Below are 72,089 nucleotides of genomic sequence, written 5' to 3' on the forward strand. Positions count from 1 at the left end.
CTCACAAACAGACTGTGGGTGCAGAATCCCCAATTTCTCCCTCTGCCACAGGTTGAGAAGAGTTGCTCCCCAGAATAGCCATGGCCTCTTCCTTCTGCTGGGTTAATTGGCTGATCTGTGGCAGATCTCCACCTGTAATCTGCCCCTGTCTGGTGTTGTGTGCCAACTTCTCCTGCAAGAAATAATAGCAGCACTCTCAGATCTTTATATCCATTGACAGTCAGCATTCAAAGTATACAGTGAAAGAGTAGGATGCATTCAGATGTTTGGATATGGGAGGGGAGCTTCAAAGGGCAAAGATGGATGACAGGATGTGAGGGAATGTTAAATGGAGGGGTTCATCTGACAGAAAGACTGACTGGTGGGTGAAGCATTGTGAATCCCCAAGGATGCTGAACCTCAAAAATGAGATCTTGAAACATTTGCCTGAGGAAGGAGAAAATCTCCGAAAGCTTGTGAATTTAAAATAAAATTGCTGGACTATAACTTGGTGTTGTAAAATTGTTTACAATTGTCAACCCCAGTCCATCACCGGCATCTCCACATCAAAAATGAGGACAGGGTATGATGAGTTTTCTCTGAGGATGTCAGTAGGCTGCCAAGGTGTTTAATTCGCATATCACTTACTTTGCTGCCCCAGTGAGGCCATTGTATTTTTTCCTAAACTGCAAGGGTGTCCTTGGTGTTATGGCACCTCCTTCCACATAACATGAGCTGCTGCATTGACAAGTCTTTTGTTCCCTGAATCACAAATTCCATCCTTTCTCTGTCTTATTTCAGCCAGCAACACCTCCGCATATGGTCTGCAAAGATCAAAGCTCTCTTTTGTGATCCTTTGGCACGCATCATCTCCTTCTTTCCTTCAGTAACCTGCCTACGGTGAATTAGATGCAGGCCTTTAATTCCTACTTGAGGCCCGTTGCTGTGCCTTTCTCTCCTCTTCTCTCCAGTTTTCCTGACTACCCAGGCCATAACTGCCCTATTGCTGGTGAGACTGATGTCCCTGTCCTGCCCAGAATTATTTAAATGAGTTAACTCTGGAATTTCCAATGAAGTTTGTGCCCTGTGGTGCCAGCAGCTGGATGTCCCAACCTGCTGCACTTCTGCCAGAAGAGCAGGGCCAACCAAATTTAACATCCCTAGTCCTAATCATACAGAGCACATGTTCCAGAGTGAATCCACTGTGATTTCCAATATAGATTAAATCAGAATAATTTCCTAGTACTGTGCTATTAGGGATACAGGAACAGGAGTAGGCCATTCAGCCCCTCACGCCTGTTCCGCCATTCATTGAGGTCATGGCTGATCTGTATCCTAACTCCATCCACCTGCCTTGGCTCCATTTCCCTTAATACCCTTGGCTAGCAAAAATCTATCGATCTCAGATTAAAATTATTAACTGAGCTAGCATCTACTGCTTTTTGTGGGAGAGTCCCACACTTCTACCATCCTTTGAGTGAAGAAGCGCTTCCTAACTTCGCTCTTGAATGGCCTGGCTCTAATTTTAAGGTTATGTCCCCTTGTCCTAAACTCCCCCATCAGTGAAATAAGTTTGTCTCTATCTACCCTCTCAATTCCTCTCAAAATCCTAAAATCTCTGCATTTGTACAGACCTGTCAATTACTTTTGAACTGAACAACTGAAAAGGGTCAAGATTGCTTGATGGCAGTTTCCCTGATGGCTTAATGAGTAAATGCATTGTGCAGTGTATTACGAGACTATACAGATCACATAGATCTGGTAATGTATCTTGGTTCAATCATATCTGTTGTTCTGCTGTCTCTAGATTAAATATTGCGCCTGCAGTCTTAGGCATGCTGAACCAATTTTACCTTTTATTGTAATTTCTGTGACTCCACTACAAGAGCTACTAGATGTAACTTCCTTGTGGGAAAAAGAATCAACAACTGTCTTCTTGCCTCTCCAGCAAGAATGTCTTCTGGTCTCTTTTAAATGCTGTCCCTCTTAACTTCTGTGAATTCCCCGTTTGCTCCTTTTCAGTCCTAATGGTGCAGTTACTAAACTCTCCTAAAGAAAATTCTAACCATTTTGGCTCACTTCTGTTCTCTAACTCTAATCTTGTTGACCTTAGTAAGGAACCTCTCTCCATTGCTTCATTCGATTGAACCATTATAACTGATATCAACGCCTGGACTTTCCATGGGGGTTCTTCTAATCTCCCATCATAACTTCGATGGGAGATCAGAGAACCCTGTGGAAATTTAATCTGCAGGTTTTATTCCTGCCAGCTCTGTTGAAACTTCTGGACTTCAATATAATCTTTGGTCCTGTTGGAATCATTCCCATCGTCCTTAAGTTCTATACAGTCCAAATTATTCATGTCTTATGTTATCTCTCCAATTTCTTTTACTCCCAGTCCCTTTCCTACATAAAAGTTGTTTGTGTTCACCCCATACCCTTTCACAAAGAAAGGTGATTCTTTTTATCTTATCATGTCCTTACAGGACTAGTTTTTAAAGTTTTGGAAGCTGCTGTTAAGTCAATTTATTCATTATGCTCAAAATGTATGTTTAATCCATGATCGGCAATATAATTTTCAGCAGTGTGACCTTGTTGCTTATATTACATATCTCTGGAACTCTGACCTTGAGTACTTTGCAATATATCTGGGGTAGAATTTCCATGTTTTTTTTCAATCTCCTACCATAATTTTGGTGGACTGTCAGCATAAACCCTAACCATTTTCAGCGATTCTCCAGGGCTTGCATTGAATTTATGGCAAGAGATCAGGAAACTGCTGCAGAAATTCTGCCCAATAATGTTGTTGTGACATCAAATTGTTTTGAACCACAAGTTATAGAAAGAATATAGTATAAATGGCAATCTTTTGTGTACAATTATCAACCAGAATTAGTACACCAATATCCTGCTTTTCCCATTACTGGGAATATTGGAAATTATTGCACAATTGTACATAGCTTGCATCTATGTGCATAAATCAATTTATTGTGTTCTTCACATTTATTCCACCAAATTGGCACATACCAATGACAACAATTTGCATTTATATAGTGCCTTTAAGGTGGAAAAACTTCCCAAGGTGCTTCACAGAGGTGTAAGGAAAAATGGATGCTGAGCCAAATGAGATATTAGGAGGGTGACCAAAACATCGGTCAAAGATATGGGTTTTAAGGAGATTTTTAAAGGTGGAGAGGGAAGTGAAGAGGTAGAGCAGTTTAAGCAGGAAATCCATAGCATGGGGCCTAAGCAGCTGAAGGCATGGCAGCCAATGGTGGGATTGCATGGTGGGGATGCAGAAAATGCTGGAGTCAGAGGAACAAAGATTTCAAAGGCTGGGTTTTGTAACACTGGAGCAGATTATTAAGATAGGGAGGGGCTAGGCCATAGAAGGATTTAAACATAAAGTTGAGAATTTTAATTTGAGATGTTGGGGATCGGGAGCCAATGTATGTCAATGAGGATAGGGGTGATGAGCAAGAGGGAATTGGGGCAGGATAGGATATGGGCAGCAGAGCTTTGATTGGGGTGAAGTTTATGGAGGATGGGAGTTCAGACTGGAGAATATTGGAATAGTCAAGTTTGGAAATGACATAGGTGTGGTTGAGGGTTTCAGCAGTAGATGGGCCGAGGTAGGGCAGAGGCAGATGATGTTATGGAGTTGGAAATAGGCAATCTTTGTGATGGAGAGGATATTCGGGATCAAATAACACACTGAGGCTGTGAGCAGTCTGGTTCAGCCTGAGACAACGGCTGGGAAAAGAGGATACAGTCAATGGTAAGGCTACAGAGCTTGTGGCAGAGTGCTGAAGGTGATAGTTTCACTCTTTCAAATATTTAGCTGGAGAATTTGTGATTATCCAATACTGGATGTTAAACAAGCAGTGCGACAACACAGAAACAGTGGAGAGGTCAAGAGAGGTGGTGGAAAGTTGGAACTGCAATAAACATTCATGTGGAAGCTAACTTCATATCTGCGGATGATGTTCCTAAGGGACAGCTTGTAGATGAGGAAGAGGAGGGGCCAAAGATAGATACTTTTGGAACTCCTGAGATGACAGCATGGAGGTGGGAACAGAAGTCATTGGCTATGATTGGATAAGTAAGTGCGGATCCAAGCGAGGATAATGCCACTGAACTGGCCAATGGAGGAGAGGCATTGGATAACATAGGAACAGGAGTAAGCCAGTCAGCTCCTCGAGCCTGTACTGCCATTCAATCAGATCATGGCTGATTTGTACCTCGACTCCATATCCCTTAATACCGTTACCTAACAAAAATCTATCGATCCCAGTCTTGAAAATTGACAAAGCATCCACTGTCTTTTGGGGGAGGAGTGTTCCAGATTTCCACTAACCTTTGTGTGAAAAAATCTTCCTGATTTCACTCCTGAATGGCCTACGTCTAATTTTAAGATTGTGCCCCCTTGTTCTGGACTCCCCAACCAGAGGAAATAGTTTCTCTGTATCTACCCTATCTAATCCTTTTGTCACTTTAAACACCTCGAATAGATCATCTCTCAACCTTTGAACTCAGGGGAATACAAGCCAAATTTATACAACCTGTCATCATAGTTTAACCCTTTAAACCCTAGTATAATTCTGGTGAATCTGTGCAATACCCCCTCCAAAGCCAATATATTCTTCCTAAGATGTGGTCCCCAGAACGGAATGTAGTACTCCAGGTGGGGTCTGACCAAGGCTCTACAGAACTAAAGCATAACTTCCTTCCCATTAGCCTTTTTAATAACTTTTTGTACCCATCCGCCACCTTTTAGTGATTTATGTACATGGACACCCAAATCTCTTTGCCCTTCCATAATTCCTAATTGCTTACCATTAAGAAAATGTTGTGATTTGTCGGACTGGCATGTGGCCTAACAGGTGATCCTTAAAGGGACCGCTGCAGGTCATAACCAACAAGATAAATTTTTAAGATATACTTACTTGAATGAAGAGCAGTTGCTTTTTATAGCTCTCTCAGTCCATTGGATTTTGATTTTTCCTTGCATTTGTGTAAGCCTTTTCTTTTAGCTTGATACTGCATCTTATCCCATTTGTTGACCATGGTTGCTTAACTACACAAGTGGAGCTTTTGCCTTCTAATGGTATGTACTGCTTTTATATTGTACCAAATACTTCTTTGAATATGAATAATTTGCTCTGTGTTAGCCATACTTCAGCTGTAAGTTAATTGGCAAATGTTTTTTTTGTCATATAAAGGATTTTTTTCTGCTGCAGTAGTGTTAGTATATTTTTATTTTTGTGGATGTCTAGACCGGTAGACTGAAATAGCTAAAAGTATTGGAATTTTTTTTTTGGTTAAGAACAGCGTGATCAACATACCCCTTCTGCACAGCCATGGCACTCCAGTGGCAAGGGAGATGCAAGACTTTTTGCTTGTGTTCTGGGTTCAACTAATCTTTACCTCAGTGAAAATAATGTTTGCACTCATAATCTTTGGGGAATATCTGGCTCCATGTGTCTGAAATAAACCTTTGAAGTCAGTCCAAGATGTGGTTATTAAAGAGAGGTTTCAGTGTAGTGAAGATATTTCCACTGTTTTAACATAATTCGTAATATGTTGTCATAATGCTCTACATAATTTTGCAACTATGCATAATACTACAGTTGCTGTAATAGACTAGTTAAGGTTTAAATGACTGGAAATCAAATATACATTTTACATTTCATTCTGTCACACAAATCAATTAACGGCCCACTTGATGAATGGACGCCCATATTTATTACTAGAACGGCATTTATAAAATCCTGTTGTTAGCTTAAAGTCATTGCTTTCCTATACAGCATTACTGTGATGTTATTGGTTTTCTATGCTGATGCCTTTGTTAATGTTTTTCTAGGAGCTAATAGTTGAGTTGAACCCTGTTTCAGTACAAGAAATTTTTTGTTACCAAGTTTCTCAGAGTCATTAAAAATTAAGACAGCAGAAATTGATCAAAACGATCATAGCCTGTCCTGGTATAATTATGTTCATGCTTAAATAATTATAAATGTATATATTTTAAAGCCACATTTATTGCCCATACTTAGTTACCATGGAAGGTGGAGGTGGGCCTTTTCCTTGAACCACCACAGTCCTTGCGGTAACGTTGCTCTCGTGATGGTGTTAGGTAGGGAATTGAAGGATGTTGACCTAGTGATGATGAAGGAGCAACATGTCTGAGAAAAACAAAGCAAGAAGGACATAGAAATATGGGCAGGGAAAGGGTCAAAGTGAGTTACATTTCATAGTCCAGTAAAATATGTTTATATATATCGAAAGAGTGCATCACTTCGATAGTCTACTTCTATCAATTCAAAGTCGATTAATTAGAATTAACTAGTAATTCCTAGACTACAGCAGTGACTATACTTCAAAAAAAGTACTTAATTGGCTGTGAAGTGCTTCAGGACATCCTGAGGTTATGAAAGGCGTTCGATAAAGGCAAGTTCTTTTTTTAATGCTTTGATTTTATCTTGAGTATAAACGCCTATTGTACTCTTTTATTTCACTTTTTGAGCAAAAAACGATTTTGAATTAATTGGAATAGACTCTCCACGTCAATGTCTGCAGGATAGGTGGAGGTAATAAAAATGTTGACCCGAGAAAGTTGCGGGCCCTCAACCCTGGCATTATTTTTTTTTGTTCATGGGAGATGGGCGTTGCTGGCAAGGCCAGCATTTATTGTCCATCCCTAATTGCCCTTGAGAAGGTGCTGGTGAGCCGCCTTCTTGAACCGCTACAGTCCGTGTGGTGAAGTAGGGAGTTAGGTAGGGTGTTCCAGGATTTTGACCCAGCGACGATGAAGGAACGACGATATATTTCCAAATCGGGATGGCGTGTGACTTGGAGGGGAACGTGCAGGTGGTGTTGTTCCCATGTGCCTGCTGTCCTTGTCCTTCTAGATGGTAGAGGTCGCGGGTTTGGGAGGTGCTGTCGAAGAAGCCTTGTCGAGTTGCTGCAGTGCATCCTGTGTCGAGATTCACCAGCTGGTGACTTCCTACACTTCTCCCATCACAGTATGCTCGATCAGGGAAGGTCACTTCATTTAAATGAAGCTGGTGGGCTCCTGCGCTTCCAGGGTTGCATTCTGGGAATCCATTTTCCAGGGTGACAGGTTTTGGGGGGGGTGGGGGGAGGGCTGGGGAGGTGGTAGCTGAGCTCCACTTGTTGAAAGAAGTTGCCAATGTGACCTTTAAAAGAGGGCAAAAAAACATAATTTTAAAAAATATCTTCAGGGATCTAGGCCATGACCAAAGCCCAGTATCCCAACTGTGCCCCACTTGACATCAAGGCAGCATTTGACCGAGTGTAGCACCAAGGAGCACTAGTAAAATTGAAGTCAATGGGAATCAGGGGGAAAACTCTCCAGTGGCTGGAGATATACCTAGCACAAAGGAAGATGGTAGTGGTTGTTGGAGGCCAATCATCTCAACCCCAGGACATTGCCGCAGGTGTTCCTCAGGTCAGTGTCCTAGGCCCAACCATCTTCAGCTGCTTCATCAATGACCTTCCCTCCATCATAAGGTCAGAAAAGGGGATGTTCGCTGATGATTGCACAGTGTTCAGTTCCATTCGCAACCCCTCACATAATGAAGCAGTCCGTGCCCGCGTGCAGCAAGACCTGGACAACATCCAGGCTTGGGCTGATAAGTGGCAAGTAACATTCGCGCCAGACAAGTGCCAGGCAATGACCATCTCCAAGAGAGAGTCTAATCACCTCCCTTTGACATCGCCGAATCCCCCACCATCAACATCCTGGGGGTTACCATTGACCAGAAACTTAACTGGACCAGCCACATAAATACTGTTGCTACAAGAACAGGTCAGAGACTGGGTATTCTGTGGTGAGTGACTCACCTCTTGACTCCCCAAAGCCTTTCCACTATCTACAAGGCACCAGTCAGAAGTGTGATGGAATACTCTCCACTTGCCTGGATGAGTGCAGCTCCAACAAAACTCAAGAAGCTCGACACCATCCAGGACAAAGCAGCCCGCTTGATTGGCACCTCATCCACCACCCTAAACATTCACTCCCTTCACCACCGGCACACAGTGGCTGCAGTGTGTACCATCCACAGGATGCACTGCAGCAACTCACCAAGGCTTCTTCGACAGCGCCTCCCAAACCCGTGACCTCTACCACCTAGAAGGACAAGAGCAGCAGGTACATGGGAACAACACCACCTGCACGTTACCCTCCAAGTCACACACCATCCCGACTTGGAAATATATCACTGTTCCTTCATCGTTGCTGGGTCAAAATCCTGGAACTCCCTACCTAATAGCACTGTGGGAGAACCTTCACCACACGGACTGCAGCGGTTCAAGAAGGCGGCTCACTACCACCTTCTCAAGGGCAATTAGGGATGGGCAATAAATGCTGGCCTTGCCAGCGATGCCCACATCCAATGAACGAATAAAAAAAACTTCTACCGGACAGGGGGCTGGTAGAAATGTTTTCATTTGACGTACCAAGCACTCTTACTTCCACCAGGACTGGCACAGAACAATTCCTAGCCTGAAAGTCACCTCTGGTGATCATGCCCCCTCTTATTCTACTGTCCTTGTTTGGGGCAAGCAGAGGCTGTGCATCAAACAAAGACCCGTAAGAACTGGTCGTGGAGGCTGGGATTCAACAGTTCTGGGCCCTGGCCTAATTCCTGGGCCTCTTGCCACACTCCCACCAGACTTACATTAGGACTGCACTGGAAAGGCTGCCAATTTTCAGTCTATTAATTCTAGGATAAAAAAGAAAAGTATCCAAACAAAACAGTTTTCTCCTATTTTTCCCCTTCAAGTTTATTCTAAGGGTTTTTGCTCTCATACAAGGGTGGAGTTTAATGAGGCAAAAAGACACTTTCATGGTCTTGACTTAAAATAATCACTTTTCAATTTTGCCAAACAGAGCTGCAGATAATTGGTTCATGGTTCTTTATCTTTCCCACAGAATTTTTCTCTTTTACTGATCTTAATGGGAAAAAAATTCAAAGAAGATAAACCCTAATTTTAACTGAGCAGGAATCGGGGGGGGGGGGGGGGGTTGGGTGGGGGTGGTGGCCGAGGCAAGCAGCAAATCATCCTGACATCGGCACCATGAGGCCCTGGGTGATTTTAATTCAGAGGACTGATCTGCATGTCCCCAGCCAGTTGCCCAGCCGAACTGATGGGAAGCGACAGCGGAGGCAGAGTGTCAGGCAGTAGAAGGCCATCGTCGTGGACGGAATTGCACTTCTGCTCCTTCTGACCCCATGAGGAAAATTAAAAGAATATTTAAAAAAAACTGAGCCCGCCCGTGACTCTCTCTCTCTGGTGGAAAATCCATAATGGTTTCCTTGGTCAGGTCACTGGTTAAAATAGCAATTGGGCCCTGATGACCTCATTCGAGCCCGATCAGCAGATTTAAAGAAGGACCCTGCCGGTTTCCAGTAATGCCCTCCTTGCCTACTCAGAAGAGTGGATTAAAATTGAAGACTGTGGGAAGCGAGCGGGTTGTCAGCAGGTAAGACTCCTGGGCAATTTTAACTGCCCGCTGGTCAGTAATTCCAATAGAAACATAAAAGATTAAAATTCTGGATAGATTATGGTCATCTGAGATTAAGTAGATTAGAAAGAAAGGGAATATGCATAACATGTGATTTTTTATTTCACTTATCAAGCTGTGGTGGATACATCAGCATAGAGTATTAGAATCATAAAAGTTAAATCAACAAAGTATACTGAATAGCAAATGTATAATTTTTTTCATCTGCATCAGTTCTGCAGTTGCTCTGGCCATTCATGAATTTCATGCATAATTCTTAAAAGCTGCTCAAGATGCGATGGGGATGAGGGTTTGGGTGAGGGCAGAGTGGGGGGGTGGCAAAAGACAGTTTTCATCATGGAGAGCAGTACCACAATCATCTTACCCATTTGGACACTGGCTTGCTGGGTTACCTGCAGCAGAGTCAGAAGAGTTCCAGCTCCCACAGATCCATCCATATAGGTTCAATTAATGAATCAAGATCAGTTATAAACTATGCAAGCTATGAGGTTGGGGATATTTGCAACAAATCATGATCTGGAGTAACTCAACTACCTGTGTAGGACAGGCCAAAATAAACTGGCCCATCTGGAAAATAACAGGAATTTCACTTTTTTTTGGTTGGCCTTGGGCTATGAGCAACAAGACCATATTTATTGGCCATCCTTTGTTGCCTTAACAACTTAGTGGGTTGCTAGACTACTTCAAAAGGCATTAATAGTCAGTGTAGAATTAAAACCATGTAGGCCAGACCAGTTTGAGCTGGCAGGTTCCTAAAGGACATTAGTGAACCAATTGGGTTGTTACAACAATCTGGCAGCTTTCCTGGTAATTTTTTTTGGTAGCAGCCCAGAAATTAGCAGATTTTTTTAGTTCAATTTCACAACTTGTCATGGTGCAATTAGAGCTTGTGGTCACTAGGTTGCTAGTCCAATACCTTAGCCATTACACTGCTGTACTTATTAAGAATTCATACACCCTCATAATTAGGCTTGTAAGGGGACATGTGGTGTGAATCTAAACCACCATTCGTTCATGTCTGGCACCTGAGTTTGAAGCCAGCCTAGGCTGATGAAATCAAAGTCTCTTTGTTCTGACTCCAAGGGTTCTTTGTGAAATGAAATTACCCAGACCCAGCCAAGTTTTTAATGGACATGCATTCACAGCAAAACAACTGCCTGCAACTTAGTGTCAATTGGCACTAGGTTTGCGTAGGAAATGAAAAAAGAACACTGGTGCAATAAGGAATGGTTTTCTGAAGAGGGAGAATAACGATGTTCTGGATGCTTGTGCAAAAATTAGAAAAATGTTCTCTTCCCCCTTCCCTGACATCTTTTACTTTAGCACCAGGGCATATGCAACTTATTGAAAAATCATTTCTTTAGCTGAGTCATATGGAAATTAGAAAATGCGATTCATTTGGTCAGCAGAGTGTTTGACGCGTGAAAACTTATCACCAAACCCATCTCTAAATGAAACTACTAAGAAATCCACAGAGTTTATGCTTACCCAATATGCAGTGTAGATTCTCTCCTTGTAGGGACACAGCGGACTAAATTAGGTTCAGATAGCTTAGGGATTCCAAAGTGCGTAAAGGCATACTGGTGGAGTTTGACTAGCTAAAACTACAATCATAACCACATCCACACCAGCATAGAGCGTTAGTAAAGCTTACATTAGGAACACAGGACAGGAGTAGGCCATTTAACCCATCGAGCCTGTTTCCACCATTCAATTAGATCATGGCTAATCTGCATCATAACTCCATCTACCCATGTTGATTCCATAACCCTTAATACCTTTGCCCAACAAAAATCCATCTATCTTAGTTTTGATATTTTCAATTGACTTAGCCGCAACAGCTTTATGGGGAGAGAATTCCAGATTTCCACCAACCTTTGTGAAGAAGTGCTTGCTGACATCACCCCTGAATGGCTTGGCTCTAATTTTAATATTATGCCGCCTTGTTCTGGACTCTCCCACCAGAGGACATTTCTCTCTATCTAACCTATCAATTCCTTTAATCATCTTAAACACTTCAATTAGATCACCCCTTAATCTTCCATATTCAAAGGAATGCAAGCCTAGTATATGCAACCTGCCCTCATAATTTGACCCTTTTAGCCCTGGTTTTATTATGGTGAATCTGCACTACACCCCCTCCATGGCCAATATACCCTTCCTGAGGTGCTGTGCCCAGAACTGAATGTAACACTCCAGATCGGGTCTCGCTAGTGTTCTGTACAGCTGTACCATAACTTCCACCCTTTTGAGATAAAAGCCAACATTCAATTAGCCTTTTAAATTATTTTCAATACCTGTCCACTAACTTTTGGTGAATTCTGTACTTGGACCTCTGAGCAAATCTCTGCTCATCCACAATTCCTAGCTTTTCACCTTTTAGAAAACACTGATCTATCTTTCGTAGGTCCAAAGTGGATGACCTCACACTTTCCCACATTGCACTCCATCTGCCTCAGTTTTGCCCACACTTAATCTATCAATGTGTCTTTGCAACTTTCTGCTCCCATCAACACTATTCACTGTGCCACCTAACTTAGTGCAATCAGCAAACTTAGGTATATGGCTCAAAATCAAAATATTGCTGATGCTGGCAATCTGAAACAAAAATATTAGATATATGGCTCTTTATTCCTTCATCCAAATCATTTATAGTGAAAAGCTGCAGTCCCAGTACAAATCCCTGTGGGACACCGAGTCACATCCTACCAATGTGAGTACACACCCATTAGCCCTACTCTGTCTCTTACCTCCTATCAATTCCCTATCCAAGCCAATAGATTGCCTCCAATTCTATGTGCTCTCATTTTTGTTAACAATCTCTTATGTGAACCTTGTCAAATACCTTCCAGAAGTCCATATAAATAACATCCATAGACATTCCCTTATCTACCATGTTAGTTACCGCCTCAAAAAATTCAACTAGGTTCGTTAGATATGACTTACCCTTTACAAATCCATGCCGGCTCTGTCTGATCAGTTCATATTTTATCCAAATGCTCAGTCATTCTAAACCTAATAACAGATTCTAGTAACTTCCCCACAACTGACATGCAACTAATAGGCCTATAATTTCCTAATTTATCTCTCTTGCCCTTAAATAGTGGAGTGACATTGGCAATTTTCCAATCCTAGGGAACAATTCCTGATCGAGAGAGTTTTGGTAGATCATGACTAATGCATCAACAATTTCCTCACCTACTTCTTTTAATACCCTGGGGTGGAAACGATCAGGTCCTAGAGATTTGTCTATCTTTAATCTCATTAGTTTCACCATGTTTTTACTTATATTGAATCTAGTCAGTTCCTCCCCTTGATTTATTTTTAGTTTTCCTTGTATCTCTGGTAATTTATCCTCATCCTCTACAGTGATGACTGATACAAAGTAGCTATTTAGTAAGTCTGTCATTTCCTGATTTCTAACTACAAATTTCACCTGCATCCGTCATTAAGGGACCCACATTACTCTTAATCACCCTCTTTCTCTTAATATATCTGTAAAATCCTTTATTATTGTCCTTGATATCCTTCATAAGCTTTTTCTGGTATTCCCTTTTTGCAGCTCTTACCACTTTCTTTATATTTCCTGCTGTTTGTCCAGTTAGACCACACTACTCATTAGGATACTGGCTTGCAAGGTTATCTGGAGCGGAGTGGGAAGAATCACAGACTCTAGTGTTACCCTTCCAAGTGCCACAACTGAGCCAGGCTACATGGTCAAGCATCAGCAGTGGCCTGGAATATTACAAACCAGACTGGCTTAGGTATTGAATTACTGAATCTACTACAAAGGGTTGTCTTAATTCTAATCTTCCATCACCCAAAGTATTTCTACCCCAGAGAGACCTTCCTTACCTCTCTGCCCACCATATTCACTACACAATTGACAAGTACACACTTGAGCCCTCACTATACAGGCAGTAGGTTTCAGGATCTCAGTGTGAGTGACATGGTGAGCAACACAACTCATACTCCCCAACTTGTGTGCAATCCAATTTCTGGGAGCCTATTGTAGGGCATTCCTTATTTTGAGAGATTCTTGGATACTGGACAAATAGTCAAGCAAAGAAAGTCACCCTCACTCATGGTAGTTTTGTTAATCAAAAATAATTTAATGATGTCATCATTCATGAAGCAAAATCAAACCATACAAATAACTGTCCTCTTATAAAATCCCATTATACACTTAATAATTCACAATGTTGTTATGTAATGACTTAACAATTCATACATGCACCAGGCAAATCATTAATACATATACAACCTTTAAACGAAGGCTTTTGCTCATCAGGCCTGAAGATTGATCAGCTTTTCAGTACTCAATGTCCTCTTCTTCTTGCATGATGTTCAACTGCAGTGTGTGTTCCTTGTGACTGCCGGATGGTGAAGAAGAGAAGAGACTGTTCTTCTCTCAAAGTCTTCTTTTTATATTGCTTTTTTACCAATAGGGCGTAGGATTGGGGAGGGTCATTGTTTTTGTCCAATTGCTCCTTGTTGCTATGCCTCATTCATTAACATACTTCAATGATTGACAGTTTAGGCTTTGGTCATGTGATTGGAGACCCTTTGATGTAGAAAAGACCATGTGCTCGAGCGATGGGTTGTAAAAGGCCCCTTTACTGTCTCTGTTTATGGCCTTTCATGTAGAGATAGCCCCCTTACATTTCAATAATGGTTCTTACGTCTCCAATTTTGATTGCTTCAGTTGCTTCAAATCCATTCCTTATACCATTTGACCATATGCTGGGTGCAATACTATTTGATGTTTTACAAATCCCAGTTCTTTTGAACAGAACATAATCTATAGAATTCTTCCAAAATTCTATAGATTATGGAACAGATCCTGCAGATTGGAGGGTGGCAAATGTAACCCCACTATTTAAAAAAGGAGGGAGAGAGAAAACAATAGTATGGAAAATGCTAGAGTCTATTATAAAGGATGTGATAACAGGACACTTAGAAAATATCAACGGGATTAGACAAAGCCAACATGGAGTTATGAAAGGGAAATCGTGTTTGACTGACGATCCGGATTCTTTCCCCTCAGTCTGGTTCAGTAATAACTGAAGTCGAATACATTTTAAAATTCAACACATCGTTAATAGCAGGGTTCTTAGTCTGCAGCATTGATTTGGACTCCCGATAGAGTCCCTCTATGCTGGCAGAGCAAGAACAAGAAACATACAGAAATCCACACGTTTTTATACAGATGAATAGGGTTGGAACATACTTAACGAGGGTCAACACCAATCATAAGCCGGGCATAGGTTGCCATGCGAGGTTACATTATTTCCGGCCAATCATAAATAATCATGTGCTGACCATGTTGCTGTTAGACATCAAAGGGGATGCTTCCTCACTTTCCAACTTGGAATGTTCTTCCCTGTCCCTTCTGTTCCTTATCTCCCAACCTGGAATGTCTTTCAACTTTGGCTAAGCTCGTTACCTATATTGATCTGCCATAAACATGGAGACATTCAGACCAGTCCTTGAATCACATCAAAGACTCTACATTGCTAAGACCATGCAACCCTGCTGACTACGCAAACATATGGCCCAGCAGGAGGGCCAGGCCACTTGTATCAATCTCAGTTACTAACTAATTAACCCTTTCTAACCATTTTGCATTCTGCTTCTTTGCCACGTAGGCATTTTAATATTTTACTGAAAACTGACCACGTAGGGATCCTCATGACAAACCGACTAGAGTTTTTTGAGGATGTAACTGATAGAATAGATACGGGAGAACCAGTGGATTTGGTTTATTTGGATTTTGAGAAGCCCTTTGATAAAGTCCCATGTAAGAGGTTAGTGTGCAAAATTAAAGCACATGGGATTGGAGGTAATATAATGGCATTGATAGAAAATTGGTTAACAAACAGGAAACAGAGTAGGAATAAATGGGTCTTTTTCGGGGTGGCAGGCGGTGACTAGTGGGGTACTCAGTGCTTGGGCCCCAGCTATTCACAATATATATCAATGATTTGGATGCGGGAACCAAATGTAATATTTCCAAGTTTGCTCACAACACAAAACTAGGTGAGATCGTGAGTTGTGAGGAGGATGCAAAGAAGCTTCAAGGTGATTTAGACAAGTTGAGTGAGTGGGCAAATACATGGCAGATGCCGTATAATGTGGATAAATGTGAAATTATCCACTTTGGAAGGAAAAACAGAAAGGCAGAGTATTATTTAAATGGTGATAGATTGGGAAATGTTGATGTACAAAGGGACCTGGGTATCCTTGTACACCAGTCACTGAAAGCAAACATGCAGGTGCAGCAAGCAGTTAGGAAGACAAATGGTATGTTGGCCTTCATTGCAAGAGGATTTGAGTACAGGAGCGAGGATGTCATACTGCAGTTAATCAAGGCCTTGGTGAGACCACACCTGGAGTATTGTGTGCAGTTTTGGTCTCCTTACCTAAGAAAGGATATACTTGCCATAGAGGGAGTGCAGCAAAGGTTCACCAGACTGATTCCTGGGATGGCAGGACTGTCGTATGAGAAGATATTGGGTCGACTAAGCCTATATTCACTCGAGTTTAGAAGAATGAGAGGGGATCTCATTGAAACATATAAAATTCTGACAGGGCTAGACAGACTGGATGCAGGGAGGATGTTTCCCCTGGCTCGGGGGTCCAGAACGAGCGCTCACAGTCTCAGGATACAGGGTAGGACATTTTTAAGACTGATTTGAGGAGAAATTTCTTCACTCAGAGGGTGGGTGAACCTGTGGAATTCTCTACCACAGAAGGCTGTGGAGGCCAAGTCACTGAATATATTTAAGAAGGAGCTAGATAGATTTCTAGACACAAAAGGCATCAAGGGGTATGGGGAGAGAGCGGGAATATGTTATTGAGATACAGGATCAGCCATGATCATACTGAATGGCGGAGCAGGCTCAAAGAGCCGAATGGCCTACTCCTGCTCCTAGTTTCTATGTTTCTATTACTAGATAGGAATGAGAGGCCCATGTTTTCTTCACGCCTATCATTGCTTTCCTGATCCGAAGCCTTTGATGTGTGTCTTTGTTGCCTTTTCTTACATTGCCCTCTGCTATGTTGAAAAGCTTGTGCTTCCGAAAGCCTATGGGCGCTAAATTGGGCCATGTAGCGCCTGTTGTTTTGGCGCTACATGGCCTCTCCGACATCCAAGATGGCGTCTTGGATGCACTCGCACGTTTCCTGCGTGACGTACGCCAGACGCCATCTTGGTATAGGAATTAGTGCACTATTACTGGATGTTGAATGCATGTAAAGTAGGGAGAAAATGGCTGCAATCAGTGTGCAACTCTGATTTAAAGTGATAGACACCATTTTCAACCTTAACGCTCAACTCAATGCACAGTCTTATCCCAGACCATCTAAATGTTTCTTAAAGTGCCTGAAGAACCCCCCACCAACGCTATTTAAAGGGCCATGCAGGTGTTGCAGGTTAGTTGCTGGATTATTGCTTCTGGCTGCTGGAGTAGTAGCAAGTGTTTTTTGAAGCTCCCTATTCTTATTGAGAGTTCCTACACTACTTTTGAGAGTGCTTTGGCAGGTATTGCCTTAAAGGTCGGAAATTTACAACCCTGGTGGAACAACATTCCTGCCAACCATGGGCGGTCTGCTAGGGCTCCCTTTGGGCATTGAGCATGCAGAGAGGCCATGCCCAGCAGGTCAAGCTGCGAGAAGACAGAGGACGAGGAGGCGCAGGGCACTGAGCAGGAGGCCCCCAATGAGGGCCTTCCGGGACCAATTCTCTTACCTCAACATGACCAAGGAGGATTGCATCTGATGCCTGAGGTTCACCAAGGAAGTCGTCACCAAGATCTGTCAACTGGTGCGGCCACAACTGCAGCCTCAGAGCAGGGCGAGGACAGCATTGCCTGTGATTTGTAAAGGTCACCGTGGCACTGAATTTCTATGACTCAGGAGCATTTCAGGCCTCTGCTGGCGACATGTGCAACATCTCGCAGTATGCAGTGCACTGCTGCATGAGGGAGGCCACAGACGCACTGCACCACATTAGGAACAGATTCATCACCTTCCCTCTCAACAGAGACAATCAGAACAAGCAAGCACGGGGGTTTGCCCACATTGCTGGCTTCCCCATGGTGCATGGCGGTGGTTTTTATTCATGCAATGAGCTGAGAGGGACACCAATGTGTAATCAGATGGAGGGCAATTTGATTTTCTTGCGGGAGGGGAAAGGTGGGGAATGTAGGACTGTTGGTGAGTTGGGGGATGTAGTTCCAATTATTGATAGCGGGCAGGAGTCAGATGAGCACGCACAGCGTGTGGTTCCTGCTGCACCCTTGCGTCTTCCTCCACCTCTTCTTCCGGCTTCACCCCCTCGTCCTGCACCTCCTCCTGCCTCTTCCTCCTCCTGCTCCTCTGCCTCTTCCTCCTCAGCCTCCTTCTCCTCCATCTCTGGCTCAGGTCTTCTGCAGTCATTGGTGGCAAAGGCTGGTCCCTCATGATGACGAGGTTGTGCAGCATGCAGCATACCACCACAAATCTGCCCACCCGCTCAGGGGAGTACTGCAGGGCTCCTCCATTATAGGCCTGCTGTGCACGTGTGTGTGGATTCCTGACCAGTGTTGCCGCAGGGCATTATGTTGCCCCGCACATCAACTCGGCTGTCTTCGTCAACCGAAAGGGCTTCCACTCCCTCAATGTGCAGCTGATGTACGACCACATGCATCGCATCTTGGAGGTCGATGCCCGCTATCCTGGGAGCAGTCACGACACCTTTGTCATGCAGCAGTCCAACGTGCCAGCTATCTTTCATCTGACTCGGCAAGTAAAAGGCTGGCTATTGGGCGACAAGGGCTATCCCATCACGACGTGGCTCATGACACCGGTCAGGAATCCACACACATGTGCACAGCAGGCCTATAATGTGAGCCATGCTGCCAAACGCAACATCATGGAGCACACCATAGGCCTCCTCAAACAACGCTTCCGCTGCCTAGGCTGGTCTGGAGGAGCCCTGCAGTACTCCCCTGAATGGGTGGGCAGATTTGTGGTGGTATGCTGCATGCTGCACAACCTCGTCATCATGAGGGACCAGCCTTTGTCACCAATGACTGCAGAAGACCTGAGCCAGAGGTGGAGGAGAAGGAGGCTGAGGGGGAAAAGGCAGAGGAGCAGGAGGAGGAAGAGGCTGAGGAGGAGCAGGACGAGGGGGTGAAGCCGGAAGAGGTGGTGGAGGAAGACGCAAGGGTGCAGCAGGAACCACACGTTGTGCGTGCTCATCTGATTCCTGCCCGCTATCAATAATTGGAATTACATTCCCCAACTCACCAACAGTCCTACATTCCCCACCTTTCCCCTCCCACAAGACAATCAAATTGCCCTCCATCTGATTACACATTGGTGTCCCTCTCAGCTCATTGCATGAATAAAAACCACCACCAAATGCAAAATCAAACTCTCATTTTTGGATTAATAAATGAAATTATGCAAACATAACAGAACTATTCACCCTTGTGCATTCCCTTAGTGCCTGTTGTTTGTATGCTTTTACCTATCCTAGTACTCCTATGAGGTGCTTCCCCAGTGGCTGGAGCATGGGTGGTTGAAGGCTGCTGGCCTTCAATAGAAGATGGAGGATGACCTCGAGCAGCTCTGGACCTGGAGGGCCCGGCTTCAGACTGCACCATCTCAGCATGGGCTGCAACAGCCTGGCCTGACTGGCCGAGAGGCAACAACAGGGGCACTGGTGGAGTGGCTGGAGTGGGAGAAGGAATGCTATTGTCCTGAGAGAGGACAACAGGTCCGACTGCCATGGCACCACTGCCACTCTCCCGGGGCGGCGCCTCAGCAATCCTGGTGATCGGCTGGAGAACGGATTGCTGGAGTGCTGTGATGCCCTAGGAGCCCTATTCCACAGTGGTCCCCAGAGCCATGATAGCAGCAGTCTGAGCTTCCAAGGCAGCAGTCAGACCTTGGATGGCAGATGTTTGTGCTGCAATGGATGCTGTGACATCAGTCATCAGACGCTGCATCATGGTGGGTTCCACAGGTGCGCTGATGGAGGTGACCACCCGTTCCACGTTGGAAAGGATGGGCTCCAAGCCCTGCGCCAAGTTGGAGCTGGACTCCTCCATGCCGCTTGTCATAGTGCGCAGGCTTTCTGGCAGGCTTTCCAGTGCCGCAAGCATTTGTTGGTGTACGTCCATCAGCCGTCTTCTGTAGCCTGGCCCATCGAAGTCCTCATCTGACTCCTCTGCAGCAGAACTAGTGAGCGACCTCACCCTCCGGCGAGCTGGCACCTGTGGTATCCGTTCCCTCCGCCCCGGCTCCTGCGCACTTGTGCCCGGTGTCTCACCATGTGCAGATCCCTCCTCTAACCTAGCCTCTAAAGGACGCACAGTGTCAGTCTCTGAGCTGATGGAAGCAAGTGTCAGGTCGAGTGACGGTGTGGCTTTAGTGTTCTCCTCCTCCTCCTCCTCCTCGGGTGCCATCACGTGTTCTTGGGTATCTGCAATGACAAAGGGAAACAGGTTGAGTTGTGGAGTGGGAGAGGAGCAAGTAAGAGGTGTGTGCTGACAGCTTGTGCAGCACGTGAGTCAGAAAAGATAATGGGAGAGGGAGATGTGGAAAAGAAGAAGGAGCATTAGATATGCAGAGAACCCCTTCACCGCGACCTCCAGCACGGCATGTTGTAAAGGCTGCAGCGATGGCCTGCCCAATGATCCGCAGCACTGTCTCCTCTAGGGGGGTGAGGACGTGCAGACATGCCCCTCCAGCCTCAGGTCCCTCTTGCTGCTGGGTGTTATATGCCACCTTCACCTGCAAGACAGAGACAGGACAGTGTGTCAGTGAGTGGCCTGCAAGGTGTGTGGGTGATGTGCCTGTCATGATCGAATAGCTGCCAGTTTGTGTGACTTGTGAGTGGTGGTTGTGTGGCCTGCAAGTGTGGAACTATGTGCGGGTGATATGCAGCATTGTGTATGGATGGGCAGTGTTTGTTGGTGGGTGGGTGGGTGACAGGAGGTGTCGTGCATGGAGTATTGGTGCAGTTGGTAGGATGTGCCACTTGACACTTGCTTTCACTCACCTTGACCACTCGTGTCAAATCATTAAACGTCTTCCGGCACTGCACCCACGTGCGTGGTGCAATGCTCCTAGCGTTCACCTCCTGCGCCACAGCCTGCCAATGCCGATACAGCTGTAGTATAGAGGGTCTCCGGCCACCCTGCAGGTACATGCTTGCCCTCCTTTGGTCCATGCCTTCCACCAGGGCCTCCAGAGCATTGTCTGAGAATCGTGGAGCCCTCTCTCTTGCCGGTGCAGCTATTCGTGATGCCATTCTCCCTTCTCCTACTTGGCTGTGTATCTGCCATTGGAAATGTGCCCGCACCTTTAAGTAGTGCAGGCTGCTGATGACGTGCGCTGGCCACGCCCCATTTCCAATTTCCTCATTCTCCGTGCAGCCTCTCAGCAGCGAGAGCTGCGCTTGCTGCATGGAGATTTCATGGTCAGTAGCAGGCAGCACGAAGTTCACGCCCTGCCTCCGTAGGGTCCGTCGGTTGCGGAGTGATAGCGCACTGCGCTACCATCGCCCAGAACGGACCCTTATCCAATTTTTCCCCCTATGTGTTTTGAAAGCTTGACAATGCTTTAAGATCAATATTATCCATCTACCTTATATATTTAATCATCTAGATATCTATCCACAGTACAATGTCTTCAATCCCGAAACTCATACCTCTCCAATACCATCAGCATCAGTGAGGGAAAAACAAGATTTGCGAGAACACAGTTTACCATATTACTGTGTTTGCAGGTTTTCAAATGTCTTTGTTGAAAAGGGGTACAGTTAACCCTTTCCTTCAAATATCTTTTGTTAAAGGAGTTTTGAACCCCACATTATGTCTGGAATTCTCATTATCCCAGCCTCTGAAAAGCCTTAAACAGCATCAGTGACTAGTATGTCTAGTAAAATGAGCCATAACAGGCCACCGAGTGGAGGATGTGGGGTTTCAGGCCAGTGATGCAGCTGCACCCTTGAGGAAGCGAGCCCATTTTATCTGGCAGCATATTTTTAGGCAGCCTCCTTACAAATAGGGTACAGCTACGGTGCTGTGCAAGGCGGGGGGGCGGGGGGGGGGGGGGGGGGTGGGTAACTCACCCTCTTCCTGCCTCCAGTCCTTAGGCAGATTGTCAGATTTTCTAACCTATACTGTATGGTGAGCACCCTAGATATGCCCAGTGGTATGGATGCCTGCCAATATAAGACTATCTCCCTCACCACAAAGTGCCGCTGAGGTCAATGGCGGAAGTTCTCTGGGATCGCTGCCATACGCATTTTAACCCTTGTAATTCCCTGTAAGTGTGAATGCAGATAGATAGAATCATAGAATGATTAGAGGAACTTTTTTCCTCATGTCGCCTCTTGTTCTTTTGTCAATCACCTTAAATCTGTATCCTCTGGTTACCGATCCTTCTGCCACTGGAAACATAAGAACATAAGAAATAGGAGCAGGAGTAGGCCATATGGCCCCTCGGGCCTGCTCTGCCATTCAATAAGATCATGGCTGATCTATTATCTCAACTCCGCTTTCTGGCCCTATCCTCATATCCCTTGATTCCCTTCGTGTCCAAAAATCTATCGATCTCAGTCTTGAATATACTCAACGACTGAGCATCCACAGCCCTTGGGGGTAGAGAATTCCAAAGATTCACAACCCACTGAGTGAAGAAACTTTTCCTTATCTCGATCCTAAATGGCCGGCCCTTTATCTTGAGACTATGATCCCAAGTTCTAGACTCTCCAGCCAGAGGAAACAGCCTCTCAGCATTTACCCTGTCAAACCCTCGAAGAATTTTCTATGTTTCAATGAGATCACCTCTCATTCTTCTAAACTCCAGAGAATATAGGCCCATTATACTCAATCTCTCCTCATCCCATGAATCAATCTAGTGAACCATTGTTGCATCCCCTATAAGGCAAGTATATCCTTCCTTTGGTAAGGAGATCAAAACTGTACACAGTACTCCAGGTGTGGTCTCACCAGAGCCCTATATAATTGCAGCAAGACCTCCTTACTCTTATACTCCAACCTCCTTGCAATAAAGGCTAACATACCATTTGCCTTCCTAATTGCTTGCTGTACCTACATGTTAACTTTCTGTGATTCATGTACAAGGACAACCAAATCCCTCTGAATACTAACATTTCTTAGTCTCTCAATTTTAAAAAATATTCTGCTTTTCTATTCTTTTCTATATTTCTATTCTCCTTTTCTTCTATTTTCACATTTCTACGCATTATACTCCATCTGCTACCTTCTCGCCCACTCACTTAACCTGTCTATATCCCTTTGCAGCCTCTTTGTGTCTTCCTCGCAACTTACTTTCCCGTCAGCAAACTTGGATACATTACACTCGGCCCCCTTATTTAAGTCATTGATATATATTGTAAACAGCTGAGGCCCAAGCACTGATCCTTGGGGCATCCCACTAGTTACAACCTGCCAACCCAAAAATGACCTGTTTGTTCCTACTCTCTGTTTTCTGTTTGTTATCCAATCCTTAATCCATGCTAGTGTATTGCTCCCAATCCCATGAGCCCTAATCTTGTGTAACAACTTCTTGTGTGGCAACTTATTAAATGCCTTTTGAAAATCCAAATATACAACATCCTCTGGTTCCCCTTATCTACCCTAATAGGTACACCCCCAAAAAATTGTAATAGATTTGTCAAACACGATTTTGCTTTCATAAAACCGTGTTGACTGCCTAATCATATTATGATTTGCTAAATGCCCTGTTACTACACCCTTAATAATAGATTCTAGCGTTTTCCTTACTACTGATGTCAGGCTAATTGGCTTATAGTTCCCTGTTTTCCCTCTCCCTCCTTTCTTAAATAGCGGGGTTACATTTGCTACCTTCCAACCCACAGGGACCGTTGTACATTGTAGGGTATTCTGGAAGATCAAAACCAATGCATCCACTATCTCTGCAGCCACCTCTTTTAAAACCCGAGGATGTAGGCCATCAGGTCCAGGGGATTTGTCGACTTTTAGTCCCATTACTTTTCTTTTACTGCTATTGATTCCTTTAAGTTCCTCACTCTCATTAGACCCTTGATTTCTCACTATTTCTGGTATGATTTTTGTGTCTTCCACCGTGAAGACAGATACAAAATATTTATTTAAAGTCTCTGCCATTCCCTTATTCCCCATTTTAATTTCCCCTGTCTCTTCCTCTAAGGGATCCATGTTTACTTTTGTTAATCTCTTCCTTTTTGCATACTTGTAGAAGCTCTTACAATCTGTTTTTATATTTTTTGCTAGTTTACTCTCATATTCAATTTTCTCCCTCTTTATCAATTTTTTGGTCATCCTTTTCTGATTTCTAAAACCCTCCCAATCCTCAGGCTTACTACTCTTTTTGGCAACATTGTAAGCCTCTTCTCTTAATCTAACACTATCCTTAACCTCTCCAGTTAGCCATGGTTAGATTACTTTTCCCATGGAGTTTTTATTCCTCAAGAGAATGTATTTTCATTAAGAATTATGAATTATTTCTTTAAATGTTCACCATTGCTTATCTACCATCATGTCTTTTAATCAAATTTCCCAATCTACCTTTGCCAACTCGCCCCTCATACCAATATAATTGGCATTGATTAAATTTAAAGACCCTAGTTTCGGACTTAACTACATCACTCTCAAACTCAATAGGAAACTCTATCGTATTGAGTTTGAGAGTCATATTATGATCACTCTGCCCCAGAGGATCCTTAACTATAAGATTACAAATTAACCCTGTCTCATTACACAATGCTAGATCTAAAATAGCCTGTTCCCTAGAAACAGTTTCTCCTTATTTACTCTATCAAAACCGTTCATGATTTTGAACAGCTCTATAAAATCTCCTCTTAACCTTCTCTGCTCTAAGGAGAGCAACCCCAGCTTCTCTGGAGTCTCCACATAACTGAAGTCCCTCATCCCTGGTATCATTCTGGTAAATCTCTTCTGCACGATGAAGCCATAAATAAGGCCAACAACATTTTGGGTTTTATAAATAGGGGCTTAGCATGCAAGAATAAAGAAGTAATGGTAAATTTGTACAAAACATTGGTTAGGCTCAGAGTTAGAGTACTGTGTGCAGTTTTGGTCGCTCCGTTATAGAAAGAAGACTAAAACCATAGAGAGTGTAGAGTGTAGATACACCAAGATGATGCCAGGGCCTAAATTTTAACTGGGAAAAATGGGTGGGTTGGGGGTGGGGGAGGCAGTAAAAATTTTTAAAATCTAAAACACGATCCCAACCCTCCCATTTCCAGTTTTAACGGAGGCAGGGCGAGGGGCAGGCGACCAGCCCACTCTTAGGAGGCGGGTTAGTCACTAAAAGCTTTCAAGGAGGCTGCAGGCCTCCATTTTTACAGCTTTATTGTTTTTAACTCCTGGGGACGGGGATTCCCACGCCTTCTACTTCACGCCACATCAGAGGAGGCAAGAAGGTCTGAAACAGCAGGTGAGTGCCTCTATAGCACAGCTTGTGGGCCCGAAGGAGCATGAGTACATCCCCCAGGCCCAACAAGCCTACCTGCAGCGACCCCCCCCCCCACCCCCGCAACCCCACAATCTCCGATCCTCCCACAATCTCCGACCCGCACCACGATCTCCGAACCCCCACGATCTCCGAACCTCCCACGATCTCCGAACCTCCCACGATCTCCGCCCCCTCCTCACGATCTCCGCCCCCCCCACGATCTCCGCCCCCCCCACGATCTCCACCTCCTCCCACAATCTCCACCTCCTCCCTCGATCTCTGACCCCCCCCATGATCTCTGACATCCTTGATGACTCCCAATCCCCCGATGACCCCTGACCCGATCTCCGATGAACCTCAATGACTCCCAACCCTGACCCCATGACTCTTCACCCATGATGACCCCCGATCTTGACCCCGATGACTCTTGACCCCGATCCTCCGATGACCCCTGACTCCGATGTTTCCCAACCCCCGATGACTCCTGACTTCCGATGATCCCCGACCCCCGATGACTCCCGACCCCGACCACCCATGAACCCCGACCCCGACCCCCCCATGACTGACTCCCCCATCTAAGACTTACCTTTTCGCATCCACTTCCTTCCTCTTCTCCCTTCTGACTGATGGCCAGCCTGTCAAAAAAAAAGATGTCCTTATGTCAAAATCGAAAGGCTGTCTGGGAGACCCATAATTCCGAGTTTCCCATCAGGAACTCCCCACCACCCCCCCCAATCCCCGCCTTCCTCCCTGCTCTGAGTACAAATTTAGGCCAAGGTATGGGAAGCAATATAATTATGGAGAGATGAGTTTCTGTGACTATTTCCAGTGGAGCAGAAAAGGCTAAGAGGAGATTTAGTAAAACATTTTTTTTAAATTATGAAGGGTTTTGTTAGAGTGAGTAGGAAAAGACTATTTTCTTTGTGACAAGGAAGCATCAATTTAAAATTGCCATTAAGAGAGTGAGGAGAGAGGTTCATGGAAATGTCTTTATGCAGAGGGTCGTTGGAACATGGAATACTTTGTCACAGGGAATGGTTCAGGCAGAGATCACGGCATGTTTTAAAGAAAAAAATTGATAAATTTTTGAAGCAGTGGAAGATGCAGGGCTATATGGCAAGAACAGGGCAGTGGGTATAATTTTGCATTGCTCTAGCATAAAGACTGCACAGACATAATGGCTGGAATGATTTCCTTCTGAGCTGTAAATTCCTAAGCTTGTATGTAAGTATATAATACCTTGCTTGGCGACACCCAATACATAACAGCATGTCCGACTGAGTTGGCCTATTTTTCAATGTAGTGAGTACAGTATGCTCGGTTCTCAGGAAAGCCCACAAATGTCACAATGGGTGCTAAATTGGGCCGTGCAGCGCCAGTTGTTTCGGTGCTACACGGTCTCTCCGACATCCAAGATGGCATCTTGGATGCGCACGCACGTTTCCAGCATGGCGTGCGCTGGACGCCATCTTAGGAAAGGATTTAGCGCAGGCGCAAATAACGAATGCTGGAATCATGTAAAGTAGGGAGAAAATGGCTTCAATCAGTTTGCAATGCTGATTTAAAGTGATAGACACCATTTTGGGACTTAACGTTCCACTCAATGCACGGCCTTAACCCTGACCATCTGAACGTGTCTTAGAGGTCCTCAAGGACCTTCCACCAGCACTATTTAAAGGGACCATGCAGGATTTACAGTTTAGTGGCTGGATTATTGCTTCTGGCTGCTGAGACATTCGTAGCTGTTTTTGGAGGCCTCCTAGACTTGAATACTAGGACGCGGGGACATAGCTTAACATTTAGAGCCAGGACGTGCAGGAGTGAAGTTAGGAAATGCTTCTACATGCAAAGGGTGGGAGACATTTGTAATGCTCTTCTGCAGACAGCAGTTGATGCTAGCTCACTTGAGAATGTTAAATCTGAGATTGATAGATTTCTGTGAACCAAGGGTATTAAGGGATATGGGGCTAAGGCGGGTATATAGAGTTAGGTCACAGGTCCATCATGATCTCATTGAATGGTGGAACAGGCTAAAGGGGGTAAATCCCACTGTCACTTGCTGCCTCCTGATATGTGCCACCTTCTCCTGCGGCTGCAGGACATTCTGAAGGGGGAGGGTGAACAGCCAGAGGTCGTGGTCCATATCGGTACCAATAACATCGGTGAAAAAAAGGATGAGAGCCTGCAAGCAGAATATAGGGAGTTAGGAAATAAATTAAAAAGCAGGACCTCTAAGGTAGTAATCTCAGGATTACTCCTAATGCCACGTGCTAGCGAGAGCAGAAAGAGGAGAATAGACCAGATGAATGCGTGGCTTGAGAGATGGGAGGGGTTTAAATTCCTGAGGTATTGGGACCGATTCTGGGAAAGGCAGGACCTGTACAAGCTGGACGGGTTGCACCCAAGCAGAACTGGGGCCAAAATCCTCACAGGGGCATTTGCTAGTTCTGTTGGGGAGGGTTTGAACTAGTATGGCAGGGCGATGGGAACCAAAGGGCAGGTACAGATAGGACAAATTCAGACCAGGAAACGGGAAGTAGAAAAGCAGTTAATGACGTAGTTAGTGACTCAGAAAGGCAAAAGAAGTAAAGGTTAAATAGTGTTCAGCACAGGAATTTGACGGGGTTAAAGGGTATATACTTCAATGCAAGGAGAATTACAAACAAAGCAGATGAGCTAAGGGCACAGATGGACACATTGCAGCATGATATCATTGCTATAACGGAAACCTAGCTTAAAGAGGGGGATAATTGGCAGCTCAATATCCCTGGATATAGAGTTTTCAGGCAGGATAGAGTGGGTGATAAAAAAGGAGGGGAAGGTAGCATTATTGGTTAAAGAATCAATTACAGTTGTGAGAAGGGATGATATGCTAAATGGACCATCAATCGAGGCTATATGGGTTGAGCTAAGAAATAAAAAAGGGGCAGTCACACTACTAGGAGTGTATTATAGACCCCCGGATAGCGAAAGGGAGATAGAAAAACAAATATGTAGGCAAATTTCTGAGTGCAAAAATAAGAGGGCAATAATAGTAGGGAATTTCAACTACCCTAACATCAACTGGGATTCAAACAGTGTGAGGGGTGCAGAGGGCGCAAAATTCTTGATCGGTGTCCAGGAGAACTTTTTTAGTCAGTACGTGACAAGCCCAACAAGAGGGGATGCAATTCTAGATTTAGTCCTGGGAAATGAAGATGGGCAAGTGGGTGAAGTGACAGTGGGTGACCATATTGGGGATAGTGATCACAAATCAGTTAGTTTTAGCATTATTATGGAAAAGGATAGAGTTAAATCAGGAGTAAACATTTTAAATTGGGGGAAGACAAATTTTACAGAACTAAGGTGATTTGGCAGAAGTGGACTGGACACAACTACTTGAGGAGAAATCAGTGGCAAGCCAGTGGGAGGCACTAAAAAGTGAAATTCTAAGGGTACAATGCAGACACGTCCCCTCAAAGAAAAAGGGTGGCACCGCCAAATTTAGAGCACCATGGTTGTCTAGAAGTATACGGGGCAAGATAAAGCAGAAAAAGAAAGCTTATGACTGTCACAGAAAACTAAATACTGCAGAAAGCCTAGAGGAGTATAGAAAGTACAGGGATGACGTAAAAAGGAAATAAGGAAAGCAAAGAGAGGGTATGAAAAAATATTAGCTAGTAAGATTAAAGAAAACCCAAAGATGTTTTAGCAGTACATTAAGAACAAGAGGATAGCTAAGGAAAATGTGGGACCCATCAGGGATGATAAGGGTAACTTGTGTGTAGAAGCAGAGGATGTGGGTAGGGTTTTAAATGAATATTTTGTCTCCGTATTCACAAAGGAAAGGGATGATCCGGACATAGTAGTTAAAGAGGAGAGGTGAAAAATATTGGATAAAGTAACATAACGAGAGAGGAAGTACTAGAGGGACTGGAATCTTTGTAAGTTGATAAGTCACCAGGGCCGGATGGATTGTTTCCTAGGCTATTGAAGGAAGCCAGAGAGGAAATAACGGATCCTCTGAGAATAATTTTCCAATCCTCACTAGGTACAGGGGAGGTACCAGAGGACTGGAAGACTGCAAACGTAGTACCATTGTTTAAAAAGGGTTTGAGGGAAAGGCTGAACAATTATAGGCCGATCAGTCTTATCTCGGTGGTGGGCAAACTATTAGAATCAATACTGAGAGATAGGATCAACTGTCACTTGGAAAGGCATGGTTTACTCAGGGATAGTCAGCATGGATTTGTTCAGGGAAGGTCATGCCTTACAAATCTGATTGAATTCTTCGAGGAAGTGACAAGGAGGATTGATGAGGATAGTGCAGTGGATGTTGTCTGCATGGATTTTAGTAAGGCATTTGACAAGGTCCCACATGGCAGACTGATCAGAAAGGAAAAAGCCCATTGGATACAGGGAAATGTGGCGAATTGGATCCAAAATTGGCTCAGGAACAGGAAACAAAGGGTAAAAATCGATGGATGTCTTTGCGAATGGAAATCCGTTTCCAGTGGTGTGCCACAGTGCTGTTTGTGGTATATATTAATGATTTGGACTTGAATGTAGGGGGCATGATTGGCAAATTTGCAGACAACACAAAAATCGGCCGTGTAGTTGATAGTGAAGAGGATAGCTGTAGACTCCAAGAAGATATCAATGGGTTGGTGGAGTGGGCGGAAAAGTGGCAAATGGAGTTCAACCCGGAGAAGTGTGAGGTAATGCACTTAGGGAGGGCAAACAATAAAAGGGAATACACAGTAAACAGAAACATATTGAGGGGTAGAGGAAGTGAGAGACCTTGGAGTGCATGTGCACAGGTCCCTGAAGGTGGCAGTACAAGTAGATAAGGTTGTGAAGAAGGCATACGGAATGCTCTCCGTTATTAGCCGAGGTATAGATTACAAAAGCAGGGATGTAATGATGGAACTGTATAAAATGCTGGTAAGGCCACAGCTGGAGTATTGTGCGCAGTTCTGGTTGCCACATTACAGGAAGGACGTAATTGGTCTGGAGAGAGTGCAGAGAAGGTTTACAAGAATGTTGCCAGGGCTTGAAAATTGCAGCTACGAGGAGAGATTGGATAGGTTGGGGTTGTTTTCCTTGGAGCAGAGGAGGCTGAGGGGAGACTTGATTGAGGTGTACAAAATTATGAGGGGCCTAGATAGAGTAGACCGGAAGTACCTGTTTCCCCTAGCAGAGAGTTCAAGAACTAGAGGATATAGATTTAAGCTGATTGGCGGAAGGATTAGAGGGGACATGAGGAAAAACTTTTTTACCCAGAGGGTGGTGGGTGTATGGAATTCGCTGCCCGGATTGGTGGTAGAGGCATGGACCCTTTTAAAAAGTACCTGGACCTACACCTAAAGTGCTGTAAGCTGCAGGGCTATGGACCGGGTGCTGGAAGGTGGGATTAGAGTGAGCACCTGGATATTCTTTGAGTCGGCATGGACATGATGGGCTGAATGGCCCCCTTCTGTGCTGTATCTTTTCTATGGTTCTATGGTTTTATGGTAAGCAGGACGTGTGTCTGGGTGATGTGCCTGTTGTGGTTGAATAGCTAGTGTGTGTGGCTTGTGAGTTGTGGGTGGGCAGCTTGAAACAGTGGTAATGTATAAGGGTGAGAGGAAGCATCTGGTTGGAAGAGTTGAGTACTGATGGAAAGAATGTGTTGGTATGTGGGTGATGGGAGGTGTAGTGCGTGGTGTAGTTGGTATGAGATGATGCCATTTGATAGTTGACCTCTCTCACCTTGACACTCATGTCAAAGCATTGAACTTCTTCCTGCACTGCATCCATGTTCATGATTCTGTGCGCCTGGAATTGACTTTGTCCCCCGCTACCTCCCACTGCGTTTTGAATATATGTCTGGAGGGCCTCTTGTTCCCCCCTCCCCCCGCAGATATAGGATGTCCCTCCTTCTGTCCACCTCTTGCACCAAGTCCTCTAGTGCATCAGCAAAGAACCTTGGTGCACGCTCTCTCGCGGGCCTGGTACAAACTCAGATCGGCAGATTGGTGAGGTCTGGCGTGCAGATTGGAGGATGTGGGATTTAGTAGTGTGCAACCTTTATTCAATGTGTGTAAACATAGGGATGGGACCTACATCTGTGTTTTACGTGCACAATGTCTGATCTCCGTTCAGACTCCGTACAGACAGTAGACTGTTATTTTCAGCAAATAACAGGTACCAGCTACCTTTAAGAGATTTCTAAGAAACATCCTCCCTTTAAGAGATTGAGCTCACCCTGGTGGTGGAAAGTGCAAATTGCACTGATTCCACGTGCAAGGCCTGGAACGGAATGCGGATTGCAGGTGAGTCCTCGGTTGGGCCGAAACTTGTGACCTGCCTGCGAAGGGGCCATTGGGCGCAGGGTAATAGCACATCATCTACCCGCGCCCAAAAATGGCCCTTATCCAATTTTTCCCCCCATATCTTTTGACCAGGTATGTCTTGGAGAAATGCCTGAAATGGACACTTCAAAAACTTTCCTAATGATGCCACCAAACAGAAAATGTACTGAAGCAATCTTTAGAATTCATTCTTCTCAGGAAAATATTAACCAACTCGATCACATTGTTCTAAACTCTTAAATCTGATGCCTGAAAAGGGTGGGAACGGAAATTCAGGTGGCAGGAGGCCACTGGCCGGCACCAAAGGCAGGCTCACCGGCAGCATGGTAAGTCGTAGGGAGGGGATCTCACGGGAAGAAGGGGGGAACCCAGGGCATGGGAGGCCAAAAATGTTCTTATGGGGTCCCGAGGAGCACTCCTGCTCCTCCTGGCACCATAAGGAATGTAAATAACACATGCCTTAAATGGCCTTTGCTGGTCACGGAGCTGCTTCCTGCTGTCTTCACCTGGAGGGAAAGCTTTCCCTCTCAGACCAGAGTGAAAATTGATATTTCTGCCAGGCAGGTAGGGTTAAAATCACCCCTTTCATTTCAGAAAGTCAAAGGTTGAGTATCGTTAAAGCCAGGGTCAGAAGAAAAAAGGTAAAAGTGCTTACTTCATCCAAATGACTCCTCGTATAGTATACTGAATTGGCTTAAAACTAGATTGGTTTTGAGGATTCTGTGGCAGTAGAAACAATGCTGTTGTGCTTTTAATGTGAGGCTGTCCAATGATTAATGGTTTATGAATAATTTATAAGCTCTTTTACAAGGAGACTTGAGAGCCAAATTCAGTTCTCCCCAGTGCTGCTTGTAGCAAGAGGCTGCTCCCTTTAATCAAGTCCTTTGCACAAGATTGGGTTTGTATTTTCTTGTTTCATAAAGAGTTTAAAATCTGTTATTCCACTGAAAGTCACAACCTGCAATTATTTACAAATAGTGACTCAAGAAATCAATGCTTATGAGCACAATGGGAAGTTGGAGAGCTATAATATGACACAGGGGAGTCTGTGAAGATTAGCTCAAGGTAGATTATTAGTAAGAGTGGAATACTTTTTGGTGTAAGAAGGGTCCCCCTCCTCCGTTCACTCCACTAGCTGTATTTCTCAAAATGCTTGTTTGCCATCTTTCCACATCTTAACAAAACTGGCTGTTCATTTACAAAGTGATATTTGTGATTTTTCTTTGTTGACATTGAGGTTCCTTATTTTTAAAATATTTTCCCTCCTCCCCTTTTGTGTTTATCCATGCTGCAAGGCCAGGTGCTTCGCCTTTACCATTGTAACTAATATCTTTCAAGGACATGAGTTCTATTGATGTTGTAGGAGCCAGAACCTCAATATCAAACTGGTTGTGTCAACACTGTAATAGTCTGCCAACTATTGGTTGAATAGGTGGAATATTTCAGTTACACACTCTTATAGAGATACACATTGACACACAAACAAATACACGTATGGACAGATACACAGACATATAGGGACGTTCCATTGAAATCAGTGGAAAGCAAAATGGGGCGGGGTGTAAATCAGGCTGGGTGTAAATGGGGCAGGGTGTAAATCAGTCTGGGTGTAAATGGGGCGGGGTGTAAATGGAGCAGGGTGTAAATGGAGCAGGGTGTAAATCAGACGGGGTGTAAATGGAGCAGGGTGTAAATGGAGCAGGGTGTAAATCAGGCGGGGTGTAAACGGGGAGGGGTGTAAACGGGGAGGGGTGTAAATGGGGCAGGGTGTAAATGGAGCAGGGTGTAAATCAGGCGGGGTGTAAACGGGGAGGGGTGTAAATGGGGCAGGGTGTAAATGGAGCAGGGTGTAAATCAGGTGGGGTGTAAATGGAGCGGGGTGTAAATGGAGCGGGGTGTAAATCAGGCGGGGTGTAAACGGGGAGGGGTGTAAACGGGGAGGGGTGTAAACGGGGAGGGGTGTAAATGGGGCGGGGTATAAATGGAGCAGGGTGTAAATGGAGCAGGGTGTAAATCAGGCGGGGTGTAAATGGGGCGGGATGTAAACGGGGAGGGGTGTAAATAAGGCGGGGTGTAAATGGAGCCGAGTGTAAATCGAGCGGGGTGTAAATCAGGCAGGGTGTAAACGGGGAGGGGTGTAAATCAGGGGGGGTGTAAACGGGGAAGGGTGTAAACGGGGAGGGGTGTAAATGGGGAGGGGGTAAATGGAGTGGGGTGTAAATCGGGCAGGGTGTAAATCAGGCGGGGTGTAAATGGAGCGGGGTGTAAATGGAGCCGGGTGTAAATGGGGCGGGGTGTAAATGGAGCGGGGTGTAAATGGAGCCGGGTGTAAATCAGGTGGGGTGTAAACAGGGAGGGGTGTAAATGGGGAGGGTGTAAATTGGGTGGGGTGTAAATGGGGCAGGGTGTAAATGGAGCGGGGTGTAAATGGAGCCGGGTGTAAATCAGGTGGGGTGTAAACAGGGAGGGGTGTAAATGGGGAGGGTGTAAATTGGGTGGGGTGTAAATGGAGCAGGGTGTAAATCAGGCGGGGTGTAAATCAGGCGGGGTGTAAATGGGGTGGGGTGTAAATCGGGCGGGGTGTAAACAGGGAGGGGTGTAAATCAGGCGGGGTGTAAATGGAGCAGGGTGTAAATCAGGCGGGGTGTAAAATGGGCGGGGTGTAAAATGGGCGGGGTGTAAAATGGGCGGCCAATCAGATCCCGCCAGTTTCCTGCCATGAGGGTTTGGTTAAAATGATCCCCACAGTCTTTGTAAAAATTGATCGTGTTCAGCTGGTGGCGATCACTTTAATTTCTTCTCTAAAATACTTTTTTTTTTCAAACAGTCTAATCATTTCAGATTATGCTAAAGAAAAGTTGATCTGTAACCCCTGCAATAGTGTCTTCTTCAGTGGACTTCATTTTTATTTGATATCGGATATTAACATTTTTGTTAAATTTTGTCAGCAATAGTTTCAAAAATAAGTTTGCACTAAATTTTCACAGCACATTTGTAAGGTGCAATAAACACTTCATGTAATCAAACTTGATAACTTATTCACTATTAAGACACCATAATGTGCTATTGCCCCTGCAGAGCCTGGTTTGGGGAGTATGGTGTTTAACAGCTGTTATTATTGGAGTTTTCAGAGTGAAGGTATACAACAGCAAGTGAACTAAGTGGCATTGTGTACTGAATGAGTTAAAAAGATCACAAGCTACCACCGGTAACAATTAGAAATGATGAATCTAACTGGTGAAATTAAAACAGAAAATGTTGGAAATACTCAGCAGGTCAGGCAGCATCTGTGGAGAGAGAAACAGAGTTAATGTTTCAAGTCGATGACTGGAAAAAGTTTGAGATTTAACAGTTTTTAAGCAAGTGCAAAGCCAGGGAAAGGGGCGGAGTGGTGGGGCAGGGGGAAGGAGGGGAGGAAAGAGAGCAAAGAACAAAAGGGAAAGTCTGTGACTAGGTGGAGGGCAGGAGTGATTAAATGACTAAAGGGATGACGGTACAAGGCAAGAGGAGGTGGTAATGGGACATGTAAAGAAACAAAAGATGGGTATCGAGGATCTGTAAATAGCAACCGCAGAACCATTACCTGCACCTGCTGTCCGGAAAAATGGTTATGATCTGAAGTTATTGAAATTAACGTTGAATGCAGAAGGTTGTAAAGTGCCTAATCGAAAGATGAGGTGCTATTCCCGATCTTCTGTTGAGCTTCATTAGAACTTCCGCCACCCGCCACCACTTTAACAGTTTCCAGTTCCCCGGTCCTAATCGTTTCCTTTTCACCATGGATGTCCAGTCCTTCTACACCTCCATCCCCAACCAGGACGGCCGCTTCTTCCTTGAATGGAGGCCCAACCAGTCCTTATTCACCACCACCCTCCCCTGCCTGGCTGAACTTGTTCTTACATTGAACAACTTCTCTTTTGACTCCACTCACTTCCTCCAAGCAAGAGATGTCACTATGGGAACCCATATGGGTCTGCTTCTTCATGGGCTACGTGGAACATTCCTTGTTCCAGTCCTACTCAGGTCCCCTCCTTCACCTCTTTTTCCAATACATTGATGATTGTATCGGTGCCACTTCCTGTTCTCGCCCCAAACTAGAAAATTTCATCAACGTTGCTTCCAATTTCCACCCTTCCCTTACCTTCAGATGGTCCATCTCTGACTCTTCCCTTCTCTTCCTCAACTTCTCTATCTCCATTTCTGGGGATAGGCTGTCAACCAACATTTATTATAAGCCCACCGACTCCGACAGCTACCTTGATTACACTTCCTATCACCCCACTTCCTGTAAGGACTCTATTCTATTCTCCCAGTTTCTCCGTCGCATCTGTTCCGATGATGTCACCTTCCACACCAGTGCTTCCGATATGTCTTCCTTTTTCCTCAACTGAGGATTCTGTCCACTGTAGTTGACAGGGCCCTCGATCGCATCTATCCCATTTCTCGCACTTCTGCCCCTCATCCCTTCCCCTCCCTCCCAGTACCATGATAGAGTCCTCCTTGTCCTCATCTTCCACCCCACCAGCCTCCACATTCATCGTATCACCCTCCTCCATTTCTGCCACTTACAGCAATGTTACCATCAAACATATCTTTCCCTCCCCTCCCCTAGCAGCATTCCCAAGAGATCATTCTCTCCGTGACACTCTGGTCCACTCGTCCATCACCCCCAATACATGCTCTTCATCCCATGGCACCTTCCTGTGCAAGCGCAGGAGATGCTTCACCTGCCCTTTCACCTCCTCCCTTCTCACCCTCTAGAGCCCCAAACACTCCTTCCATGTGAAACAGCGATTTGCTTTTACTTCTTTAGTACACTATACCTCTTTAGTACACTATATTCGCTGCTCACACTGCGGCCTCCTCTACATTGGGGAAACCAAACACAGATTGGGTGATCACTTTGCTGAAGACCTCCACTCTGTCCACAAGCGTGACCCTAAGGGCTCAATTTTCAAAGTGAAAAATGGGTCGGTTGGCGGGGGGGCATTGAAAATTGCCACCATTTCAGACCTGCCCCCAACCCGCCTCCAACCTGACCATTATCGGTTTTCACCAGGGCGGGAAGATGGGCGGGTGACCAACTCACTTCAAGGAGGCTTTGGGCTTCCATTTTTATGGACTTCCCGATTTCAACCCTGGGCCTTCTGTTTTACGCCTCATGAAAGGAGGCAAGAAGGCCTGAGACTAACAGGTAGGTGCCTAGAAAAGCACAGCTTGTGGGCCTGGAGGAGCAGGACTGCTTCCCCCAGGCCCAGCAAGCCTACCTGTACCAACCCCCCAATGATCACGGACACCTGACACCCGATCGCCAACCCCACCCCACCCCCAATCGTGGATTTCCCGGACGTGCTTACGTCAAAATTGTAAGGATGTCCGGGAAACCCATACTAATGGGTTTACCGTCCTCAATTTGATCCCCCCGCCCCCTTCCCGGCTCAGTTTTAAAATCAAACCCTAAGTTTTGAGTTGCTTTCCATTTTAATTCTCCGTCCCTATCCCACTCTGGCCTCTCTGTTCTCGGCATCCTGCTCTGTTCCAATGAAGCTCAATGGAAGTTCGAGGAACAGCACCTCATCTTTCGATTAGGCACTTTACAACCTTCCAGACTCATTTCAATAACTTCAGATCATAACCACTGCTCCTATTTTCTTGCACAGCAGGTGCTGGTAATGGTTCTGCTGTTGCCATTTACAGCTCCTCTAGACCCATCTTTTGTTTCTTTACATGTCCCATTACCACCTCCTTTTGCCTTGCACCATCATCCCTTTTGTCATTTAATCACTCCACCCCCTTACAGATCTTTCCTTTAGTTTTTTCCTCCCTCCCCTCCCTCCCCTCCCTTCCCCACCCTCCTTTCCCAAGCTCTGCACTTGCTTAAAAACCGTTAAATCTCAAACTTTTTCCAGTTCTGACGAAAGGCCATTGACCTGAAATGTTAACTCTGTTTCTCTCTTTACAGATGCTGCCTGACCTGCTGAGTATTTCCAACATTTTCTGTTTTTATTTCATCCACAATATTTTGCTTTTAGTAACTGGTGAGCATCTGCGTAAAGAAATAATCATAGCAAAGTGTTTTTCTGTGAAATCTTTTATTTTTCACTGATCCTGCCTCCCCACTCACACTTGTCAACTTTCCCACCTTCTGTGTATGCCGCACACACTCATGCCCCATCTTGCTCACACATCAAAGAAAAGTAATTTGCTGAGTTACTATTTTAATTGCATTATGTCATCCATTGGCGCTCCAGTGTTTGGGAGGAAGGAGTCTCCAGATAAATCGTGCTCCTTTTCATTTTCAGTGCTCTAAATAAAGAGGAGCTTCATTAACATTTATGAGGGTAAAGCTACAATTAAAATGATGGATTGGTAAATACAGCAAAGTTGGGTTTCAGGGAAATGTTGTTTGAGATAATTTTAGGTGAAAAATCCCATCATGGAGGGACAGGCACAAGTTGTCGAGAAAAATAATCAGAGATAAATAGTACTAACTTTAATAGAGTTTAACTGATATAATTTCTTTTGATTGGTATTTACATTTTGCTCCAATTAATTATCATTTCATTTTGACTTGTTAATGCAATCATTTTACTGATATACCTGCCTTTTGTCGTCTTTCTATGTGGACTTGCGTGCTTACCTTATTGCCATTCTCTTGTTACTTCAGAATAGCTGCACATGAAGGCATGTGTAATGGTATTAGAATAAAATGTTTTATCATCCATTTTGCTTATTGTGGTACCCAATTTTATTAATGATTGAGATTTCCAAGCCTTGGGAAGAAATAATTTACAAGTGAAAACTGATGGCTTGTAGACCTTATGATTATCCATTTTACAATAATTTGCCCTTTTGTGAACAAAACTGCCACAATAATGTACAGGAAAATGAACTAAATGACACAAATTTCTGTTCTATTATTATAATTGGTACAACGCTTACATTTCAATTCACTTTTTATATAGTACAATTTGTTGCTAGAAGCACAATGTTAAATTAAAACATAGTTTATTGCCAGAGGCCAGATTTTATGAGAATAAAATAAGACATATTTATATAGCAGAAAATGCTGGAGAAGCTCAGCAGGTCAGGCAGCATCTGTGGAGAAAGAAACAGAGTTAACGTTTCAGGTTGAAGAACTTTCGTCAGAACTGGAAGGTGTTAAGGGATAAAGTTTTTGGGCAAGTACAGAGCTAAGGAAAGGGGGGGGGGAGGGAAGGTCTGTGATGGGGTAATTGGCTATATTACAGATCTTCCCTTTTGTTGTTTGCTCCCGTCCCCTCCCTCCCCCCCGGCTTTCCCCTGGCTCTGAATTTGCTCAAAAACTTTAACTCTTTTAACATCTTCTAGTTCTGATGAAAGGTCTTCGACCTGAAACATTGGGCTCGATATTACCAGGGCTGCGGGTTCGCGGTGGGGGGGCCACGCGCCCGGCGAAATCAGTCTGCCCCGTACTCGATCGCAGCCTAATTGGATCCACTTACCTGGTCTTCCAGGCTCCCCGCTGCTGATCTGCGCGTCGGGCGGGCTGCGCATGCGCAGTAAGGTCTGTCAGCTGGAGGAGCTCTATTTAAAGGGGCAGTCCTCCACTGACAGATGCTGCAACAAATAGGAAAAATTACAGCATGGAGCAGCCCAGGGGGAAGGCTGCTCCCAGTTTAATGATGCCTCACTCCAGATATCATTAGATGGGGTGAGGAGGAGGGGGAGGACAGAGATCTTCTCCCTGGCGGGTGGGAGGAAGCGGCCTGCCTCTGCCACCAGGAAGGCCTGGCTCGAGGTGTCACATCACCTCTCACACCCACTCAAACCTCATCCTCATCTTACCTGCATTTACTCACCTCGCCAGTACTCATCCCACCACTACCACTCAACCCAATCCTCATACAATCTCATGGCTCTATCTCATACTCACCCTCTCATGCATTTCTTTCACGGTCAGCCTCACTCAACCTGCCACTACCTGTGCTGCAGCCACAGGGCATGCATCACATATGTGCAGTAAGCAGCGTAAGGCAAACGTGTTGTGAGCATGAAGGGGATGCACAAGGGTGTTTGAGGGTTTGTCATGGTTTTTACTGCTATTTAATTTCTGACCAACTCACATCACATATTATATTGGCACCACTACTGCCACGTCTTTGCGAATCTTGTCTGGTTTGTGCAATAATGCCCTTTCCTGAGGATCACAATGAAGACCCACACCTGATGCTACCCATTGTGTCACTGCAGAGTGGATGTAGGTGTATTTGCAGGTCTCTTTTGTGCAGACGACTGAGAGACGTTGGCGATGTCCCCGGTGGCACCCTGGAAGGATGCGGAGGAGAAGTTGTTGAGGGCAGTGGTGACGTTGACAGCGACAGGCAAGAAGATGGTGCTCGGGCCAGCCGGGAGCAGCTCGGCATGAAGGAGGCTGCAGATGTCCATGACTACATGTCAAATGACTCTGAGCCTCCGTGTGCACTGCTGCTCAGAGAGGTCCAGGAAGCTGAGCCTCGGTATGTAGACCCTGTGGCGAGGGTAATGCCCCCTGCGACACATCTCTCTCTCCGGTTGCCCTCCCTTCTGCTGTGCAATTGGATGCGTCACAGCACTGTGTTGTGGAGCTCCACGTGTCAGAGGTGGACGGCGTGGCCGGCGAGGCTGGTGATGCTGTTCGTCCTCCGAGGAGGTCATGACTGCAGCTACGGCGGCCCCCATCTGGAAGATGTACATCTGAGGGGGTCCGCAAGGTAGGTACATGTCTCTGGACCCCAGGTAAGTGTGCAAGTTGGTGCATTTGATTGTCAGGAGGAGGGTGGTGGAGGCCAAACTTTGTCCCAAGTGACAGAGTGGCCTCCTGCAATGAGTGAGGGTCTCCCCCACCCCCCACACCTGGCAAATGGACCTTTGCAGCTGCCACAGGCTGACGGCTGCAACACGTCCATTTGAAGTGGGAGTGTTTCCCCCAGTGTGGGAAACAGTCCCAGTTGTTTCTAAAATCCCACCCCTCCAGACATATTCCCTTAATCAGGTCTGTTAATGACTTGAAATAGCAATGTAAATAGTCTCAAGTGGCATCCCGCTGGCTTTAATTGCCTGCGGGAGTCCCACGTGCGGCGGCTGCGCGCGCACGTCGGCGCGTCTGTGAGAAACCCGGAAGTGGGCGGGTTGGAGCCGGGCTCCCGACCCGCTCCGGTATTCCCCAATTTTCGGAGCTCCTCCGCCAGGAACGCACCCGATAGCGGGTGCTAAAATGAAGACCCTTAACTCTGTTTCTCTCTCCACAGATGCTGCCTGACTTGCTGAGCTTCTCCAGCATTTTCTGTTTTTATTTCAGATTTCCAGCATTCACAGTATTTTGCTTTTGTTTTTATGTTTATATAGTGCCTTTCACAATGTCCAAAAGTACTTTACAGCCAATGAAATACTTTTGAAGTACGGTCACTATTGTAATGTAGGAAACACAGCAGCCAATTCGCGCACAGCAAAGTCCCACAAACAGAAATGTGATAATGACCAGAGAATCTGTTTTAGTGGTGTTGGTTGAGGAATAAATATTGGCAAGGACTCCCTTGCTCTTCTTTGAAAGAGTGCCATGGGATCTTTTACATCCACCTGGGAGGGCAGACAGGGCACCAGTTTAACATCTCATCTAGACAGTGCAGCACTCCCTCAGTATTGCACTGGAGTGTCAGCCAAGATTTTGTGCTCAAGTCTCTGGAGTGGGACTTGAACCCACAACTTTCTGACTCAGAGGTGAGAATGCTACCAACAGAGCCATGGCTGACACAGTTGTAACACAGCAAACATGGGCTTCAGTTGGCCCAACACGCAAGCTTAGCTGCAGGTGGACTGAGCCAATAATTGTGCTGGAGGTCGCCCCCCCCCCCCGATTTGAATCGGCTATTAGCACATGAAAAGAATGTCCAGGCAGCTTGTAGCATATAAAATCCAGTGGGACACCAGCTCTTAAAGTTCTGCAGCTTGCCATTAAAAGAAAAGTTGTGCTGGTGGCAGAAAAACTGGACCAATTGTTCAGAATGGCACAGTGGAGACATGTAGGTAACACTAGAAGGCGGCTCACCACCACCTTCTCAAGGGCAATTAGGGATGGGCAATAAATGCCGGCCTCGCCAGTGACGCCCACATCCCATGAACGAATTTTAAAAAACTGCTCCCTTTGATGCTGAACAGTTGGAGGTCCTGCTCTAGGAGATGTACCAAAGGAGGATGGCACTATTTAATATTGAAGGTCACTTTACAGTAAAAGCACAGGTGCAAGACATATGGATGGAGGTTATCAACCTAGGTCCCTCTTACTTGGCTGTTAATGAGGAAGAGGTTTGTTTGATTCAGCAGGAAGGCAATGGTAAATGTGCTCTTCATTTTTGTGTTAATTGTATCCATGTGATTTATATCAATTAGTGTTAATAGTATTCAGGTGGTGCGTATCAATTGGGACTCTCTTGTATCCATATATGAGATCTTATCTAGGGTGTGGTGTGTGCAATGTGGAGCTTTGTGAATAAAGGCTTGGAAGCAACTGAAGACCAGGCTCTAATATTTGATCCTTCATCACTGGGCTATCCAGCTTATAACATGGTAGCAGAGAATGGTTGCCTAAAAGTGGAGATCGGAAACTATGATTTTTTTTGGACTTAAATCAAAACTTGAATGCCTAGTGGCCATTGTGGAAAATGGCAGAAAGCAAGTTTAAATCGTCGTGGTACGATTTCCCTCCAATGTTCTCAGAGTTTGAACCAAATGACCAGTGGAAAAATGAGGTTGATATGTGGACACGGGTTACTACTCTGCCAAAGAGAAAACAAGGCATGGCCTTGGTGTTGTCGTTTCCTGAACAAAGTAAAATCAGAAGTCAGGTATTTTCTGAGATGGATGCAGATCTTTTGGGTTTTAATGAAGGTTTTACCTTTCTAATAGGATGTCTGGATCAAATCTTCAAGAAAGATGACCTGTTAAGCGCCTATGAGGCCTGGCCAGCATTTGATAGATTTCGGAAAATGGACGGTCATTCAATGGAAGGGTATAGAAACATAGAAATATAGAAAATAGGAGCAGGAGTAGGCCATTTGGCCCTTCGAGCCTGCTCCACCATTCAATATGATCATGGCTGATCCTCTATCTCAATACCATATTCCCACGCCCTCCCCATTCCCCTTGATGCCTTTTGTGTCTAGAAATCTATCTAGCTCCTTTTTAAATATATTCAATGACTTGGCCTCCACAGCCTTCTGTGGTAGAGAATTCCACAGGTTCACCACCCTCTGAATAAGGAAATTTCTCTTAATCTCAGTCCTAAATGTCCAACCCCTATTGAACTTTAACAAATTGTACAAGAAGCTGACAAAGTTCCAATTGGAATCCCTGGATCGTACTAGCGTTTAAATTACTAGATTGTGCTAAGGTGTCTCATATGGCCAGGCAACTGGTCCTAAATGGTGTCCAGTTTTTGGAAAAGGAGACTCTGTTGGATCAAATGTCTGCTGCCTTAAAGAAATTCCTGGGGAAACAATCATTCCCTTCAGCCTTCAAGGAACAAATGGGACTTTCCGCTGTGACACAAAGAATGGAAGATTCGATGGTTACCAGGTTTCAAAATGTTCCAGATGCTAAACGCAGGAGCCAGTCCAGGTTTCAAAATTTTCAAAACTAGACGTAGGCATCGATATGACGGAAGGATTAAAGACAGCCAGATTGGTGATGAAAGCAGGTACAGCAAATCCAATCATAGCAACAGAATACAAAATTGGGACAGTAATAATGGGCGAATGAATCCCAGGAATGCCAAAGGAAAAATAGCGGCTTTAGATGTGCCTCTAAGTATCATTATGAGGCGAATTGCCCAGAGTGAAGGTGTAGGGTCTTTGAAATGACGCATGAAGAAAGTAGTTCTGAGGAAGAGAATAAAGATAACGAGGAAGAAGATGAAGATAATGATGAATATGAACAGATTATACTGGTCACAGGGAGTTTTAATCCTGTGATGAATGTATTAGTCACGGATTCCTTTAATTGTGCGATGTTAGATAGCGCATGTACTTCAACTGTACGCAGGGTAGATTGGTTAAAATGTTATCTTGATTCACTAAGTAGTGAAGATTGATGTAAGGTTAAGGAATATAAAAGTTCTACATGTTTTAGGTTTGGAGATGACAACACCTTGAGGTCAATCGAGAGTGGTAATTCTGTGTAAGATAGCTGGAGTAAACCATTTTATAAGTAGGGATGTGGTCTCTAGTGAGGTACCTATACTTTTGGGTAAACCTCCCATGAATGAGGCAAAAATGAAACTTGATATGGAACACGATAAGGCAATCATTTTTGCAAAATTGGTTGATATGCAGTTTACCCAGTCAGGGCATTATTTTATCCCCTTAATAAAACTTGATCATCAGTGCGTTAGGCAAGTATTAATGGCATCAGGTGATAAGAATAAGAGAGAAAAAAAAATTGTCTTAAAGTTAAATAGACAATTTGCCCACCCTACTTGTCAACATTTAAAAATCCTGCGAAAAGATACAGGTGTAGTTGATAAGGAATATACAAGGCTCATAGAAGAGATTAGTGAGAACTGTGAAATCTGTAAGAAGTATTGACGGATGCCCCCTTGTCATATTGTAAGTGTTCCATTAGCACGTGACTTTAACGAGGTAGTTGCCATGGAGCTAAAGGTATGGGACAAAGACAGAAATGTTTTCATCTTACATTTTATTGACCTGGCTACGAGATTTAGTGTTTCTACACTAATATATAGTGTGGAGAAGAAGGTTTTTATAGATAAAATTATGGAAAAATTGATAAGGACTGGACTTGGGACAGAAACAAAATTTTTGACCGATAATGGAGGTGAATTCTCTAATGTGGAGTTCAGACATATGTGTGAGAATTTTTTTTTTATTATTCGTTCATGGGATGTGGGCGTCACTGGCAAGGCCGGCATTTATTGCCCATCCCTAATTGCCCTTGAGAAGGTGGTGGTGAGCCACCTTCTTGAACCGCTGCAGTCCGTGAGGTGAAGATTCTCCCACAGTGCTGTTAGGAAGGGAGATCCAGGATTTTGACAATGAAGGAACGGCGATATATTTCCAAGTCGGGATGGTGTGTGACTTGGAAGGGAATGTGCAGGTGGTGTTGTTCCCATGTACCTGCCGCTCTTGTCCTTCTAGGTGGTAGAGGTCGCGGGTTTGGGAGGTGCTGTCGAAGAAGCCTTGGCGAGTTGCTGCAGTGCATCCTGTGGATGGTACACACTGCAGCCACTGTGCGCCGGTGGTGAAGGGAGTGAATGTTTAGGGTGGTGGATGGGGTGCCAATCAAGTGGCCTGCTTTGTCCTGGATGGTATGGAGCTTCTTGAGTGTTGTTGGAGCTGCACTCATCCAGGCAAGTGGAGAGTATTCCATCACACTCCTGACTTGTGCCTTGTAGATGGTGGAAAGGCTTTGGGGAGTCAGGAGGTGAGTCAATCACCACAGAATACCCAGCTTCTGACCTGCTCTTGTAGCCAGAGTATTTATATGGCTGGTCCAGTTAAGTTTCTGGTCAATGGTGACCCCCAGGATGTTGATGGTGGGGGATTCGGCGATGGTAATGCCATTGAATGTCAAGGGGAGATGGTTAGACTCTCTCTTGTTGGAGATGGTCATTGCCTGGCACTTGTCTGGCGCGAATGTTTCTTGCCACTTATCAGCCCAAGCCTGGATGTTGTCCAGGTCTTGCTGCATGCAGGCTCGGACTGCTTCATTATCTGAGGGGTTGATTATAATTGAATATAATTGTCATGAATAGAGCAGCTGAGAGCCCTTTTAACAATGGTTTTTGTGAAAGGAATCATGCTGTGATTGATAGCATGGTGAATAAAATTTTGGCTGACTAAACAGAGTGTAAATTATCAACTGCCCTAGCATGGGTAGTTAATGCAAAGAATTCTCTTCAGATGGTCGGAGGATATAATTCTTACCAACTAGTCGAAGGGCGCAATCCCAAATTACTTTCTGTCCTTTGTGATAATCCTCCTGCTCTAGAAGGTACTATAATTAGTGCCATTTTTTTCTGAGCATTTAAATGCTATGTATGCAGGGAGACAGGCTTTTATCAAGGCTGAGGTATCAGAGAAAATTTGTAGAGCACTGAGGCATCGTATTACTCCATCTGAGATGGAGTTCAATTCAGGAGATTTGGTATACTATAAAAGAAAGTGTCATGTGGAATGGAAAGGCCCTGGTAAGGTAAGAGGTCGTAATGGTAAGACAGTATTTGTCCAACATGGCAATCAAACTGTTAGGGTTCATTCCTCATGATTAATTGGAATTAATTGTAAAATCTTGGACTCTGAGCAGTTGATAGATGTAAACGAGTACCTTGTGCCTCAGCTGTTCATGATTTTTTTTGATGAGGTTCCTGAGGTGCAGATTGAGGCAGATTAAGGGCTGGACAGTGGTAATGTCAGTGATCAAGAAACACATGACAGAGCTATCACATCCACAGAACAATTACCCAAAGTGGATACATGGGTGACATATGTTCCAGAAGGGACTATGAATGGAGGGATGCAACAATTTTGGGGTTCACCATTGACCAGAAACTTAACTGGACCAGCCATATAAATACTCTGGCTACAAGTGCAGGTCAGAGGCTGGGTATTCTGCGGCGAGTGACTCACCTCCTGACTTCCCAAAGCCTTTCCACCATCTATAAGGCACAAGTCAGGAGTGTGATGGACTGCTCTCTACCTGCTTGGATGAGTGCAGCTCCAACAACACTCAAGAAGCTCGACACCATCCAGGACAAAGCAGCCTGCTTGATTGGCACCCTATCCACCACCCTAAACATTCACTCCCTTCACCACCAGCGCACAGTGGCTGCAGTGTGTACCATCCACAGGATGCACTGCAGCAACTCGCCAAGGCTTCTTTGACAGCACCTCCCAAACCCGCGACCTCTACCACCTAGAAGGACAAGAGCAGCAGGCACATGGGAACAACACCACCTGCACGTTCCCCTCCAAGTCATACGCCATCCCGACTTGGAAATATATCGCCGTTCCTTCATTGTTGCTGGATCAAAATCCTGGAACTCCCTTCCTAACAGCACTGGGTGAACCTTCACCACACGGATTGCAGCGGCTCACCACCACCTTCTCAAGGGCAATTAGGGATGGGCAATAAATGCCGGCCTCGCCAGCGACGCCCACATCCCATGAACGAATAAAACAAAAAGCTACTGGTAAGTTTAAATTTTGGTTGAATGTTCAGGATGATGGCCATACAGTGAGGTCCATGGACTGGCAGAATGGGGTAAGCGTCAAGAGTACAAAAGTGGAGTACAAGCAGTGATAGACAGTCTGGAAGTGAATCTCATATCAGAAAACTATCGTGAACTAGAGATGAAAGAGGGCGATCTCACAGTAGTAGTCCCTACAGGCATAGAAGTGGAAGTAGCAAACTTAGCTTGACTAGGTTAGACAATGAAACAAAGACCACAGAACAGTCACATAACAGAACTAGAAGCAGAAGCCTCATGATTGTGAAGTTTTGGTGGCTGCCAATAAATTTGAGGATAAATGAGTAAGAGAGGGAAAACAAAGGGAGTTAGGTAGTTAGAAAGAATTTGGAGTTTATTCTGAGGTAACAGATAAGGGTCAACCAGCTCTGTCACATAGTTTGTATTGAAAATGTCCTTGCAGGTGGGACTTATAAGGCTAAAGTGAGGTTGGTAGCTAGGGATTTTGAAAAGAAACTGGGTGATACGGATATTCAAGTGGATTCTCCCACTACTGGAAAGGTAATCTTAAAAATCTTTTTGCAACATTTTCATGGGAGTGTAGGTCCATTGACATAAAAGCCGCATTTCTGCAGGGCGATACTTTTTAAAGAGAAGTGTTTCTGAAACCGCCTAAAGAGGCAGCAGATGCAGAAGGAAAATTATGGAAACTAAACAAATGGTCTATGGCCTGAAAGAAGCTTCCAGGGTATGGTATTTTTCAGTGAGATCTGTTTTGCTTAAAGTAGGTTTTGTTCAACTAAAATCAGATTCTGCAATGTTTTATTGGTACCATAATAGAAAGCTTTCAGCATGTTGATGATTTCTTATGGGGTGGTACTGCAGAATTTGAGATTCGTCATTAATAAGATTAGGGCAGAATTTAAAATTGGGGGTCTGGCCTGTGGGGCTTTTAAATATATTGGTTTAGATATTAAGCAGAGTGGGTCTGGTATAACTTTAAAACAACAGTCCTATTTAGAGAGTGTTACTCCTATCCCAGTGAATCGTACTAGGTCATCACAGAAAGGTGATGTTACATCTAAAGAAGAGAGAGAGCCATTACGAAGCTTGATTGTTCCATTGAGCTGGTTGTGCACTCAGACTAGACCAGATGCTAGTTTTGATGTGTTGGAGTTCAGTACTTCAATGAAACATCCCATAATAGAGAACGTTTTAAGGGCAAATAAAACATTACAAAAATTAAATATAGATAAATGGGTATTTAAGTTCCCATCCTTAGGCGGCCCAAAGAAAATGAAGCAAGTTATCTTTAGCGATGCTTCATATGCTAACCTTCCTGATGGGTTTTCTGGTGCAGCTGGTTTCATAGGGCTCGATTTTCGCACCCCCGAGCGGATGCGTTCGTGGCGGGGATGCTGCAAAAATCGGGGATACCCGGGGCGGGTCTGGAGCCCAGCTCCAACCCGCCCACTTCCGGGTTCCCCAGTGACGCGCTGACATGCGCGCGCAGCCCCCGCATGTGGGACTCCTGCTGGCAATTAAAGCTGGCGGGATGCCATTTAAGGTAATCATTTAGGTACTTCAGGTCATTTACAGACCTGATTAACATGATATTTTAGGAGGGGTGGGATTTTGCAAACAACTGGGACTGTTTCCCGTACTGGGGGAAACACTCCCAGTTCAAATGGACGTGTTGCAGCCATCAGCCTGTGGCAGTTGCAAAGGTCCATTTGACAGGCGGGGTGGGGGGGAGACCCTCACTCATTGCAGGAGGCCACTCTGTCACTTTGGACAGAGGTTGGCCTCCACCACCCTCCTCCTAACAATAAAATTTACCAACTTGCACACTTACCCTGGTGTCCAGAGACATGTACCTACCTTGCGGACCCCCTCAAATGTACATCTTCTGGATGGGGGCCGCCATAGCTGCAGTCTTGACCTCCTCGGAGGACGAACAGCATCACCAGCCACGCCGTCCACCTCTGACACGTGGAGCCCCACAACACAGTGCTGTGACACATCCACCTGCACAGCAGGAGGGAGGGCAAAGGCAGAGAGAGATGCGTCGCAGAGGGCACTATCCTCGCCGCAGGGTCTACATACCGAGGCTCAGCTTCCTGGACCTCTCTGAGCAGCAGTGCACACGGAGGCTCAGAGTCACTCGACATGTAGTCGTGGACATCTGCAGCCTCCTTCATGCCAAGCTGCTCCCGGCTGGCCCAAGCACCATCTTCTTACCTGTCGCTGTCAAAGTCACCCCTGCCCTCAACAACTTCTCCCCCACATCCTTTCAGGGTGCCACCGGGGACATCGCTGACGTCTCTCAGTCGCCTGCACAAAAGAGCCCTGCAAATACACCTACACCCACTCTGCAGTGACACAATGGGTGGCATCAGTTGTGGGTCTTCATAGTGATCCTCAGGAAAGTGCATTATTGCACAAACCAGACAAGATTCGCAAAGACGTGGCAGTAGTGGTGCCAATATAATATGTAATGCGAGTTGGTCAGATATTCAATATAAGTAACAACCATGACAAACCCTCAAACACCCTTGTGCATCCCCTTCATGCTCACGACACGTTTGCCTTACGCTGCCTACTGCACATTTGTGATGCATGCCCTGTGGCAGGTTGAGTGAGGCTGACTGTGAAAGAGATTCATGAGAGGGTGAGTATGAGACGGAGCCATGAGATTGTATGAGGATTGGGTTCAGTGGTAGTGGCGGGATGAGTACTGGCGAGGTGAGTAAATGCAGGTAAGATGAGGATGAGGTTTGAGTGGGTGTGAGGAGTGATGCGATAGAGTAGTGTTGGCAGTGCAGAAGGAGATGAGGGGTGGGGGCGGTGATGTGGCAGACGGAGTGTAGGGGAATGAGTAAGTGTACTCACTTCGGCTGACCTACTTAGGTTATTGAAGCGCCTCCTGCTCTGTATGCAGGTGCATGATACGTTGGTGGTGCAGGTGACCTCCTCTGCCACCTCAAGCCAGGCCTTTTTGGTGGCAGAGGCAAGCCGCTTCCTCCCGCCCGCCGGGGGGAAGATCTCTGTCCTCCTCCTCCTCCTCACCCCATCCAGTAGGACCTGGAGTGAGGCATCATTAAACCTGGGAGCAGCCTTCCCCCTGGGCTGCTCCATGCTGTAATCTTTCCTATTTCCTGCAGCATCAGTCAGTGGAGGACTGCCCCTTTAAATAGGGCTCCTCCAGCTGACAGCCTATGCTGCGCATGCGCAGTCCGCCCGCTGCGCAACTTTCCAGCACGAAACCCAGAAGCCAAGGTAAGTGGCTGCAATTAGCCTGTGATTGCGTGCGGAGCACCCCGATTTCACCGGGCGCATTACCCACGACTCAGTGGATATGGGATTCTATTTGGCAAATATTTTGAGTGACATCCTGTACAATGGGGGTACTGAAGATAGCATACCCATTGAATGTTATGTAGACAATCGTTCATTGTGGGATAATGCACACTCTATGAAAAATATGAGTGAGAAAAGATTACGGATTGACCTTGTTGCTTGAATACTGGAGAGAAAGGAAATCTCTAATATGAACTGGGTAGATTGAAGCCATTAAATGTTGGATTGTTTTACTGAAAGAAATACATGTATGAAGAAATTATTGGAGGTTCTGGAGAAGGGTCACCTCACAATCTAATGCTTTGAATAGTATAAGTTGTACAGAGTATGGAAGTTTTTGATTTTTAAAATTTTTGTTTGTATTGTGTATATATAAAGTTTATTTTTTTTATTTAAAGAGAGCGAGAAGGGAATCTGTTAATTCAGATGGTGTGTATCAATTGGGGCTCTCTTGTACCCATATATAAGAGATCTTATCTATGGTGTGGTGTGTGTAATGTGGAGCTCTGTGAATAAAGGCTTGGAACCAACTGAAGACCAGGCTCTAGTTTTCTATCCTTCACCACTTGGCTATCCAGCTTATAACATTTTGCACATATTTCTTGTGTGGCCCATCAAGCTTAATACAAACCTAAGCTAGTTACTTCTGGACTTTCTGGGAGGTACCATGTAAAGCATGACCATTGCCTTTTCGCCAAGGCTGGATGGCACACTTTTTTTGCAGGTGGAGGTGGCGACCAAAAAAACAGCAGACACCTGATCAGGTTTCTAGCCAGAGATGTTCCTTTTGCTGTTGTGGTTTCTCAGAGGCCAGTGACTGTGAAAGCAAAGGTTAGACTTGGGCACAAAATTCTGTGAGGCAAGCTTCACCACTGGCAGTGTGGTGCAGCAGAGCTCCCAGCTGCCTCTGGACTTCATCATGGATCTCATCTCAAATTGCAGGGTCGGGGTTTTTAACATTCTTAGGGTCAGCCACAGGCATCTATCAGGGAGTATCAACAGGTGTCCAATTAATGGAGGCCTGGAAACCTAGAGTGGTGCTATGCTGATTTGATACAGCATAAGGCCCGGGAACAGCCTTCCCAGATACAGAGCGGCTTGACTCCGCAGCTACCAAAGTAGCTATCGGGTTGTCTCTGGGAGGGATTGATCCCCTTTGGGATTGATTACCTGTTTCATCCTACTTTTGGGACCTTTGGAAGGTTCCATTGGGTCTAGTAGAAGGCAGACTGGCAGAAGGCAGAATTTCCAGAAGAAGCCCGGGAACTCCTCCAGTCATGCCTCCTAGACGTAGAGGGGATGATTCATCCATGAACACCCTACTGCAATCTCCTGGCCTCCTAAAAATGGGGTAAAATCTCAGAAGAACTAGGTTGTGCCTTGTTTTCTGGATCCCTCTGGCACTAACACTGGAGATGTGCCCAGGGCTGGATTAGAATATTGGCCCCTTGGTCTTCTAAGAATCATCCCCATTGTGTTTCTTCTCCTTCAATAAATACATGCACCATGGGGTGCTACATAATGAAGGCACCATGGCCCTTCCTGGATAATGGACATGGCCGTACATCGTGATATGGCTGCGGTCAGATAGCACCTGAACATTATTTGTGGGCATGCCCTTTCTGTTCATGCAGGCCATGGAGTTGATATGAGGAAACCTGATGCCCTAAGGTGCGACTTATGATGCCTTGAATCAGAGGAAACTATGCCACCTGGCTTCCCAGAGGTCTTGCTGAATATAACAATCACGCACGCAGGGGGCGGGGGGGAGGGGCGGGGTCCAATCACGGGAATGGAAGCAGGTTTGCTTGATGGGTTCGGGCGTATTGCCTAGGCCTTTCATTGCACTCCTGAAGTTGCAGCAGGAGTGCATCTGAAGGTCTGTGCATATCTGGGGCCATTTTTCTCCAACTTGCACTACTCAGTAGTATTTTGCACAAATAATTAATTCTTCTCCTGGACTACATGCATTGCTGGAAAGGCACTTACCTGTTCCATCCAGCCGTTCTTGCCTCCCTTCAGCTTCCGGCCCGCCAGCGCTAAATCTGGAACACAGATAAAATGTAAGACGCAACCTCATTATAATATTTAAATGACTGGCTGCCTCCGGAGAGCAGGTTAGTCACCCAGCCCCCCAACCCGCCTCCCTTAAAACCCAAAGTTGGAGGTGGGTTGGGGTCGGGTTTCCCATTTCTTTATTTTTAACCTCATCTCATCTCACTGAGCATACAGGCCTTCAAACTTACACTGGGTCCCACCAAGGCTGAGGAAATGGGGGTGCAGGGAGTCTCCGCACTTAACCTTTCCCCCTCTGATGTAGGCAACTATGTTTGGGGTGGACAGATTTTCCGTCAAAGACAAGACCCCCCAGTAATCAACTGCATAGGGAGGATTTGGGTGTATTTAGGTTCGGGCGTATTGCCTAGGCCTTTCATTGAACTCCTGAAGTTGCAGCAGGAGTGCATCTGAAGGTCTGTGCATATCTGGGGCCATTTTTCTCCAACTTGCACTACTCAGTAGTATTTTGCACAAATAATTAATTCTTGTTTCATTGGGTAAACAGATTGATTGTAACAATAAAGTTATTCGTTTATTTGAACAATGTGAAGCCTTGTAAAAGATTTACATAGGTGAGAGAAAACCATTGCTGGTTTTCTAAGAAATATTAACTTTTTATGAAGGTTAGATCTTATTGTACAAAATCCTCTTTTGCCAATCCTCTGCAGTTTGATTTATTTTCCCTGATACATCTTTATAGCTTGGCCAGCAGCCTGACTAAGTACTATGCCTGACACATAAGCCAGTTGCCAGTTATTGATCTTGTAGATGGCTGTGCTGTATCAGCTGTCCAAGCTTCCTTGATGCCATGGAACCAGCAACTGTTAGATGGCCTGTCCTTGCCTGCATATTCTTCCCCCTTTCTTTATTAAATTGCTAAAATTAAACTGGTAGTGGCATCTACATTTAAAGAAAAAGAGACACTTTCTACCAGCCAATTAAGCCATTCAAAGCATGAAAAATAATTGCTCAGTTTTAACTTTTAGCTGCCACAGTGCAGGGAAAAGGACATGATATACATTTTTTATGACAACATTTTTTTCTCCTTCTGATGCAAGTGAAGCAACGTAACCTTGAAATGTGAAAAACATCTTTGTTTCAAAGGCAAAAAAGCATGCTGCTGCTTTTACCCTTAAGAAATGCATGAAGGAAAGGTCCATTGCATTCAACTATTGTTTAATTAAATTTCGCTTCATAAAGTGGCAATGGATCTTATGTACTATGCGGGAGGAAAAACAACATTTCGAAATCCATTAATTAGCATAATAGAATATTCATTTGTGAGCTAGAAAATTATTCTGTCTTATGTGTATAGTGTGTACTTTAGTCTTTGTTACGCCATGTTACAAGGTCTCAGTAATAGCTGATGATACCAGCATTATAATTGCTTTGGATTTCAGGAGTGCCTCTGGTTTAATATTATTCCAAAAGAATGATTCATGAGTGTCCGCAAAAATGTCGGTGATAGATAACAGTTCATCAATTACATGAAGGGCAATTAGCCCAGTGTTAAATAAACACACATCATATGGTAAGAATGTTGCTATTTTTGATATTGTCACCTCTAATTCTCCCAAAATGGTTCTTTTGAATCCAAAGTGCTACAATGATATATGATGAAGATTTAACTTTTGCTGGTATGTTGATGAGCCATTTTTTTTATTGCTTGTTGTAATGGTGCAAAGAAGGAATGAACTCGTCAGCACTACGGATGAAATTAGATCTGAATAAATGTTTTTTCGTTCATTAAGAACATTTTAAAACCAAAAAATATATATTCTACATGTACTTTTATTTACCTCATAGGGTTTTTTTTAATTTATTCGTTCATGGGATGTGGGCGTCGCTGGCGAGGCCGGCATTTATTGCCCATCCCTAATTGCCCTTGAGAAGGTGGTGGTGAGCCGCCTTCTTGAACCGCTGCAGTCCATGTGGTGAAGGTTCTCCCACAGTGCTGTTAGGAAGGGAGTTCCAGGATTTTGACCCAGCGACGATGAAGGAACGGCGATATAGTTCCAAGTCGGGATGGTGTGTGACTTGGTGTGTGCCTGCTGCTCTTGTCCTTCCAGGTGGTCGAGGTCGCGGGTTTGGGAGGTGCTGTCGAAGAAGCCTTGGTGAGTTGCTGCACTGCGTCCTGTGGATGGTACACACTGCAGCCACAGTGCGCCGGTGGTGAAGGGAGTGAATGTTTAGGGTGGTGGATGGAGTGCCAATCAAGCGGGCTGCTTTATCTTGGATGGTGTCGAGCTTCTTGAGTGTTGTTGGAGCTGCACTCATCCAAGCAAGTGGAGAGTATTCCATCACACTCCTGACTTGTGCCTTGTAGATGGTGGAAAGGCTTTGGGGAGTCAGGAGGTGAGTCACTCGCCGCAGAATACCCAGCCTCTGACCTGCTCTCGTAGCCAGAGTATTTATATGGCTGGTCCAGTTAAGTTTCTGGTCAATGGTGACCCCCAGGATGTTGATGGTGGGGGATTCGGCAATGATAATGCCGTTGAATGTCAAAGGGAGGTGGTTGGACTCTCTCTTGTTGGAGATGGTCATTGCCTGGCACTTAACTGGCGCGAATGTTACTTGCCACTTATGAGCCCAAGCCTGGATGTTGTCCAGGTCTTGCTGCATGCGGGTGTAGTTATAAAGAAAGGAAAGAGAGAGCAATTCACTCGTGAGAGTTTGCATTGTTAATGAAATGCTGGAGTTCCTGTCGTATTTCCAATTTGAAAGTTAGTTCACAGGTCTGGTGATGTAATCATATGATGATGTGACTGCAATGAGTATCGTTGATTTGATATAAATTCACTATTATACTGGCACTTTAGCATTACAATGATGTTAATACCGTAAATAATACTTTCATTAAAAAAATAGGATTTGGATCCTTTAATATTAGTCCAATATCAGAAATTCTTTTGATCTAGAAATACTTCTTTATGATATCTGTGTAAGAATCCTCGGACATTTCTCTATCATAAGGGATTTTAAAATAACAGTGGGAGGAATAAATAATGGACAGAGGATTATCGTAGGACAGAGGAAGAAGACACAAAAAACCTCCTAGAAATACTAGAGAACCAAGGGTCTGGCGAGAATGAGGATCTGAAGGAAATTAGTATTCATAAAAAAATAGTACTAGAGAAATTAATGGGACTGAAAGTTGATAAATCCCAAAATCTTGATGATCTACATCCCAGGGTTTTGAAAGAGGTGGCCATAGAGATGGTGGATGCATTGGTTGTTATCTTCCAAAATTCTATAGATTCTGGAACGGTTCCTGCAGATTGGAGGGTAGCAAATATAACCCCACTATTTAAGAAAGGAGGGAGAGAGAAAACAGGGAACTACAGACCTGTTAGCCTGACATCAGTAATAGGGAAAATGCTAGAATCCATTATAAAGAATGTGATAACAGGACATTTAGAAAATAATAATAGGAATTGGCAGAGTCAACATGGATTTATGAAAGGGAATTTTGTTTGACAAACCTATTGGAGTTCTTTGAGGATGTAACTAGTAGAATAGCTAAGGGGGAACCAGTGGATATGGTGTATTTGGATTTTCAGAAGGCTTTCGATAAGGTCCCACACAGGAGGTTGGTGAACAAAGTTAGAGCACATGGAATTGGGGGTAATATACTGGCATGGATTGAGAATTGGTTAACAGACAGAAAACAGAGAGTAGGAATAAACGAGTCTTTTTCAGGTTGACAGACTGTGACTAATGGGGTACCGCAGGGATCGGTGCTTGGGCTCCAGCTAGTCATAATCTATATCAATGATTTGGATGAGGGGACCAAATGTAATATTTCCAAGTTTGCTGATGACACAAAACTAGGTGGGAATGTGAGTTATGATGAGGATGCAAAGAGGCTTCATGGGGATACAGACAGGTTAAGTGAATGGGCAAGAACATGGCAGATGGAATATAATGTGGAAAAATGTGAAGTTATCCACTTTGGTAAGAAAAACAGAAATGCAGAGCATTTTTTAAATGGTGAGAGATTGGGAAATGTTGATGTTCAAAGGGACCTGGGTATCCTTGTACATGAGTCACTGAAAGGAAACATGCAGGTGCAGCAAGCAACTAGGAAGGCAAATGGTACATTGGTCTTTATTACAAGAGGATTTGAGCACAGGAGTAAAGATGCCTTACTGCAATTATATAGGGCCATGGTGAGACCGCATCTGGAGTATTGTGTACAATTTTGGTCTCCTTACCTAAGAAAGGATATACTTGCCATAGAGGGAGTGCAATGAAGGTTCACCAGACTGATCTCTGGGATGGCGGGATTGTCGTATGAGGAGAGATTGAGTAGACTAAGCCTGTATTCTCTGGAGTTTAGAAGACTGAGAGGTGAACTCATTGAAACATACAAAATTCTTGCAGGGCTCAACAGGGTAGAAGCAAGGAGGATGTTTCCCCTGGCTGGGGCGTCTAGAACCAGGGATCACAGTCTCAGAATTAGGGGTAGGCCATTTAGGACTGAGATGAGGAGAAATTTCTTCACTCAGAGGGTGGTGAATCTTTGGAATTCTCTACCCCAGAGGGCTGTGGAGGCTCAGTCATTGAGTACATTCAAAACAGAGATAAATAGATTTCTAGATATTAAAGGCATCAAGGGATATGGGGATGGTGCAGGAAAATGGCGTTGAAGTAGAAGATCAGCCATGATCTTGTTGAATGGCGGAGCAGGCTCGAGGGGCCGGATGGCCTACGCCTGCTCCTATTTCTTATGTTCTTATCATGCGAACAAGTCAAGGGTTAGCGTAAGCAATCATTTCTAGGCTTTCGAGTCTAAGCACTTAAAAAACATGGTGGGGTAGAATTTCCAAATGGACTGTCCCTATTTTCCACCATAACTTTTAAAAAATAATTCTCAGGATGTGGGCGTCACTGGCAAGGCCTGCATTTATTGCCCATCCCTAATTGCCCTTGAGAAGGTGGTGGTGAGACTCCTTCTTGAACCACTGCAGTCCATGTGGTTAAGGTACTCGCACAATGCTGTTAGAGAGGGAGTTCCAGGATGTTGACCCAGCGTCAATGAAGGAACAATGATATATTTCCAAGTCGGGATGGTATGTGACTTGGAGGGAAACGTGAGGTGATGGTATTTCCATGCACCTGCTGCCCTTATTCTTCTAGGTGGTGGAAGACGTGGGTTTGGGAGCTGCTGTCTGAGAAGCCCTGGTGAGTTGCTGCTGTGCATCCTGTAGATAGTACACACTGCAGCCACCGTGCACCGGTGGTGGAGGGAGTGGATGTTTAAGGTGGTGGATGGGCTGCTGATGAAGCAGACTGCTTTGTCTTGGATGGTGTTGATCTTCTTGAGTGTTGTTGCAACTGCACCCATCCAGGCAAGTGCAAAGTATTCAATCACACTCCTGAATTGTGCCTTGCGGGTGGTGGAGAGATTTTATAAGTCAGGAACTTTGGCGGAAACTTCAGAGAAACGGTGTAAACAGTGGAAATTCTACCCCTCTATGTCCATAAATTGTCTTATGTCATAACTGTTAAACATAACCGGCAGGAATTTCCTTGGGACTTTTCCCGCTCTGCCAGCGTAACTTTGGCAGATGTTCGGTGGAAACCCTACTGATGTGCATAAATTGGGTTTCTGCTGAAGTTATAGTGGTGGAGCAGGAGAAGCCACGAGGAGATTCCCAGTGCACATCTTCATGATCATCACAATAACAACTTGCATTTATATAGTGCCGTTAATGTAGTAAAACGTCCCAAGGTGCATCATAGGAATGTTATCAAACAAAGCCACCGAGCCACATGAGGAGATATTAGGACGGGTGAAAGAGGGAGGTTTTCAGTAGCTTCTTAAGGGAGGAGAGAGAGTTGAGAGGTTTAAGGAGGGAATTCCAGAGCTTAACAGTACATATTCGAGTAATAAATTGCTGTTCATATAAAATATATTGCAGCCTTCATTGGCATCTTCTTCAACGCTTAAAGCAGCAGCCAGAACATTTTATTCTGTAGTATTAATGAAGCCTCTGGTCATTTAGCAGTGCATTAACACTTTACAAGAAACAATAAAAATTGTATTAAATTGTGTTGTTCTGGCAAAGAACATACAAAGACAATAGCATCTTCAATATCTTTTATTTGTTCCCAGCATCTTCAGAAAGAAGCACCAGAGCTGCTTGATTTACGATAGCTGAAAGCAAAACAAATATCGCTGAATCTTCTCCCAGCATACTTTGATATCCTTTGCCTAAATGTTGTAAATTGTTGCTGCATCGAGTAGGTGATATGGAAAAAGTACTGAAATCTATTTCTCCTCAAGCTCCTCGCGCTCCACTGTTCATTAAGCTGTGTACGTAGAGGTGCATGTGAACTCAGGTATTCATTTCTTTAATAAGAACAGAAAATGCTGGAAATACACCATGAGGCAGTCAACATCGGCAAAGAGAAAAGATCCATTTTTGGTGTGTAACGCTCCATTATTGAGTTCTGATGAAGGGTCACGGCTGAAAGGTCAATAACTTGTCTTTTCTCTTTACGGATGCTGGCTAAATCTGCTGTCTATTTCCAGCAGTTTCTGTTTTCATTTCAGATTTTGAGCACTTGCGATTTAAAAAAATTAAAAAAAAATTTCTTTAGCCATTTTTTTTGCTATAAGAAAAATCTGGAGCTCCACCAAACATACTTCTTACAAAGACCACAAATATCTTTATAAGGAACATTTTGCTCTGTGACATTGCACACTGCATACCTCATGCTTTTGGTGAAGAACATTTTGTCCTGAGATGTGACATGTTTCATTTTAATTTTTTAAAATCTCAAAGTACCTCCTGTGCCGATTCAACAGCGCTCATGATAAATTATGGAGCTCAACGGTTGAAAATAAATAGATTTTGTTGAACTTGAAGAAATATTCCATAAGCAGTACAGATAATATGCATTCAAATATTAATCTCTGTTACTGTGTTTCATCACTCTAAGCATAAATTCAAGTCCAATGCAGTAAAACAAAGCACCCTCAACTCCCACTGACAATTGTTAAAAGGAAACCAAATTCTTATGGTTTCAATCTAGTTCACAGATGACATGGCAGAGAGAATGTTATTCAGAAGCTGAAGTTCAGGCTTAGTCACAAATGAAATTTTACAAGGAGCTCAGCATTGCTGATGATCAGGAGTGCACTTGACCTAATGCTTAATACTGTCATTTAATACATTACTCACTAAAAAATGAGTTAAATGAATCCAAATCATGTGTGGCCTATGGAACGGAATGTTCATATTGAAGTTATTTAGAATTATAAATCCATGCAAAGAATAATATGGCTTGAGCAGAATAGATTTGAATGCTTTTTATCAACTTTTCTTCTAAAATTTCAACATCAGCGCTGAGTGTTTTAAATTGATTTGCTGCAATGGGCAATGTATTTTAAATATTCCTCTCTGATCCCTACGAAGGAACGGTCTGTTCTCAATCTGTCAGCTTCTAAGAACCACTAATTATTGATTGAAACAAGCCTTATTCAGCAATTAGCATTGTTCACAACCACAGACTGAGAAGCAGCTAATTGTTCATGAGGCTATAGAGGAATGATTTATCTTTTCAGGAGTTTTGGACTATTGTTAAATTGCATCAATATTTCCAGTTATTTCCTGTGTTGCTTTTCACATACGATGGATATGGCGCTCTTATTTGACAGAACCACATGAATTAGATCTCCATTTTGCCACACTTCCTCCTGGTCATGTCTTTTTGTTTTAAAGAATTTCTAATTGCTTTTTTTTACAATCCTTGTGTTACATTTTGCGTGTTTTATTCTAAATATTTTTCTTGTGTTCAATGTGTCTGACCACTTCCCCAGGTGATCTCGTGCTTAGTATGACCTGTGCCTTTAGCTGCCCAAAATCTGGATAATTTTTTAGCATTTTGAGGGATCAAACGAAAAACCCTAGTTATTTCGACTTAATGATTATAACATAGGGCTTATTTTAGTCTTGCTGGTGCCTCCATTTATGACTGTAAATGGGGTGGTACTGAGACTAATATTGGGCAAAAAAAACACCAGCTTACATGTCCATTCCATTTCTCAGTGGAACACGATTTAGATGGCAAGGGTTCCCGCCACAAACAGATGGGGGCTAACTCATAAAAATATTCAAACCGGGGTCACCTGATGTTGTCAGGTCACTCAATGTTATTTTCATGTTAATCAGCCCTGCCAAAGTTACTTCCTCAAACTGCCCATGGGCCATGGGTGGTACATGGTTGAGAGGCAGCCATTACAGCACAATTTTTAAAGGGATCTTTAGCTGCAGTCAGGGAAAGCTGGAAGCAAGTTGGCGCTCACATTTTTCTTTACTCTCTTTAGAGTTTTGAGCCATAAAGGCTTCCATAAGTTCATCTCCTTGCTGCACGTGTGTGCACATAAAATTTCCCTGCTGCTGAACTCTACTGCTGCTCCGTTTAACATCCGGTGCTTCCAGGCCTCCCCTTTAAGGGGCTGTTGCAAGCTCATGATGAGCATCTGCCCCATGGGATTCCTGCCCTCTCAAGCAGCGAGTGCTGACAGCTCGGCTGTTCTATTTATATTAGGCCCAACCATCAAAATCGATCAGGCATCCCGCCGACATTATCGGGTGGCCGGAGTGGATGCCTCGCCCACTCCTTGTCTGACCTGTGCTCCGCACAAAAATCGACGTTTATGTGTCTTCGCATGATCTTTTTCAACTTTGGAATGTGGGAGAATAAATAAAAGTGGAGTTGCTGCAAAGACCCAACTAGTTCACTAATGTCCTTTAGGGAAAGAAACATGCCATTCTTACCTGGTCTGGCCTATATGTGACTCCAGTTCCAAACCAAAGTGGTTGACTCTTAACTGCCCTCTGAAGTGGCCTAGCAAGCCGCTCAGTTGTATCAAACCACTTTCAGTGGTTCAAGAAGAGGGCAAACCACCACTTTCTCAGGGCAACTAGGGATGGGCAATAAATGACAGCCTTGCCATCTTGAGAATGAACACACAAAAAAATTGACCCAGTATACACAGAATTTTGGGGAGAGAAAGTTTCAGATTTCCACTACCCTTTGTGTGAAAAAGTGTTTCCTGATTTCACTTCTAAACATCCTAGCTCTAATTTTAAGATTATGCTTCTTGTTCTGGATTCCCCCACCAGAGGAAAGAGTTTCTCTGTATCTACCCCATCGAATTCCTTTATCACTTTAAAGACATTGATTAGATCACCCATCAGTCTTCTAAACTCAAGGGAATACAAACCTAGTTGATGCAACCTGCCATCATAATTTAACCCTTTAAGCCCTGTTATCATTCTGTTGAATTTGCGCTGTACGCCCTCCAAGGCCAATATATCTTTCCAAAGGTTCGGTGCCCAAAATTGAACACAATACTCCAGATGGGGTCAGGCTAAGGCACAACTAAAACATCACTTCCTCATTTTGTGTCCCAGCCCCCTTGCAATAAAGGCAAACACTCCATTAGCCTTTTTGATTACTTTTTGTACCTGAGCACTAGCTTTTTGAGATCTGTGCATGTGGACACCCAAATACCTTTATTTGGTATGCTCCTTCATAACTCTTTGTCTCTCAACATTAAGAAAATATTCTGATTTGTCTTTCTCACATTCAATGTGGATGACCTCACACTTCCCCACACTGCTTCCATTTACACAAATTACTGTGTCTCCTAATTTAGTGTTATCTGCAAAGTTGGATATACAACTCTCTATTCCTTCATCCAAGTCATTAATATATATGGTGAAAAGCTGAGGCCCCAGTACAGATCCCTGGGGAACATCACTTGTCACATCCCGCGAATCGGAGAACGTCCCCTTTATCCCTACTCTCTTTCTCCTATCTCCCAACCAATTACCAATCCATTTAACAAGGGTTACCTCCAATTCCGTGTGCTTTAATTTTTGCTGGTAATCTCTAATGCAAAACCTTATCAAATGCCTTCTGGAAGTCATCTTTCTCCACTGTGAAAACAGATCCAATGCACTAACTTAGCAAGTTGGGCATTTGTTTGTTGTCCATAACAGTCTCGCCTACATCTGTCTTCAATGGGCCCACATACTACTTTCTTTCTCTTAATACATTTATAAAAACTTTTACTGTTAGCTTTGATATCCCTTGCATATGTCCTTCCAAAAGATATAACAGCTACTCAAAAGAAACAGTGCTATAACTGCAGATAGATGTTTACTGATTACTTTACAGCAATGGAAATAACGTCCTAGTAAATCAACAAATACAGAAAAAATATAGAATGCGGAATTCTCGAGACAATATTAACCAGATAGACAAAAATCTGACGATTATACAGATCCCCTGGGATCCCTTCATAGACTCCTAGGGCTCTGTGACCCTTGTTTCAAGCAGATATTTGAAACCATTGTACAGATAAAAAGGGAAAACTTAATGTTCATCTCTCCAAGAAAGTGGAAAGTCTGCTCAGCAGAATTTATTATGAACAAGAAAGAGATCAGGAGGAATGTTATCCTGGCGGCTCACAGAGCAATAACCAGAATCAAATCTGAGATCAAAATGTTGGAGGAACAGCCCTCAATGGACTAAGAATGAATTAATGTTGTCTCTCTGGTAATATTATGAAAGGCTAAATTCTTCTGAAGTAAGGGATAATCAAACAGAGAAAGATGTACATGTTAGCAGTAAAAACCTTACCGAGGTTTGGAAAAGGGCAGTGTCAGTCTCAATGATTCAATAACAAAGGAAATGATGACTTCTGCCATGAAAGGATACACTTGGCAGGCTACTCTACTTTTATGATGAAATATTGGGGTAGATTTTCATCTCCACCACCTGGGCAGTAATCTGTGGACCTGATTGTCCGCCTTTTAATGAATCTGCCAATTTTCATTCCATAGATTTCAAGCGGGTTCTGAAACAGGCAGGCAATGAGCTGTACAAATTACCAACCAATGGTGAAGATGGAAATCTACCCCATTGACTCAGAAAATTTAGTTGCCTCCCCTCTAAAAATTAAATGGATGAAAGACTTGTGCTTATCACATCACATAAGCCAGGAGTGTCTCAAAGGCAAATGTAGCAGACATTTTGCACACCGCAATATCCCATAAGCAGTGATGAGATGGATGACCAATCTGTGTTTGGTCGGTGTTGTGCCGGCCAGGACACCAGAGGAACACCCTGCTCTTCTTCGAATAGTGTGATGTGATCTTTAACATCTACCGGGACAGGTAAATAATGCCTCACTTGGAGAGCAGTACTTCAATAATGCAAGAGTTTCTCAGCCTAGATTATGCACTCAAATTAGGGTACAGGAATTAAACTCACAACACATCAACCCAGAAGTGAAAGTGCTGTCAACTGAGCCAAGCCGACAGTGTAAATTGTAGATTAGTTCTTATCTCCAGTTTCTAAGCTGCAATAGGAAAGAAATGGTGATTTCTGAGCTGACAATTCATGCAGTTGTAAATATTTGCACTACATCCATATGCTCAACTTTCCAGATGGTTACTTATAATGTTTAATGTCATCTTTACTGAATTCTTATGTGTTTATTAACTTTCAGTTTAGAATATTATCAGGAAGAGAATTAAAATTAAGATGCTGGGGTGTATAAAACTGTAATCTATTAGTTTTTTTTACCAGTTTAAAGAAAGAACTTGCATTTAGATAGTACCTTTTGTGATCTCAGGATTTCCCAAAGCAGTTTACTGCCAATTTGAAGTGTAGTGCAGTGCACTTTTGAAGTATAGTCACTGTTGTAATGTAGGAAACATGCCAACCAATTTGCGCACAGCAAGGTCCCACAAACAGCAATGAGATAACTGATCAGATAACCTGTTTTGATGGTGTTGGGTTGAGGGATAAATATTGGTCAGGACACCAGGAAGAACTCCCCTGCTCTTCTTCAAACAGTGCCATTGGATCTTTTATGTTCACCTGAGAGGTTTAACATCTTATCAGAAAGGCAGCATCTTCAGCACTGTACTGCATAGACTTTAGAGGTAGTGCCCTACAGAGAATTAGTTCAGGACAGAATACACTTTGGGTTTGTTACTGAACTTTTTTTATATAAAGTGAGAATTGTTGTCTATTACTGTTCTGTTGCACCTTGATTTTAATAATTTAACGATCTCACTTACTGCCACAGATATTACTTAGAATGTGACTGGAATTGCAAATACCCTTGGTTTATCCTGGAGCAAAATACAAAAATAGCAATCATTTTTATGCTAGCAATTTGTTTAATGTAGTAAGAATTGTGTATACATATAGCCACAGAAATCATACATAAATATTCAAAAAAATATTTGTGATTTTCATGAGGCACTTAATTTTTATTAATTTATTTTATCATTGTTAATTTTTACATCAGGCAGGCCACCTGCTCAAATTTAGTTATTTACAAATCCATAAATAATATTATAATATTTGGACTGCAAACTATGTTGTTTTTAAGGTGCAATGTAGTTATAAGTAGGATACTCTAACATGATCTATTCTATTATAATAGCTCTCTTAAGCATTTTTGCATGCTGTTAAATACATGCTTTGAAATTACGCTTTGAAATACTAGCAGACAAATGTTTAATGTGCTTGAAATTCCTCTCTCCACTTTTTTTAATGGAACCATTAGTCCATTTCAGAGAAATGTGTTAAGCATTTGTATGCTAATACACCACAGCACAATTTCAGGTTAATAGAATTTGAGAAAAGGTACAAAAAACATGGCTAAGAAAAGAAAAAACACCCAACTTCACAGAATAAACTAACATTATTACAATGTCAGCTGTGCCTCAGTGGTAGCACACTAGCCTCTGAATCAGAAGGTTCATAGCCCCACTCCAGAGATTTGAGCACATAATCCAGGCTGACATTCCAGTGCAGTACTGAAGGAGTGCTGCACTGTTCGAGGTGCCGTCTTTTGGATGAGATGTTAAATGGCAGCCCTGTCTGTGGTGGACGTAAAACATCCCACAGCACTATTTTGCAGAAGAGGCGAGTTCTCCACGGTCTCCTGGCCAATATTTATCCCTCAACCAACACCTAGAAACAGATTATCTAGTCATTATCACATTACTGTTTGTGGGACCATGCCGTGTGCAAATTGACTGCCGCGTTTCCTACATTACAACAATGACTGCATTTCAAAAGTACTTCATTGGCTGTAAAGCGCTTTGGGATGTGCTGAGGTTGTGAAAGGTGCTGTATAAATGCAATTTATTTATTTCTATGTGTCAAAATGGCTCACAGGGTGAGGGGGGTGTTGAATGGGAGGCCATATTGTAGAAAATGAGTGTAGTATTTCCTGTTTCAGGGACAAACAGGAGTCAAACAATAAGGTGGCGCAGCTTGTGCATAGGCAGCAGGAGACACATTACCCAGCAGTTAGGTCTGGGCAAGAGGAGCAACTTTTGTAGGCCCTGTACTAGGAAGAGCAATATCAGAGCCAAAACTGCAGGGAAACCCCCAGGATCAGCAGATGCACTGTAGCACAGCCATCAGGCACTGCCAAGCAAATCTGGGCTCTCTGTGGATGCCACAGGGATCAATCAGCCCATACATCAGCATTGCCAGTGCCACATCCTATTCTCCGGAGAATCAGCAGAATCTTGCTTCCCATATTGCGAAGCCTGACAGTTCAAAACATCAGAAAGGCAGAGCAGGTGGTAAGCTTTGTTCAATTATCTTACAAATTCAGAAAGATAAAAATATGAATAGCGCCTTTAGTTTTGAATAGATGCTATTCTCCTGATTCTGCTTTATATTTCTGTCCTGTCAGTAGATGACAGTGATGACATATTTTACATGCTTTTGATGGACGCATGTCCATGAAGACCACACAGATTTTGGCACACAAAGAGTAAGAATATTAACATTTCTCTTACCCTCTATGTAGATCAGAAGAAGCTGAATTTCCAGTAATAATACAGTGCCCTCTTTGAACAGTGCACAAACTCACTAGAATACTGCATCTTGCTTATTCCTGTAATGAGCACCATTTATGTAATGCAACATGCAGTAATTTGTTTACAGCCTCTTTTAGTGATTTATATGTGCTTTGAAAAATTAGATAACAAGAAGATTCATTTTGCCCAGTTTCTGCAAACATGACGGCTGATTTTTGCATTGAGTCATCTCTAAAGATTTTAAGATGCTGTGTGCATGTTTTTATTGTAGAGCTAGAAAAAAAAAATCAATTTTCATGATTAAAATAGATCATAAATTCAAATCTGCTGCACTTCCAAGATGCACCAGAAAAACAAGTCATAGAAACATTTAAATAATCATTGCAAGATAAAGAATAAAGAAATAATTGTCATTGAAATTTAAACAAGCAGTGCTGTACTTTGACTGTTAAAGATACTGAAAGCTCTGTCATTATAAAATGCTGGGCAGTTTAGGTACTTTTAAAATATTTTTACCATTGTGATCTACAGACATATGAGCTTAAAGGAACCATTCATCAAAGCTACTCTAAACAATAGATCTTCATTCTATTGGCTACAGTGCCAAATGAGTTTACTGGTTATTTGCATTGTAGCAAGGGATTTCAAGTCCAAATCAAATACAAGAAAGTTGCAAAAAAAACCAGGCATTAATAGGTTAAGATCAATCTGAACAATGCAAGGAGGGTTTGATTATAGCTTTTGGAACCATAGGCATCAAACATGAAGATCGTGCTTTAAAGTAAAGATTTTCAAAATATTAGGACAAGCTGTGCAATTTAAAGCTGCAGTGTCCTGCACTTATTTTCTTTTGAGAAACCTAGGAGCAGGGCCACGGCTTATAATACAAGATACCATCCAGGCACAAAGAAAGTAGGCGAGAAGATAGGAGTGTTTAGTTGTTTTCAGTGCAGTTTTAAAGTACTTTTTGGAATAATCTTAAAATGGAAAAAGAAACCCACTGAGATCTAGTAATGTAAAGTCAGTTTTATTGAATCACTTTTGAGGCTATTGGTGAGCTACATTCGTGTGACTTGGGAAAAGGCTGTTGTTAATCTGAAGCTGATTTTCTTTGTTATGCCTAAGTAGTTGACAGTTTAAAATTTATTGTATTTGCTATCATATCTCTGTAATTAAAAATTAATCAAATTATATTATTTTGGAGAGTGCAAAAAAATGCAAACAAAAGGGGGACTCTAGCTTTGAATTAATAATTGTACAGATCTGGGTGCATGTATCTTTGTTGTTGTCAAATACTACTGTATATCCATGCACATCAGAAAACTGCCCATAAATTTTCCACCTTCAGTGGCAAGCATTTTGTTAATCCTTTGGAGATAATTTATAAATATAATAATATCTGATTTATAATGGCTATGGCTGGCACTCTGTGCAGTTATAGAATATGTACTCACAGGTTCTACATTTAATAGAATAGTTCACTCTGTAGTATTGAAGTCCGACTGTGCAGTTCCCACTCGTGTCAAATTGTACAGACCATGGAGGGAGTTTTAACTGCCAAGAACGGGTGGGTTGGGTATGGGTGGGAAGTTAAAATAAATGATTTTCCTGCGCGATAACAACCCAGCTCCAACGCGCCCATTTCCAGAAACGGAAGTGCTTTTGGATGCGTGCGAGTAACCCATTCGCCGGAGGTGGGTTCCTAATTAGTGTAGGTGGGTAGTTATTGGAGCAATTAACATCATTAAATTGATTTTAAGAGACCATCAAATTTAACGCTTCCAGCACAGGTTTCTCAGGGCTTGTGAATTCGTCAGTGAAGCGGAGGTGAGGTTGAGCCGCAGTTCATGGGGCTATTTAAAGTTATGATTGCCTGATGTGAATAAAAGCTGGTGATTACAGCTGGTGTCTCAGTTTGCTCTGGCAAACATTTGGCAGAGAGTTCTTTTGTTCATACAGCCTTTTCAGAACTTCGGAGCCTTTCAAACTGGCAAGATCAGGATGGATGTATTCAATAGGACATCGAAGGAGGAGGACAATGACCATCCATGGCAGCGACGTCATGTTGTGTTGGGATCTGCAGGTGCACAAGAGAGTGGTGCGCAACAAAGATCTGGAGAGCAGCAGAGAGAAGAGCTGAGTGGAGAACAGCAGAGGGGAGCAACAGAGGGGCCGAGGTCGCAGGAGGCACTACCCAGGTGAGAGGGTCTACGGACAGAGGCTGAGCTTCCTGGACCTCTCTGAGGAGCAACGCCTACTCAGGATCATATGGCAGGTGGCTGCAGACATCTGCATCCTCCTTCAAGAGAGCTGCTCCCTGCTGGACCTGGTGGCCACGCATTGCCTGTTGCTGTAAAAGTCACCACTGCCTTCAATTTCTTTTGTAAGGAGTCGCACAGCACCAGGTTATAGTCCAACAGCTTTATTTGAAATCACAAGCTTTCAGAGCTTTGCTCCTTCGTCAGGTGAAGTGGTCCCTTTGTATGGTCAATTTCTTTGCCTCTGGCTCCTTCCAGTGCGCCACTGGAGACATCTCCGGGATCACTCAGTCGGCTGCACATAAATGTATAAGGCAGGTAATGGATGGATTGTTTGCCAGGGTGTCCACTTATATGAACTTCCCTCAGGACGACAACAGCCAGAATGAGCGGGCACCTCTCTGGCTGGCTTTCCACAGGTGCAGGGTGCATTTGCACACACGTGGCAATCTGAGGAGCACCACATGAACCAGGAGGTTTATCAACCGCAAGGGATTTCACTCCATCAACGCACAGCTGGTATGCAACCACAAGAAGAGGTTCATGTCGGTGTGCGCCAGATTCCCTGGCAGCTGTCATCATGTTTTTATACAGCGGCAGTCCAACATTCCAGACCTCTCCCTACCAGGAGACAGATTTAACGGCTGGCTCATTGGAGACAAGGGAAACCCCTTTCAAACTTGGCTCATGACACCTGTGAGGAACCCCACCAATGAGGCGCTAGAATGCTACAACCAGAGCCATATGATCACCAGCTGTGTCATCGAGTAAGCCATTGGCATGTTGAAGGTGCATTTCAGGGGCCTAGATAGGTCTGGAGGTGCCCGTCAGTACTCGCCATCGAGGGTGTCCAGAATCATAGTGGTGTGCTGCGTCCTGCACAACATTGCGCAGCAGAGAGGATTAGAGGTGGAGGACGACCAAGGCGCTCGTCAATCATCTTCTGATGATGAGAACATTGACGAGGAGGAGGAGGAGGAGGAGGACGATGACAATATGAATATGGGGGACCCATTGCCAGACCAGCCATGTACATGCCACTTGGGATGCCAGGGCTGCCCTCATTTCTCAAATGTTCACTTAGTCAGTGTAGGTAAAAGAAACATTGAAATGCTCCGGCTCGCTACCACCACCACCAACAACGCACCCCCCACCCCCCACCAACCTTTGCACAAAACAGTAACAGTCCTTCAACCACTCATACAGCCATTGCACATCCGCCCAATGGGTCCCATCATGTATTGACATTCAACATGAAGCATTCAGGATGCAATACTGGGCAAGACGTGGAAGTGGTGCTAATCAATAAATTTTATATGCCAATATAAAAAAAGGAAACTTCATAAAATTATATTTCTTCAAACACCCATGTGCATACCTTTGGTGAACTACAATTGCTTGAACTTGTGCTTCCTACTGCTTCCAAGTGGTGCATCCCCTGTGGCTTCAGCAGAGGTAGAGGCAGACTGCTCAGATCCCTGCCCTGACTGCTGAGATGCTTTTGGCTTATGACCTCTGAGTTTTGGAGCCTGTGGGGGCCCCGCTAGAGACTGCTCCACCTGCACCTGTGCAGGGGCAGACTCGGCCATCGGGAGAGGAGGCAGCATGTAGCGTACTGGTTGCGGGGACGCAACGGGTGAGTCGTGGGAGCACTTTGAGTGGAGTTTCAATGTCTCCTTTCGCTATCATCCCTCTCCTGGGCCACTGCCACATCGCTCCCACCACTTTTCTGGAGAGCAGCTTGGCGCAGATCAGTGACGCGTTGTAAGGCCACGGATAAGGTATCTGTCATCCTGTTTAAGGCGGCAGACGTCTCCTGCATGGATGTGGTCATGTCCTGCATAGACACATTTGTGGGCCGTGCTTGAAGCCCCCCTCTCTATGGCAGACATTCTCGTAATTATCTGGGACAACGTTCTACTACTGTTAGAGTTGGACTCCTCCATCCTCTGCTATTGTGGAGCCTGTGTGTGGCGTTTTTTCCAGTACCTCGTAAAGTTGCTGTGGTACCTCAATCATTCTCATTCTCAACGATAGCCCCTAGGGTTCAGCATCTGTGTCCAGCTGAGCGGAGCTTGGAGAGGAGTGCGCCCTTTGATGCAGACTCTCCACAGCTGCCCCTGCCATCAATGTCTGCCCGTGCTCACTTGTAAATTGTGAATCACCAGGGGAAACCCAACTAACTGTGTAACAGGACCCACCGAAGGGCGACTATTTGCACTGGTGCATGGCTGCATGTCCTGTGACAGTGCACCCTCGGAAGGAATGAGGTCCTCTCAGGAATCTTAGACATGCAACTCTGTAGAATCTTCCTTTACACGTGAAGGCCCTGGAAGACAAGAGAAAGTGACATGAATTAGTCCTGGCAAAGTAACAATTGTGACAATCATCCTACTCAGGCTTCTTATAGTTCAGTCTTTGATGAAATAAAGTCAGCATGTGTGTGAAAGATGTTTAAATTCTGTCACCAGGCATTTGCAAGCTATCAGACTCTCCTCCGATTGAAAGGGATGCAGATGTGCCACTTATCTTCATGGCATCCTCCTCTGCATCAGTGAGCTGCACTATTTGTGGAGGACCACCTCCAATCCTGTCCCTCTCCCTTGCATTTTATGCTCTCTTCTCCTACAAGGAGCGAAAGAACAGACCTGTGAGATTGAAGATCATGTATTCACCCGATGGATGCAGTGCATTGGGTGAGGTTGACTACCAGACAGATGCATCACATTGGGGTGAGTGGCAGCAGTGGATGGATGTATGGGGAAGTGAGGAAGCGCATAGAAAGTGAAGGATGGGTGCTGCTGAAACTTAAGCGGGTGTGAGGATTGATGTGATGGAGTATGCAAGGCAAGACAGAGTGAGAGGGGGTGTTGTTTACTACAGGATGTAGGTGAATCAGCAACTGTACTGACTTTTTCTGACCTGGTTAGGTCATTAAAGCGTTTCCTGCACTGCATTCAAGAATGGATCACAATGCTCCTGCTGCTCACCTCCTCAGCCATCTCCACACACGCCTTCTTGGTAACAGAAGCAGGTTTCTTCCTCCCATTGCTGGGGTAAATTATGTCCCTCCTGCTCCTCTCTGCACCCAGCAGTACTTCAAGGAAAGCATCAATGAATCTGGGTGCTGCCCTTTCTGTGAACTCATGGCTTAAATTCCTCCTTTCTCCTCCAAATTCCATTTTAAATAGTAGACTTCAAATACCATCATGTGGGTGCACAGTATGTCAGTGGCGCAGCTTGGAGACGTGAAACCAAGAATAAAAAAATTAATCCCTCAATTAAGGTGAGATTGCAGAATTCGACCCGTTAGCTTTAATTCCATGTTTCGTGTCCAAAAAACTTCCCCACCCCACTCTCTTCCCGGCTCCGAGTAAATATTGGGGCCATGAGTTCCAATCAGTATAAATATAACCAGGATATTAATGTTCTGAAAAATAAGTTCAGAAAAAAACCTTTGTGTGTGTGTGTGTGTTGGGGGAGGGAGACAGAGAGATGGTGCTAATAACCCTCAGCTGTACAGTTAAGTACCTATAAATTTGTCACAAACAGCAATGCCATATCATCTTACATTGCTTGGAAGACTCAGCAATTCCTCAGAAATGTTCTGTTGCACTCTTGGCAGATCCTACATACTCATTCCTGTCACTACTCTGTATCTCATACAGCAGAATGATGATATACGTCCAGAAATATTTACAGATTGTTTACTATGCAACTTTACTTCTATATTTTGCGTGACATGATGCTAAGTTACTATTTCAGATGAGAACTGATATCATCATGAAGTTCTGTTGTAATATGAATTAACTTTCATCTTAAAATAAACATGTATTTTGTGTTAACCAGTAACTTGATTCCAAGAGCTGAAACAAGAGCCTCCTTAAGCCAACTTAATGACATCATGCTGCTGTTCCAATATGACCTGACCAAGAGCCAGTGCCTCTCTATATGTATCTC

This window comes from Heptranchias perlo, chromosome 7 (assembly GCF_035084215.1).
Source record: "Heptranchias perlo isolate sHepPer1 chromosome 7, sHepPer1.hap1, whole genome shotgun sequence".
Taxonomy (NCBI): Eukaryota; Metazoa; Chordata; class Chondrichthyes; order Hexanchiformes; family Hexanchidae; genus Heptranchias; species Heptranchias perlo.